Raw genomic sequence first — 57,329 nt, 5'->3', positions numbered from 1 at the left:
CTCCTAAGCCAACAACAACTGGGGCCGCTGCTTCTTACAGACTAGGAGCTGCTGCTCTCTTGGTCGTCGTCTCCACTGCTTTTTTGCTGTAGATCTCTCTCTCTCTCTCTCTCTCTCTCTCTCTCTCTCTCATCGGAACCTTCTCTTTAATTTCTCCCCGTTTCTCTGGGGGGTCATGGAATCAGTTTCTACTCTTTCTTAATTATTCTCTTTTATTTCTTCTTCTTTTCTTTTATTTATTTGGAACTAGCAATGGTTGGTGGTGGAACTGATGACTGATGTGAGTTATGTTCTCCATTTCTTGTTAGTATCATTTTACCAATTTGTTTTTTAAACTCATTGTCTTATCTTGCGCATTATAGTTGTTCCTTCCTAGGGGTTTAGTTTCCATTAAAGATGTTTGATGGTGATTGAATGAAAGTAAGGAAAGGATCATTGTTCTTGTGAGAATTTTTATTTTTATTTTTGGTTGACTTGTTCTTGTGAGAAAGAAGTTGAGATAGCTGAGCTGCCCGGCAGGATCGTGTAGCCCAGACTCAGTGGGGCGTGCCCGGGCAGCTCGGCAGTAGAGGACTCGATCTTTGAGATAGTGGCGCCGGATCATCTCCAATGAATTGGAGAGCCCAATGAGCCATGCGACGGTTGGGCTGGCTGGGCATGTGTCAAGGTGCATACATGCACACATCCCGATGCAGGCCCAGCCATTGGATGTTCATTGGGCGAGCGCCTGATTGGAGAGGATCCACATGCAAGATAGTATTAGATCCACATCTCTGTGTGAGACAGATTTTATCCTCTCAAGTGCACCGGTGTACTGCCCAGTGTACCACACTTAAGAATCCAACCATAAGAACATTTATGGTTTAGGAAGACCAACTTTCGATTGGGCAGATTAGATGCCTAATACCCTCTCAGTTCGTAACTTAACACTTTACCAACCTTTAGAAAGACCAATTATCTTTCCATTGGAATTCATTTATCTCTCCTAGTAGGGTTTTGTCATGTTAAGATTACCAATTTGCCCTTGGTGCCACTTTTGTAACCAACCAAAATTTATAGTATAAATGTGTTTTTTATCATATTTACCTTCAATCTAAAGTTTGGTGTGAAGGTAGCTATTTTCGAAAAAATAAATTTGACTGAATGAAATTATCAAATTACCCTAGTATTAATTAAGTACCCAGACCTTCTTAGAATAGTATAAAACTGTGTGCCAGTATATTTTTATCATTTTAAATCATGCCCTAAAACAATATGTTAAAATGATTTGATTTAGCCATTACTTTTATCAAAATTGCCCTAAGAGGGTACCTTGAACTCTGGACGCAGTTTTGAACAAGTTTTTTTCTTTACTAAATTACAACATTATTCTTACATCATTGAAATTACCAAATTGCCCTGTAATCTCTCTCTCTCTCTCTTCTATTTTCTCTATTTTCTCTATTTTCTATTTTGATGGGATAATCTCCATCCCTTTCACATACATTTTGCAAGGTATTCACTATAATCAGGATTATAAGCAACAGCCATCCACAGATATTTTGCTGCTTATCTATCTTTCACCCTTCATTATACAAAGCACTGGAAGACAGATTTAAGGAAAAATATCGAAATCCGTCAAAGTCCAATCGATCGGTTTCCGGTCAGCCAATGCTCAGGACAGTGATCGTCCGGTGGATGAGCGCAGACCACCAATGCAAACCCTTCTTGAGACCTACCAACCGGTTGGGAACTGGTCGATCTACTGCTTGCATCAACGGTAACCCTTAAGAGCCTATACAAAGATTGGATTTTAGAATCAAGAAAATTTAATCAATATAAGTATATCTTCGAAGTCAAAAAACCACCTAATCAAGTTAAAGTTTTTCCCAAGGCATAATACCAAAAAGTCTAGGTTAAGATATACCAATTTGGCTTGGGTTAGGTTGTTTTGTTTAAATCACTTCACTATGCATGCTTAGGATTACAGGATATGAAGACTTCTTCCTGAAGCTCTTGATCCATTGTAATGCTTCACACGATCTCCCACTTAAACTTATTGATAGAAGTTTGATCTTACCATTCGACTTCTCCATCATCATGCCAATGGACACTATCTTGCACACTCTAAGACTTAAGAGATCGAGAGATTAAATATACCAATACAAATAATATTTTTCACTAATAAACAAAAAGTAAGTAATCACCAAAAAATTTTACCAAAAAAAAAAAAAAAAAAAAACTAAGTAATCACCAAACATAAACATAGACATGTAATGTCTCAACAACAAACTTTCGTGATATTCAACAGTTTCAGGACATGTTAAATGCTTGACACTTCATGGACTTAGGTTCCAAAAGACCCAACCTTGGAGCAATAAACGATTTTGTCATGTTAACTTTCCGATCAAACTTGCTAGGGCTCTATCTAACTAGGCATGGCGATGTGCTTTCAGAGATGCTATGATGTTTGTTCGATATGCAGTGGACTCAGACCATCCCCCAATCATTGTAGACTTAGGAGGCAAATCCTAAAGACCACGATATTTCAGATTTAAGGCCGTGTGGCTTCGACATCTCAACCGCTAGAGTACAGCTTCAAAAACTTGGTCAATAGCAGCAACTGGATCAGCAACTAGCAAACTTTCGAAAGTTGAATTTGGGGATGTTTGCCCATGCACAACTAAAATTAAAGATCTTCAACATGAGCTTGAACATTTGCAACCTTCAAAAGTGGAATATAGAAGTGTTTAGCCATTGTACAAACTAAAATTAAAGCTCTTCAACAAGATCTTGAACATCTGCAAGGCCTCCCCCCCCCCTCGACTCCATCTAAAGCTTGGAAGAATAAAATCACTTCCCTCCTTGCCAAGGAATTGGTTATGGGGGAGGAAATGTGGCACCAAAAATATAGAATCTCCTAGTTACAAAGTGGCGATTGGAATACCAGTTTCTTCCATGCTTCAACCATCCAATGTCGACACCACAATAGAATTTTAAAACTCAAGCTCTCTAGCTTCTGGAACCTAGACAAAGTCAGATAGAGATTTCACAAGATGTTCTAAATCATTTCACTCACATATACACATCTGAGGGAGTAGATATGAATACTCTCCACCTGGTCCTAGGCATGGTTGATTCGATAGTGCCCACACATCTAAATGAAACCTTGTGCAGCATGCCTGATTTAGAGGAAGTAAAGAAAGCTCTATTTACAACGGGGCCCCTTAAATCTCCAGACCTTGACGGGCTTCCCTCCACTGTTTTCTAAAGTTATGGGAAATTACAAAAGTTGATATTTAATGCCGAATGAGCTAAATCAAATCCTTATATGCTTTATCTCCAAGGTAGTAGACCTTGAATGCATTGATCAATTCTGCCCCATCAGCCTCTGTGGAGTCGTATTCAAAGTTGTAATTAAGAATATTGTTGAGAGATTGAATGGGACTCGTGGTCAAACCACTTCCCAAGTCTAATCTACATTCCTTCCTGATCTTAGACAATATATTTCAATAAAAAAGCAAATGAAACAGAAAAAAAAATAATAATCTCTTGGTACTTTATTGCTATACACGCCCGCCGCACATGCACACACACACACAAAGATTCAGCCCATGATGGAATTCTCTGATTTTCAGAAAAGAACTTTCTCACATACACAGAGAGAGAGAGAGAGAGAGAGAGCCCATGATAGTGGGGGTAATTTTGTCCTCAAATTATTTTAGAGCTGAAAACCCTATTCAGGAATTTTTATCCTATGTTGTAACTGCACGATGCTGTACAACACCGTTGTAACAGCAGAGGATAACGATTCTTCTTCTCCCCCCTCCCCGCCCAAACTGTGTTTGGGCATAGCCTGCACCTCCCCTACACACAAAATATTTTTCCATTTTACTATGAACAAATTACTTAGACCTCCCCTAAACTTTCTAACAATTCAAGGAACCTCCCCTGCCCTTCTAACAACTACTCAAATTCCCCTACTTTTCAAATTTGATTTCACTTAACCCATGTCCGGTGTTAGTAATAAACCATCACTGACCAAAATACCCTTAGTTAAATATCACCATTACACTTTGTATTTCTCATTATCCACACCATTTTAAATGAGGAGAGGAGAGGGTAGAGGGGTTCAAAAAGAAGAACTGGTTCCATCCAGCTCAAATCCATCATCTCCTATTCCTCTTTCAGACCCATCATCATGAGCATCAGCATCAATCAATGCTTGGGTTCTACCCGTTCCTTGTCTATCACGCTCATCCAACATATCATCGTTACACCTATTTTACCAACTGAGCCATTTCTTCGTCACAGACCTCTGATTATCCACTATTTAAGGTTTCATCACCAAGATTTAACAATTGGGTTTCAGCCAAGAAGCTATCAACTGGAATGATATCATCAACAGTAAACAGTACGCTATCATTTATGCAACTCATCGTCTTTTCTAGGGACGTAAATGGATCGGATTCGATCGGATAGTGGCATTATCATATTCGTATCCGATTATATCCAGACGAATTCGGATAATATCCTACTGGTTTTCGGACAGATTCGGATAATTTTCAGATAGTGATTTTTTGAATACAGGTTCTCCTAAATGGATATGAATACGGATCGAATACGATTTTTCGACTATCCATTGATATATTTACCGTTTTTATGATGAGGGTTAGGGTTGAGACTTGAGAGTTCAGTAACTACCATTTCTTCTACTCTTCTTAGTCTTTTTTTTTTTTGGTAAACTTCTTAGTCTTTTATTCTCTTATGTTTTTAACTTTTGATTTTTTAATAGATATGTAATTCCATGTACCACATTGCATAAAACAATATATATAAACCAATGACCAATCTAGAAAAAGAATCACATTATCTTAACTTATAAATTTATAAAAATAAGATAATAAAATCCAATAAGGTAACTTAAAAGAATAGTCAAACACAGAGTTATATTTCAGATATTTTATTACCGTCGGACTGCTAAACGAATCGGATAATAATCAATCGGTTAGGGGGATTATAATATTTGTATTCAATTAGTTTCGGATGAATTTGGATTCTTCTAAACGGATACGAACGCGGATCGAATACAGATTTACAAATATCCATTTACATCCCTAGTCTTTTCCATCTTCCAATTTCTCACCTCTGTTTCGTTAACCATTAACAAAAATGTTCACTAAAAGAGGAAATTTCAGGAGTTGGTGGGATTCAGAAATTTAGTAACAGGATCCATTTTAGCGATAAAAAGAAAAGGAAAATAGATACTGGAAACGAATTCCGTACATTGGAATTGCCCTCAGCTTCTGCAACAAAACCCATCTAAAATTACCTTCGCCAAACCGAACCCGACTGAGACTCCAATATAGATAACTAATGTCGTTCAAAATTGTTTCACTGTTCTTTACGAAAAAATATATTTTTTCACCGTTCTGTAAGCCCAACGAGGCAGGTTTCCTTCGCTATGACTTCCAAGGACTGAGTCGTCAGTTCCAGTTCGATCGGGGGAACGCCATGATCACGCGTTCGAATCTAGCGGAACAGCTCAGAGAGTATCACATTCGGTCTAAGCACGACTGGGCTTCTGTTTCATATTTCACATCTACTGCAAATCTATTTCAAGGCAACTCAATTTCCAAATAATTTTCCCAATTTAAGGTTTCATATTTCGCCCTGTTTGATTATTTCTGACCACTAAACCCTTAATTTTGAACCCTTTTTTGGCGTCCCGGTTGCTCCATCCGACTCTGATTAGCTTCTGGTTTTTTGCATGCCTCTTTCTTCTTCCTCTAAATTTCAAATGTGTGCTTCCAAGGATTGTGTATTTTGGTGAATTGGAACTGTTTTACTTAGGATGATATTTCTTGTAGTTGTTGTTGAAATACTCGGGAGAGTGAAGAAACAAAAAAAGTGGATAGGGATTATAGTTGTTAATATTTCTTTTCCTGGCCGCAGCTCTCTTGCTCGATTTATCTCTCTTTTTTTTTTTCTCCTGGTTTTCTGGTTTCTAATCTAGTAATCTCACCTGGAATCGGTAACTGGACCTGCAATTGTCTCCTTTTATTTTCTGGATTTCTGGTGTTTTCGTATCTACTTGATAAAGCGTCCATTGTATCTGCCCCCTCGACGGGGTTTTCAGTCGGAGAAAATGAGGATGATTTAGTCGGAGCAAAATGAAACCTAAACCTTGGGGTTTACCACCAGCAACTGGAGATTTAACCAATTCCTTTCTCTGCGCGCGATGGGAAGTGGGTGGATTGATCGATTGCAGGTTAGGGTTGAGTTGAGAGGTTTTGGGAGGTAGGAGATGACGATGGGATTGGGATTTGGGTTACCTATTCATTAAGGATAATAGGGTAATTTTCTATAGAGAAAATTGGTATAAGTTTCATGTTTCTTAGGTTTTCCAAATTCATCCGTTACAGACATGGGTTAAGTGAAACCAAGATTGAAAGGAAGGGAGATGAGAGTAGTTATTAGAAAGACTGGGAAGGTTCTCTGAATTGTCAGAAAGGGCAGGGGAGGTCTAAGTAAATGTCTCTTTTACTATGTATTCCTACTCATTCGTCGGGTTGCTTGTTATGGACATCACTTGGGGCTGGGCCTAGCATTTATATACCAGCCAAGTCCAGCAAAAGTCGGGCCAGGCCTGACTAGAGCCATACAACATGCGATTTAAAGTCAATAAACTATTCCCGTCTTAAATTAAAATAAATAAATATATTGGTGGAAGTTCTCTCCACAGCAGCGCAGGCTGCGCCCAGACACATGGACTGCCCATTTAGAGAGGCAGGATGGTCATTTCACCCACCCTCACGTGTCTGGGTGCAGCCTGCGCTGCTGCACAGAGAACACCTGGCCTAAATAAATACATAAACTACCACAAGTAGTTCATTCAGATGATAACAATAACTCTAGCACAAATTCAAGGATGCAATTATCATCAGACAAAAACGAAGCCATGTTGATTTTGATATTCCTTGTCACTATAATTTTAGGTACAATCACATCAATGCATTACAACTCCATATATCCATTTTCCAGTTCAAAAGTGGGAAAGAAAAACCCTTACATCTGCGGTTCTACAGCTTAAAAAAAGTCCCAAAAAAAATCTGGAAACTGGACATTCTACAAAAAGAAACTTAGATACCCAAAAGGGGAGAGAGTATATTTAGTGTCTGACCTTTACATAGATTTGGTGTCTATATACAAACAACAGCTCAAAAAGGCGAACCCCATCATTTTTTAATCATTATAGATCTTCACAAAGTTGAGATGCCTCTAGAATTTGCAGCTTCTACTGACAGATCCTGGTCCCCCACAACAGTCTCACTCCTGAATGTACAAAGAATAGTACATACATATTTAAACAACAAACCTATCCATCAACAATTTAGTGATATGCACTGTTGCAGTATCTAGAAAACCTGTTCAAATGATATAATTTGAATACTACATTGTCACCGAAAACAAAAAATCTATTTTGGACCTATATGTGTGGGCATCAAAATGGTGAGACAAGAATTAAGGTGAGATCAACCAACTTTTTGGGCTAGGCTTTGACCAGTGTCCTCAAGGTCCAGCAATCTTGATCAAATGATGAGCAACAGAACAGAAAGAAGAAAATGGGAGAGGGGAGGGGGAACAAAGAGTCTCACATGGCCATTTAGGAAGAAGCATATTATTCAAACCTGCCTAGCCCAAAAGTGATTTTCAAACATCATGCAACTTGACTCCATTGCAGAGCCGTTGAAACAATAGCTCCATGGGTCTGGCAAACAAAATTCTAGATAGTTTTGCAAATGATACCCGCCAAAGCTGAACTAGCAATATCATTCAAAGGTACGGCAGTATAATGTACATCAGCATAAAGGACAGCTAAACAGTGCATCAGACAGCAGAATATGGTTTTAAAAAAAAGAAGATAAATTGCTCACCCAGACTGGTACCCCAAATCCTTTACCGCTTGGTTTACTGCATATAGCATCATCTTCTTTACCTGTTCCATGAGGGAAGATTCAAGAGTATAACCACAAATTTTCAAGGCTGAAGTACTCTCAGATTTTCAAAATAATATCTTAAAGCATTCATTTCCAGGAACACAGTTTCAAATGCAAAGGTGTTAACGCAAGCAACTCCACTTGTCAGAAAAAATAGGTCTCCAAAAGGCCATGAAACCCAACCAATTTTATACAGTTTTGACAGTCTAAACCTGAGATATTAGGGTTCAATCCTGTGTATGATGCGAAAATGGGCTGCATGAAGAGCGTTGTGAGGGAAATGGGGTGAAATTTGACCCGCCTGGCAAGTTTAGGGATAGCGAGGGTTTCATGTACCTAACTGAACTCTTATCATTTACATATTTTAAAGACCATTGCATGTGATCAAACTCCTTTGCTTTCAGATTTTGAGGGAGTTTCTTCCCACTGCCTTTAGATAAGTGACATGTGATAAGATATCACTGTGCAATTAGGGCCCTGATGTTTGAGAGAAATGGACAGGGACATTCTCTACTTAACCAAAGTTTAATATTTCAGTTTCAACTAGTGTACCGGAAAAAAGTCCAATTCGGTAGGAAAAAAAAAAACAGAAACATTGAAGACTCATCAATTCACATGCCAAATCATTTCAACTAATGTCGAACCAAAATAGGTTGGCGAAATTTTGACATTTCTGTCAAAATTTCGAACCATGATCTTAACTGAAATGAGATTATATTTCCAGTTAATGAGAACTGAATGAGTCTGTCATCTGCCGTACATGAAATGTTATATTTTGTTCATGCAAAAGGCCAAGTGTTTATGATCATAAGCACCATAATTCATGCAAAAATCAGGAGTGGGAAACTCATGTTAGCATAAAAAAAAACAGTTTTTTTACTCTTTTATGTACTAAACAATTATGTGGTTAGATTATCTGGCTACGTTATTCGTCCAAAACAGGAACCAAAACATACATCATGTTCCACCCTACCTATTTGAAATAAACAAAGATAAGTCTAATCATATACTAATGTATCATGCTTTACTTTTTAATGAGGAGTGCTCAATAAAAATAGAAATGATTTGGGTTTTTGGGATTCTTTGTTTAGGAATTTGGGAAAAAAGAGATCTCGTGGATTTATCTGTCTCATTTTCTAACTAGTTCTTTTATTTTTTTTTGTTGGGAGGGGGAGGGGGGGCTCCAGCACTGATATGAGCTCTGGCCTTTTGGACAGTATATAAAGGCCTGCTGCTTCTTTTCAATTCCATGTTTTACACACTTTCTAATAAAATCCTTTTGACTTAAAGTCAGAAAAAAAGGTGTGGTTCATGGATGATGCATGACAAGAGTGCACTTCAAACGAGGAGTATGTGGCGTGCCACACACATTCATAGAAAAGTTACAGGGTGTCCCTCTGGTACCTCCTTATTTGTGTATGCTAATGTACCAGGACTATTACTTAATGTGCTGAGGGAGGGGATTGAACTATGCTGAGCAGAAAGCAAAATAATCAGATGAACTAACAATCAAATGGGTATAATTCAGCCAAATCCCCCCCCCGGGGGGGGGGGGGGGGAGGGGGGGGCGGGGGGGGGAATTTATAATGCATCTAACATGTTAAGATTCATCTCATACAAAGATCATCAGTAAATTGGAAGAATGCACCATATATGCCATTAAGCTAAGGCAACTGCATCCAGAACATGCTTCCATTATAGACTATCCAATGGATTAACCTATAATCTACATATGGAACCACAACTATATACTAAATAGCATAAAATTTCAATGAATTATAGGACGGTTGTAGAAAGACATATGATGACAATACCTCCAGTTTGTCTTCCTTGGCCCTGTGATTATGTGGAAGTGAACGAAACTCCTCAGTCAAGCGGTTGCACTCAAGAATATTTTCAGGCGATACAAAGTCGAGTGCGACCTTTATGCATGACTGCAAGCGAGAAAATTAGCATTAGATGATGACATGATTTGTCTCTTTTTATTTTTGGGTGGGGGCGAGGGGAGAAGCAAAATGATTTTTTATTTTTTAAGTTTTAACACTACCATCTTCCCTTCCTAATGGCATTTTCCATTAGAAAAAGTTTGCACTCATTACGAGCAACAGTGACCTGAATCCACAACCTAAAATTTTGATCGCCAAGTTCACCATTACTTTTGTGATTTGTATGTTATTACTGTTTTCACAAGTACTACTGTAGTATTATTTATCTTATTATTTTAGTTTGAAAGTTTGTCACTACCTCTATTTTGTATTCAGAAACCTCTACACTTCTCCATTTGCAAAAATTATGCTTTGGTAAAATGAGTGTTCTAAGTTTCCCTCGAAATTGGGAAATTTTAGCGAAATATTTATCTTTGAGCAAATAACAAAATCGAAATTCAGAGGACATGGAAAGAATAATGTCTCCACCGAAGTCTGCAAAGGTATTGATCTCACACACAACAGTTTTCATGGTGCCAAGACAAATACAATATACAAGACTCCTTACACAAGAGCCAAATTCCATGTATACTTAAAATATTTCGGGGATATCTTGTAGATTTGAGTGCCATTATTCATAAGGCAACCAGTCATCTTGGGCACCAAGGCCCACCTAGTTGATACCTTGACGACTAGAAGTACACATAGAACCCTTCACAAACAACCCCCCCAACCCAAAAAAAAAGGGTTAACAGTCACAAAACCTAATTCCAGACATCCAATCTTGTCCACCACCCCCCCCCCAACTAAACTGAACTAAAATTCCTTTCCTACTCCATCAGAACTTTCCAAACAATCAAGGTATGTCTATGGTTTTAAGTATCTAAGTCAAACCTGGCAGATTCGGCAAATCCACCTGATCTACATTGTTAATTGTTATCGGTAGAGACCAATTCAATGCCATGCCTAATGTCCCATTACCCAATCAAGATCTGAAGCTAGCACCTGCAAATAGGAGAGAGAGCAATTGGAGAGAGGATGTGCTGAACCACAATAGGATTTATCATGGACAGACAACCTTTATTTATAATGTTTAGTTACAGCAAATAGAGTCTAAGTAAAGCTCCTTATTAAGAGTACAACTAAAGTCACAAACCAGTAAGGAAACATAAATAGAAACATACTGTTAAGGATAGGATATGTATGACACCTCGTATAGGATAAGTATGCCACATCGTGCACGTGTATATGTGTACTACCTAGCCTTGTACTCCATATGGAGTTGTACTACCTTTTGTATTTGTCACCCCTTGTACTACGTACCCACATTATAAATAAAGAGTGGCATCTATCATATGAGACAAGCCAAATTATTCACCAAATACTCTGATTCTTAACTTCGTATCACAGCCCAACACATTAGGTATCTTTTTCTCCCAATGCACTGCTAGTAGGACCACTGTCGTAAGGTTCTAAAACTCGGGTTTCGACCACCAGAAACCGAGATATGGTCGAAGCCTGCGATTTTTTCCAGCCAACTTGAGTAGGTGGTTTCGAGGCCTAAAAATGGTTTTTTTTTTTTTAATAATTTTTTTTATTTTTGTATACAGCCTATTTTTTATTTTCTAAACACAATGCATGAACTATTTTCACACAAAAAACACTCAAAATAGCACTCGTGGTTTTTTACCCAAGTTTGATAGTGTATATTGTTCTTGGACATTGGCTGGAAACTAGAACAGACCACTTATTTATGCTAAAAACCATTTAAGTGAATGGTTTAATATTTGGTATTTCATTTACTTAAGATAATATTCATAAATAAGCAAATACCACCCTTATTTGAATCCAATAAAAATAGATTGAAAAATCAAATTCTAAACGGATAAAAAGTCAACCCCTAGTTCAAGAACAAAAACTGAATTTTCGATGGTAGATGCAATTTTCGACTTTCTAATGCTGTGGTTTTTCTCAATCCTAAAAATTTCATAAATCTTAATATGGTAAAACATTGCGAAAGACCCAAAGTGTGGTAATATTCATTTGTTTTGATGTCTAAAAAATATTTTCATTCAGACCAATTTTGAAAGCATTCGCGCATACCAAATTAGATTTGACCGGAATATAAGTCCTTCAATATAATCGATTGGTTTCGACCGAGATCTCTTTCCATGGTCGTAAGCAACTAAGGTTTTGGCCTGTCCGACTAAGCAAGGTAGATTGAACATGCTCCAAAGTATGTCACGCTAGGCCTGACTCACTGGCCACCTACGTTGCACCTCTACTGTTGCAGGCTCCCTGCGCCTCCACCTTGCACCTAACCCTCACAACCAAGCGGCTCCGCCTCATTGTCGCCCATAACAGTCTCTGCAGGCCCCTCTTGACCCCACCAGCATCTGTTGCTGGCCCCAGCCAACCTCACCTAGGCCCCTTGCCTCCCCTTATCACTGGCCCCTATCCAGCCCCCTGTCGCTCCCTCCCCTTATCGTATCCCCAACCAGCACCCCAGGCCTCCTTGCTGTTGGCACCTGCCAACCCCAGCCCCTACCGCTACCGCTGACCCTTGCTCCCTTTGATGGTACAGTAGACAAACCCATCTCTTTCTTGTGCATTGTTTCAGCAATACATTTCGTACTTGTGTTGACACATCGGCTTTATGACAGAGAGTGGTATTAGTGCCACCTCTCTAGGAGGAGTTGGGGATAGTGAGGTGAATCGTGTTGAGACATATAGTCATAATCCATCCCTCTAGCCGGGTCCAACAAAGTTAAATGGGGCTAATTACCTTGTCTGGTCACAAGCCTGCTTTCTTAATATTCATGGTAATCACTTTCAAGGAACCTAACAAGTGACAATGTGGTGCAAACCTAGGCCACTGCAAGGAATATGTGGTTGCTAATGATGCCCTTATTATCCTTTCGAATTTTATGGAGTTGTCTATCAGTCTCAGTTTGTACTTCTAAACTCTGCCAAAGACCTATGGGAGGCCGTTCAGCAGACATATGCATAAATTAACAACTATGCTCAAATTTATGAGCTTCGTCGCCAGGTTATTGAGACCACTCAGAAAGACTTGTCCCTCGATGCCTACTACTCTATGGCAGCAACTGGATTTTTATTACCCCATTCCTATGTCTTGCATTGAGGATGCTAATACAGTAAAAGTGAGTGTGAAATGAAAAGGGTCTATGACTTTCTTATGGGCTTCAATCCAGAATGTGACCAAATCTGTATTCAAGTCCTAGGTCGGGACAAGTCTCCAACTCTCCTACAAGCCTATAACTTGGTCCAGCATGAAGAGCGTCATCAATCTATTATGACGCCTGTTGTGGTCCCTAATCTCTCAGCACTAGTCACCACTCAACAGGATCCACCGACCATAGACCTATCTGGGTCTTCCATAAAGCCTGAAATTCCTGCCCGGGAATCCGTAAAAATGTGACTGTTGTAGCAAGCCAAGACAAACATGTCACTCAGTGAGACGTGTTGGAAACTTAATGGCCGTCGGAAAGGACGTGGCGGGAAACATGGCTCTGCACGCTCCAGCGTACATCTATAAGAGGCCTCTAACAATTCCCAACCACCTATCCCCACCTCTGTGACTCCTTTTTCTTCGGATCAACTACTTGTTATCTAGCACATGATGTCTCAGCATGGTATAGTTTCCTCCACTTCGGCCCCTTCCACTCACCTACCTCTCGTCTTGCCCACTAAGGTATATTCCATGTCTTTTCTAGTTCTAGCCCCTTCTGGCTTCTCGATTCAGGAGCTTCATATCATATGACTAGCTCTTCTGAGGTGTTTCGTCATTACCTTCCTTCTTCAGGTAAGGACAAACTTTGTGTTGCAGATGGATCCTAATCCTCTAATTTCTGGGAAAGGGTCCATTAATTGGCCTCCTACCGTAACCATGTCCTCCATTCTACATGTGCCAATCGTCTCACTGTGTTTTTCAGCATCTGATGATGGGATCAATGATTGGATATGGTAGGGTACATGATGAGTTGTACTATCTGAATCTGCATCGCACTGTTATGCCTCCGAAGGTTTCTGCTCATACTTCTCAGTCAAATAGTGTTCTTCAACTAAATTGATAGCACCAACATCTTAGTCATCCCTCTTTGCGCACTTAGGTTTACTGTTACATTCCTTAATAAAACAATGCAGCCCAAACAAGTTTACTTGTGAGTTGGCCAAACATACTCGTTCTTCTTATTCCTTAAGTTTTACTAAGCGTGAAGTTCCTTTGTCGGCCAGGGTGGTTTCAAATGTTTTGTTTCCTTTATTTATAACTATAGTCCGGTAACCTTGGTTTATCTCCTCCGTACTAAATCCAAGGCCTTTTACTTGTTTTCGGTCCTTTCATGCCATGACTCGAACACTACCCCAGAACAGAATGGTATTCTCGAACAGAAGAATCGACTTCTTGAGGTCACTCGCTCTCTTTTCGAAGACAGAGTCACATTCAAAGCCTTACAAAGTACATGGATGAACAATACAAATCTCTAAATGAACGGTTAATGTTTACTCACTCTATTGGTGGGTTGATCGACATCATGCAATGTGATGTCCTACCCTTAAAGGTGTCACATCCACTTAGAGTGAATGTGGTTGTTTGATAAGGCTAAATAATGTAGTTATGAAAACACTTATTCCTTCGAAACGAAGTTCCTCCCAGTTATCAAGCTTCAGCGGACAGCGGAATCTTTCCTCCTCCGACATGTTAAGTCAAATGGTCTTCTCGGTCTTTTGTCCAAAGTCGAAGAAGTCGAGTTCTCTCCAAATAAGGAGAACTGATGCAGTAGCACTCAACTAGTTGGACCAGCATGACCGAGTTTAGAAACCCAAACCCAGATGGAACTAGTCCAACCCGACATGTTTGTCCGACCAAGGTTGGTAGTACTTATTTAGTTCTTTGGGTTATTTCTTTTTACCATTTTATTTACGTTAATAGATTTGTAGGAGATAGGCTAGTTAGTTTTGAATTCTATTTTGGTTTTAGAGTTGGAATATGGGACTTTGTTCTTCTCTTTATATACTGGTAATCACAGACAGATTTTAGTATTGTTTCTCTCTCTTTCCCCCTTGGGGGTTTCCCTGATGTTTTTTTTCCCTTCTACTTTGGTAATGAATATATTATTCACCCCAAAAATAGACAGATTTTAGATATGGAATTGAAAGTTTATTGAGTTTGCTCACCGTGAATGTAGCATTACTGGATGCGAGATTCTTCTCCTTCCTCCTCTTCACACCCATCATTATCTTTCCATTCAACTTAAGCCCATCCACCAGTCAAGCTTTGAGGTGGAGAGACCTATGAAATAACACCAAAGCATTCATCGATATCGCACACAATCCAGTCCAACATGAGCGTACCCAATAAGCTTAAGTTGATCATCACTTTGTCAAGGAAACACATCAATAAGGATGCTGTGAATAATATTTGTGAGCATGGAACTAAATTTCGATCGAAACTGATTGAAATCTCTGAGTTGTGTCGGTTTTGAGCCTGGCAAAAATGAAAACCAGCATAGTTATCAAGGCATGTCGCCTTGATTTTTAGACCCTCTCTAACGCCTTGGTTGAAACCTAGGGTCGAAACCCAAGTTTCGACTCTAGTTATCAACCTAGGAGGCCCTAGGAGGCCCAAGGTCGAAACCTAGAGTTGGAACATTGAAACGAGATCCAACACATCTAGGTTTCAGGCCTAACCGAAACTGGTCTCGAAACCAAGATTTAAAACCTTGATTGTGAGCATAGTTCGAGAACTCGCGAGATCTCGACCGAGATCTCTTTTTTTGGGAGGTCGAGTCGAGTTGGTATACGAGTTCTCAAATTACATTTTCTCGGTTGAGATCTCGGGTCGACCTAGATCTCGACCCATCTACTTCTTTAAAAGTCATCTAACTCGACAGAACTCGATATTTCTCGATCAAGTTCTATCCAAAAGCTATTTTCTTCCCCATTTGAAAAGCTGTGACTCATTTTACTTCTGGATTTCAAGTTGTAACCTGCGGGAGAGTTGATTTAGCTGCACTCAGCTACACATCTTCATCTTCAAGATTCATCTCAAATTTGAAGGATTTTTCAAAGCACTAGGTCAGGTTTTGGGCCCATATTCCTAATCCCAAACCAGCCACACCTATACATGCCTCAATATGACAATAGCAGTGGATCTCACGCCTCATGGCAACAGCTATACGCTAGGATAGGGGACTTGAAATAGGCTCATGACAACTCTTATATGCTTGTTGTGGAGCACTATATGCAACAGTGCAGCAACACTATGTCATGGGAATACTATGTGGCACTACTAGGGACTGAATACTTGATTCAAACTCAGTTTATGTGATGAGTTGTAACTTGTAACATTGTTAAACAGTTTGTTGTATCACTTTAACATTTCTAATGCTTATTTAAGTTGTTTACCTAAAAACTGTTTTGCTTGCTTTCTATTACTAAATTATGTGTAGAGTAGGGTATTGTAGTACGTCGTCGCCTACCAACTTAAGGTCCGAAGTAAAACTCTTATTTGGACTTTGCTTTTGCAAAATCTGATAATGCCATTGTGTTTAAATGGCCAGAAATAGGCTGAACACCAAGTTTCAGAGCCAACCTAGGTCTAAAACCCACCACATTGAGGTTTCGAGTTGAAAAAAAAAATATGTACCAACTCGACCGAGATCTCGGTTTTTCCCAGGGTCAAGTTGGGATCGAGTTCCGAGTTTTAGTACCTTGATTGTGAGAACTGGAGAACAAATGGAAGATGTCTTGACTAAAGGGCTTTCCCCCACAAATTTTAATGTTTTGCAAGGCAAGGTGGCAATGTGTAATATCTGTACCTCAATTTGAGGGGGAGTGTAAAATAACTGCAATGGTATTCTGGGAATGCCAATGTAATGTGTAGAATAGGAACTAATTATGTATGGGGGTATTAATGTACTTACCAGTCTTTTATTTAGAAAGCAACATAGAAAGGAAAAAAGGGCAATCGTAGTATGCCCTAAAATCTCTTCTTTCTCCATCTCATTTTATTCTCCTTCTTCAACACTACTACTACAATTTACATTCTCAAGATCTTGTTTTGTTCCACATAACAGAACTGAACTATAACAACCTTAAAAGTCAAGCGACAGATCTATAGTGCCAAATCAAATCGACATGACAATAAGGATCTGTATTCTTATTATCTTCCAATCCTCAAAAGCAACTCAGTAGGTGATCCAGAAAATGTTGTGACTGATCAAATGAGTAGGAATCCAGAACTATATCTCCTGAGTGAAACCAGTCGAAACGTGTCTACTCCATCCTCACACATTTACAACTTCAGAAATAACAGTGTTACATTATGTATAAACAAATAAAAAGAGAAATATGGCTGAATAGTTATATTTTATAGTAATGCAGGACCTCAAGCCTTCACCGGCAGGATCACTTCATGCCATCTGGAAGTTGACGTAGCATCCAGATCGTATAAATATGGGGAACCCTCCGACCATCCAAGTTACCCACATTTTCAATGCAAGGACTTAACTGCCAATTCAGGGTAGTCCTACGCTTTCCCTCCCCTTCCCCCTTATCCCTCATTCTGATCTGGCCACCTTGATACTTAAAGTGACCAGTCTCCTAGGACATCCCAGGCTGCTCGTGGGCTAGGTGTAACCCCTAGGCCAGACCTCAGTAAATATGGTACCAAAATCAGCCCCTTGAATATCCTTGTCTTGCACTTCTAGTCCTAATAGCCCTCTCATATTCTTGATTTCTATGAAAAAAACCAAAGCTGAAAAAAATTGACTTTATTTTTCCAACATATGATTGTTGTCAACTTATATTATTTTGCTGCTTTATGAGGACAGCTGACGGTATGGTTGCTCCATTATGACCAAGTGGTAACGGCTTCGAGACTGGAAACAGCCTCTTTGCGAAAGCAGGGGTAAGGCTGCGTACATTATGACCCTTCCCAGACCCCACAGTGGTGGGAGCCTTGTGCACTGGATACGACCTGTTTTTTATGAGGACAGCTAACCTGACTTCGTAAAGTCGTGATTAAAATGTAACTAGAGAATACAACAACAACTCAGTCTTATCCCAACTAAAATGTAACCAGAGAATATAAACAAAATTTATAAAAGAAGATTTTCATCAATAGCAAATAAGAGATTCTTAAAAACCTATTTAAATTGACATACCTTGAGATTTCTAACTTGATGAGGACAGCCTACCGGAATAAACACTGCCTCTCCAAGTTTTTGCATAAAAGTCCATGGTTCAATTCCTATTAAAAAAATGGATTTGTAAGTATGAACAAACCAGCAAACTGCATCTAGGCTGAGAAAGTTTCTGTGAATTATAAACAAACCAAATTCCTCTTTGAGCTTCCTTTTATGCCCTGCGGTTAGGTAGAAAGTCTGATCATGAATGGGGTGAGAAACCTGTAGCAAAAGATATTACAAGTTACATACTTGACTTGGATGAATTAATGGTAAATTTGATGATCAGATATTCTGCATCAGAGGTTATCACCAATAACTAAGACAAGAGATTTGCATACATAACATTCCAAACTGATCTGTTATTACCTGATCTAGAGGATTACAAAGGATGTGTCTGAATTCCCTACTGTGCTTCCTAAGATAAGCCTCTAGCTTAGGTACATCTTGCCTCCGGAAAATGTCCCAAAGGGCACCGCCCTCTGCTGGTTCAGGCCCCTCCACCTTGATCCCAGTAACTGCATGAGGTATAGCTTTTTCTTTATAAGTTTCCATCTTGTCATCATCCTTAATTTTGGCATCATCTTTGGAACCAGAAGACTCAATTTCTTCCTTCAGTATACCAATTAAAGGTGTTTCATTAGTTAAAATTTTGCTTTTAGAGAGACACGCATCACAATCTTCTTGTGTCCTGCTCCTTTTATATTCTTCACTACTTCCGGGTCCCCCCCTATTCTGACATCCTTTCATAAAAGTCTCAGTTTCCAGCTTCCTCGTCTTATCACGCAAGTGTGGATGCACTTTCTTCCCCTTCCTTTTTCTACCTGGAACACCTCTAGGCTTCTCCATGCCCTTTTGGGTCTCCTCTGATAAATTATTGTCCTCCACCTTTTCCGATGGCAAAATAGAAACCACGTTTTCTCCATCTAGTAAGTTGTGCCGTTCCTTAAGTTTCACAGTCAAACCAGATGAACAAGCATTTCCACCTCTATGTAACAGGATACCATTAACTTCAACTTTTCCTTCAGCATTTGCAGCAACTCGAAAAGTATTTTCTTCCATCTGTTCTTCAATTCGAGCTAGTTCTTCATTTTTTTCACGTTTGATACTCGTAATGCTATATTTTTCTCTCTTTTGAACTTCTAGATTCACCAAACCATTTTTTGGCTTTACATTAAACAAACCCACATATTTTTCCTGCAGACATCGGTTGATACGGAGCAGCTCATCAGTTCCATAGACCCTGTCAATCTTTTCTCCCACTCGTTGATTAGTTAAATCAGAAACTTCATCATCAATTCCACCTCGGTTGCTGTAGGCTTCTGCATTTGTGATCCCACCATTTTCATTTTCCTGTTCTCCTGCTGAAACATTCAACTCATCTGCATTATGTTTGACATCAAAGAAAGTAAGACGACAATTTTGCACACCAATGGTACCTTCAGGTTGCATATTATTTCCAGGCATGGGGGAGGAACTACAATTTTCTGCAGTCAAAACCTTAGACAGGATTGACCCCTCTGCAGTCAAAATTGCACATGCATCTGGATCAGCTTGGTCCAGGACAGGTGACTCGAGCTTCTCCTTAACTTTTTGATATTCTGTCGGAAGTCCACCAAATATTTCTATTTGGTCTTGTTCCCTGTGCTTCTCTTTCAACGTTTCTATCACTGCAAGCTGCTTACTGCTCGGCACTACATCAGCAGTATGAGTCAAAACATTTACCTGAGGAGAAAAAGTAGCACGGTTGGCACCAAAAAGGAATCTTCCAAAACATCAACAACATTTTTAATGTTCACCAAACATTTGTCCAAAACAAAAGCAAAGAGGGAAAAAGAAAAGTTATTAAAAAAAAGGAACTGCAATTGTTTTATATATATATATATATATATATATAGAGAGAGAGAGAGAAAGGCTCCGATGAGGGTAAGGAAAATTCAAGCAAAAATGTTATCCGAGCAGCAAATGGAGCAATCGAAACTCGAAGGTTGTAATTCTAAGCTTTGGTGTTTGATGGGCCACATACCATGCTTTTAAGAAGTAATCTCAAGCTGGCCTCATAGAAAGTTCATTCAATTGGGTTAATTTTTCCAAGCTTATGACTTCCCATCAAAAGTCAAAGAGTGGGAACTGGGACACGACTTTCATGCAGAGCATCCAATGTTGAACAAAATCAGACTCGAACCTGATAGAAGCAGAAACAACAAAAGCATGTGAAAATATAGATAAGTCACCATGGCTTCCAGATCCGTCATTTCCTCAGATTCTTGCATGCCTGACCTCCCTACTATAGCCCTCAATTTCAGCAACAGAACACTGGACCTCAGCTCTGGGTAGCTTCAGAAATTTGCTGGAGTGGAGTTCCTAAGGTCACAGTCAGGTTCGTTGCCATCCTTTCAATGAGTGTTTGATTTGATAGAACTTTATCCAGTGGTGGCAGTAAACTTTGCCCTTCCCCCCATCCCCAATTCTCTCTCCCTCTCCTCATTGAAGGTGATGAGGTTTCATGGGCTGGCGGCATAGGAGTGGACTCAAGTGAGGGTGCCAGCAAACGAGAGAGCAAGAATGAGGCCACCGGCAATTGTAGTGATGCCCAAGGCCATAGGCTCAACCCCCTGACTAAGTCAGATGGGAATACCAAATGGGAGTCGAGGCAACCGGAGAGAGACAGAGATTGAAATGTACCGGGAAGGGGCAGCGTAAAGGGAGTGAAATGCCGGGGGCAGGGAGAAGGAGAGGGGGGAGGGAGAGGGTTAACCGGAGCCAGCAAGGGAGGGGAGCTGGAGAAGAAGGGGAGAGTAAAAGGAAGGGGAAATTACAAAAAATTGGGTAAAAGAGGAAAAAAATTTCGTTCAAAAGTCAGTTGTAACCACCTTGGTTATAAACAGATTTTCCCCTTTTTTATTGCGTTCACTAAACAACTAATAATAAACAAGAATTTTTAAAGGATAATTTATGAAAATCAAGAAATGTACAGAAGGTGAACTAAACATAGCCTTAATAAATATTTCAACTTCATAGTTAAGTTATTAAATGTACATTATTTATGTCTTATTGTCCTCACTTCTAGATATTCTTAACTGTTAATAGAAATTAATCTTTCAGGGATAGAGGGTTATAACATTGGAGCAAAAAAACATATTTCTAATTAGGATCTGGTTTTCATACGATGATGTAAAGGAAAGAATTTCCCTGATGAACACCAAGATCTGCCAGTCGCAGGTCAGATGGGGCCAAAGTTTATGGACAGGAAGACCCCCAAGGTCCCCTACTCATATCCAAAATTTCAGACCAATCCAAGCTTGCCAAATGGCAAAATAAGGAATTAAAAATCTGGGAGTTCCAAAAGGGTGCACAACACTACAGTGGAGGTGCATGGACAAACACGGGAAGGTATGGCATTAGATGAGAGGGTAAAGCACTGAATTTGAGGCTGAAATTTGACATGTGTACTAGTCAAACCATTCACTAGGTATCTAACAGTCAGATTTGCCACGTCACTCTTCCACGTGGCAAAACTAGGTAAACCCGTTAAGCATTCCTAAATGTCCATGTGGAAAAACTTTTTTTACTTTAATTAATAACCGTTTTTTTTTCCAAAAAAAGGAAATCATGTGGCCAAGTGTCTGCATAGACCCTGCAAAACAACACAATTGTCGGGAACACACTATACCACTGCATTTGGAAAGGATAAATTACTGAATCGCTCCTGCAAAGGAATATAACGATCCTCTCCCAATCGGTTGGGTTTCTCACTGTTCATATGTTATGAAATGGATATACCAGAAATCCAGTAAACCAACCGGGTTACAACCAAGCAAATAGAGAGAAAGAACAAAGGAGAATGAAGCTAAACAGAAATTGAACAACCTTCCTGTCTCACAGATAACAAAATTGAAATTGAAACTTGTAGCCAGCTCAGTACCACCAAGGAGATCCATATGCCTAAAAATAGCATGGCAAAGTATCTTAATACTAATTAATCTATTCACCTCTTGGCCGATCTATTCGTTTTCTTAAATCTGACCATTCAAGCATAACTGGTATGATGATTAAGATCATCAAAGGGAGTTGACTTTGACTTACCAAATTACCTAGTCAAGAATATATTTGAATCGATGGACAAGATAGAAAAATCAGTCACTTCCTATCCTCGGGTCCCAATGAAAGTACTACACCAGAAAAGATACATAAATAAGCCATCAGAAACAAATAGAAACCGACCATACCGCATCAGACATGTCACAATGAAGTTTTGTCACCGAGTCTCCACGGCCTAGCTCTTCAGGAAATCCATAAGCAATATATGTCTTTGGCCCAAGATCTGGCTTCAAAGACTTCTCGGGCAATTTTACAGCAAGATTAAGAATGCCATCATTGGGATGCATGTATTCCTGAAATGGCAAGGCACTGACAAATTCAGCACAATGCCTTGGTAACCGCATCTCAAATAACTCAGAGGGAGGCCAGTCTTTCAGTTTCAAAATCTCAGGCCATTGGTTGGCATGGCTTCGACCCTCTGAGTATCCCATAAAAAATCTGTGAATGTTGATCTCAGCCTGCATATTTTCATAAGGGTTAATAAACAAATGATTATTACAAAACACGCTGCAACTCTTAAAATATAAAAATGTCAACACTCCATATCCTAAACGCTTGGACATGTGAACCCCATGAATCAAATGCCCACAAATTTATTGTGAGATACATACATTTTATTCAAGCATAATACTAAAGCTGCTGGTTGTGAGAAATTTTATGTAGTTTTCATCTATATTAGCTTCTTCAAACACATAATTTCTACATTGAATAAAAATTTGAAAGATATAAGTAAATTGTATCATATAAGAAAAATTATGCTTTCTAGTACTTTGGATAATGGTTAGTATAAGATATATAATTCAATCCATGGAGAATCTGCCAGAAGTTCATTCCAGATGGCTCTAGTTCAATCAGGAATCTTGCTGACTACCTTCTCCAATCTGCAACCCATAACCTCAATTTTTAGGATCCTTAAGAAAGTTGTTAAAACCAGAGGGAGGATAATAAGAAATTACTTCAGCGAATCAAGAAAAGGAAAAGATATTGACTAATCAGCTGGGAAACAGTCTACCTCTGAAGGGAAGGTCATAGGCATACAAATATCCCTCTTCTAGCCAACTGGCTTTAGAGGACTAGAGGGTCCAACAGGAAAACAATCCCTGTGCCAAGTGAAATTAAGCCAGAGTATGTCTATTAACCTAAGGTTCGGACACTGTCAATGAAATTAGGCCAGAGTAGACGGGTGTGACAATGTTGTTGATCAATAGTGTTACTCTCAGATGCCACAGGAAGGTAGAAAGCAAATCATCCTGTCCCAAGAATGGACAGGATTGAGGTTTTCAGCAAGCCTGTGGTGGGAAGAAGCCCCACTGGAAGACTTCTTTTCCTATGCTAGTGTAATGTGTTGTATTGTTCATTCTCTTCCAGATATTAAATGGACCCCAGAGTTTAGGAAACTATCTAAAACCACCAAGAATTTTCGAAATTTAACTCCCAAGATCTGTCAGGCCAAGAGTGTCTGAATTATAGGTAGTGGCATTTTTTTTTTGTTTCCATGATTGTTATTTTATATAAAATCAAAATGATTGAAACAGATAACCAATTGTGTATAGCTTCTCTCATATATTGTATTACAAGTTGTATCCTGATATCAAGTTGTAAGTTCTTCCATTCTTTCTAACAAATATCTTGGAAATAGATGAGTTGAATGCTACTTGGCCTTCTTCTGCAGATGGCCTTGTGGAAGATGCAAGCCCTTTCAAAATATAAGGTTGGGAAATCAATTACAAAAAGGTAATGAGTAATGACTTGTGATAAGTAGCATAGGAAGTAGACCAGATGCTGCAGCCTTCCTCATGTGTCTAACATGTAAAGATGATGAGGACTGAAATACAAATCTTTTCTTTATTGCTCTTTTGCCAAGAGAGTTTGGTGCCATTTCCTGGCAACAGTATGAATGAGATAGCAACCCCCAGTAAATTAGTTTGTGTAGTATTCCCTTGGCATTTGAGCAAGGGGAAATTTCTTAAGCTGACCATACTGCTTCTTTCTGGTGCGGCTTTATTATGCAAGGATGTAGCAGACTAATACCATAAAAACCAGCACCGGAAAGGGAAATTCAACCCATTGAGTGGTGACTCATGCTTGGGATTTCCGACTGATTTCCTTCTCCATAATGGATCATTGATAATTTTCTCCAGTACAAAGTCTCATTTGGAAACCCAATCACTGTGTTGATCGTAGGAAAGAAGAACCAGCACATTTTCACTTTCAAAGGGAGACAAATTGTCTTTAGACACAAACATTCCAGCAGAGAAGCAATGCAAAAAAAAGAAAACCAGCAGCAAGTCGGACGGGAAACAAGATAAGAAGTTAGAGAAAGGCGAGTCGAGTGGAACCAAACTGTTAGCACTTCCTTAACAAGAGTTAATCAAGACTAACAGAGACAGAAGCCTCATGTTGGCCCTAGTCATTAAAGAGTTCACTCCTTCACCAGAAACTAATGCTCCTAAGCCCATTCGGGAATTACTTTGTGATTTTGCTAATCCTGTACCAGACAATCTTCCAGACATAGTTCAAAATCTCACCGAAATTTCAAAATTTTCAGATATTTCTGCCAGGCAGACACGAGACACTATCTCGAAATGAAAAAAATGCAATACTTTGGAAATTTCGGTCATCTTGGTCTAAAAAATGCACCATGTCGTCGAAATTTCGGCTATTAAAGTCATTTCTTTTCTGTATTTTGGTCATTTCGGCATTGTACACCCAGAAATGATCAAGCAAAACTCACAGAAAAAATACAATATTTCGGCGAAATTTCGATACCTCGAAAAATTTCGGTCTGGCCAAAATGGCCTTTTGAAATGAGATTTGATACTATGCTTCCAGACCGGTTGCCAGTGGGATATTCAGCATTATGACATCGACTTAGTGCTTTGATTGCTGCTTCCTAATCTACCCACTTACCGAGTCAGCCTACTGAACACACCAAGTTGAAACAAGTAAATGAATTGTTGAAAAAGGGCTTCCTCCGAGAGATCACGAATCTGTGTGCAGTGCCAGCCTTGTTGACACTTAAGGACGGGTCGTAGCATATTGCATCGACAGTTGAGCAACCACTAATATCACTGTGAAGTACAGATTTCCAATTCCTCAACATGACATGTTGAACCTGTTAGCTAGAGCTAAATCTTTTCGAAGATGGATCTCAAGAGCAGATACCATCAGATATGTATCCATTCTGATGCCGAGTAAAAGACAGCATTTAAAACATAACTGTTGTATGAGTGGAAAGTCATGTCATTCAGACTCACCAACTGTTCAGGTGATAACTAATAGTGTCTCCCCAGGAAAGGGGCTTGCTTATCTTGGTATATGTATCTTTATATAGTTTGTTTGTAAGTATGCAAGATGGTGTGTGTTTCCAATGGTTTCACGGTTCATCAAGTATCTCGACCTTCCATCCAAGGAGCAAGTAGCAACTCAACAAAGACCACAAGAAGACTTCTCCAAACATAGGATTTTATCTTGTCATTGTAAATCATGTAAATCCTACGTAAGGTGATTCTCTCATTGGACACTTAGGACACCATAACCAAAAGACCTGAAATGAACCTTTTTGGCATAGCTTGACTTGAAAGGCATGCTCATGTTGGTTAAATTATAAGAAGTCAAAAAAATCATTTGAACACAGCCCTTTAAGAGCTGTCGTTCGATGTAACCCGTCAGTGTATCCCGAGAGCCCTTGAAACAGATACATCACCAAAAGAAGCTTAGTTTGATGGGAATAAGTCTAGGGTTAGGTTATATACAGGTTAGGCCTTCGGTTCCATGGGTTTTTTATGTAATAGGCCACTTTTACAGCCTAAAGTAGGGGTACATAGGTTGCATACGGGATTAGCTCTATACTTGGTTTATTTTCATGTTTAAAATTGAACCGGTCCGAAGCTAGTTTGAACCAGTGGCTCAATTTAAGTCACCACTTTAATTAATGTAATTTTTTTTTTTTTCTTTTGGGTCCACACTCACGAATTTAGAAGGGAGGTGGAATAGTGTTAGCCGGCTAGGAGTTTTCATATTCCAAGGCTGAATAGCAGTAAGGCCCTTGGGCCATTATATAAGCAATAGAAATTGGGGAGCACCACACTCTCCACTTTTGAAAATTAATTCTGCTTAGCAAGCTGCTGCAACTTGTCTTCTTCCTTGAAGATTGTCTTGTGTTTGATCAATGCTGGTGGGATTGGTGTTTGATCCAATCAACACCTTGCGGTGTGAAACCCGGGTGGTTCGTTGGTGGGATGGGTGTTTAATCCAATCGACACACCTTGCGGTGTGAAGCCCGAATGGTTCTCTTCAAGTTCTACTTTCTAGTTTCAGTCCAAGAATCAATTTTTATTCAAGTTCCTCCATCAAAAAACTGCTTCCAATAACAGTTTCCGACTACAAGTTTAGAATCATCCCCATCCCCAATCTTCTTCTCCTAATCCTCTACAACCCCAACCATAGTTTTCCCCTTCTTGATTTTTCAGTTTTGCCATACCCTAAATTCCCCCACAGACCTAACCAGCCATCAGAACTTCATCAAACTTCAACCACAACACCCCTTGCCCCTAAGGAGAACACGATCTCCCTTGCTGCCCCTTCCAACCACTGAAACCCTAATTTCCCCAATCTCAAATCAATTCCCAAAACCCTAAAACTCCCACAGCCCAAACCAATTGTCAGAATAGTCTACAAATCTGACCGATTATCCCTCATACCCTCCTCAGAAAACCATTCAAGCTTGGTTAACTTCTGTCCAGCCAAACCCTAGAAATCCCTCTTTTCGTCTTTTCCAAAACCCGAAACCCTAACCCTAAATTGCGGTGAATTCAAATCAGCATACTTCCCTCCATTAAAACATATCAAGACATTCACTATTAGACTCCCCTACCTTGACTTGACATAACCCTAACACCAAACCCTAACCCTAATTTCATCAAAACCCTATTTTTGACCAAGCCGATTTACCTGTTCATAACAGATCCTGGTTGATTAGCTCCTAGTTGGTCTCCTACCAATCTAGGACTACATTAGCCCTCAGGATTGCCAGTATGAGTAACCGGCCAACAGGTTATAACCAGTAGGAAGGACCCAAAAGGGTGCTTGCATAGCTATTTGTGCAAGCGGTCAGAACTTGTCCACCAGCCGATCACAGGCCTGATCACCGGCTTGCCAGCAATGGTAAAATACGGTAATATTTCACCAACAGTCTCTTTGAAGCGGCCAGCCAACTAGTAAAACCAGTCAGTTGGTTGGGCAGTTATTTGCCCATTAGATCACGTTTTGACCATGAATTTTGAGCCACAATGAAATGCTATTTAAGGAGGATGTAAGGGCCACTGGGTAAGATACTCAATATTATCTATTGACCATCTTAAAGTATCCCTAATACCCATCTTGTAGAGTCATCACAGTGCTCTCTATTTGTATACCTACCTACTTAAAGGTTTTTAGCATTGTGTAATGAATTGTTGTATCTTGGCGATTGAGCCCTTTGATTTTCCTTCTTCACATCTTGACAGAGTTATTGAGTTTTAAGTGGTGAGCCTAGAAAAACCACTAGATTTGAGTGTTTCTGTTGAAATACTTGGGATAGTGTTGAGCCCGTGAAAAACATTGTAAGAGTTTGAGTTAATAGAAACCCAACTATGAAAGATCACTTTAGAGTAAATGTAGGCAAGTTGCCAAACCATTATAAATCTTCGTCTCCCAATTGTCCCTCCTCTTCGAACAATTCCATTTGCACACTCGCTTTTACATAACCTCTCCCTTCGAGTTACATTGTGTTTTGGGTAGTTGAGTATCCAACTTGCAATAATTTTTTGATAACCCAATTCACCCCCCTCGTGTTGCCATGATCCAACACGAACACCCCTAGCACATCCATACTAGTCATGACACAGGTAATACGTCCTTTCATCAGCAAATTCCCAAGGTGATATATTGATTTATTGCCACAAAGAATCTGATCATATTGATCATTTGCGGCGTGTGATGCGGGTGCTACGAGCTGAAAAACATTACATCAACTTAAAGAAATGTTCTTTCAAGCTGCCCAAACTTATCTTTCTTGGATTCATTGTATCTTCAAAGAAAAACATTATATCAACTTAAAGAAATGATCTTTCGAGCTGCCAAAGTTATCTTTCTTGGATTCATTGTATCTTCAAAGCGTGTTGAGGTGGATCCAGAGAAGGTACAGAGTATTGTCGATTGGCATATCCCCAAAACACTCACCGAAGTACAGAGTTTTCACGACTTGGCTTCCTTTTACCAGAGATTTATAAAGGGCTTCAAAACCATTATGGCAACCATTATCAAAAGCATAATGACAAAGAAAAGTAAAGTTTAAATGGACTTCTGCAGTAACCAAACCATTCAATCTTATCAAATGTCAGATGACTGAGGCCACTGTACTCTGATTACCTAACTTTGAACGTGTGTTCGAGGTCCTCAAAGACGCTTCTCACGTCGGTTTTGGAGCTGTTCTCATGCAAGGAGGCAATTTTAAAGCCCTTTACAACGGGAAACTAAACGGCGCAAAGAAGCGTTACTCAACTTATGATCTTGAATTGTATGTTGTTATACAGGTGTTGAAACAATGGAAACACTACTTGGCTGGAAAAGAGTTATCTATTCACTGACCACAAAACCTTGAAGCATCTACACTCTCATAAGTCAGTGTGGAATAAACATGCCTAGTGGGTGCCATATTTACCATAACTTATCTCTTCTCTGAAGTATAAAGCTAGAAAGAACATGGTGTATAATGCATTGAGTAGATAACTGCTAATCTTGAACAGCTTTTCAGCCCATGCTATGAATATTGATCACATCAAAGAGGATTATCCTTCAGATGCAGATTTCACCACTATATATCAAATGCTACAGCAAGAGTGAACATACCCAAAGTACTCACCTGACAAAGGATTTCTATTTATGGGTATACCACTGTTGTAATTTGGGGTACAAAGGTATTTTTGGTATTTCTGTCTTATTTTATCCCTTAGGGGTATTCTTGTACTTGTTCCTATTCTGGAACATTCTCTAGTCTATTAAAAATAAAGTAGGCTATGATAATAAAGTCCCAAGCCATTATTCTCTAATTCTTCATTGTATTAGAGCGAAGATCATCATGTGGATCTGAACAATAATGATGGAAACCCTAGCAGTCCTCTCTCTCTCTCTCTCGTAGTGCTACCTCCCAACACAAGCACCGCCGAAGCCACCTTCCAGCGTCGCCTTCCTTTCCCGCCTCCATCTCTCTCTCCGTCGCCCCCTCTTGGCTCCACCTCTCTCTCTCTCTCTCTCTTTTCTGCCAGCCTCTAGCGCCTCTCTCTTCTCGTTGCCTGTTAGACTCACCCCTCAGTGGTGATTTCTTCCACCGAGGTTTCTTTTTTGTCAACCCATGAGTGATTGAGAGATCTCAATTTTCCCTTTTCTGAGATCTCTGTCTTTTTTTCTCTGGAATTGTTAGTTTTGCCTGATTTGGCTTTGCCTTTTTTGAAAGGCCTTTTGTTGGAAGCTTTTTTTCGATCTCTGACCAGCAACTATGTTGGGCATGACTACTGATGTAACACCTCCGGACACTTCGAGTGATCGTGGCTTTCCTACGTTCCATGTTTGTTTCATTAAATTGGATGGGAATAATTATCTAATGTGATCTCGTTCCTGCTTTGTTTCTATACCATCCCGTGGATATTCTGGATTTCTCACCAAGGATGCTATGAAGGCTGTAGAACCTGGACCTACTCAAAACAAATGGCAATCGGACAACTATCTACTTCAGAGTATATGCCTAAGGTATCTTATAGGTAGATTACTACAAAATCTTCCCTACATATCAAAGTACATGTAGCCTCACAACAAATTTAGGGGCTATGAATAATGTATGCCAAAAGTAAACCGAACACATGAACATACTACCTTTTATATAGATTTCTTCAAAACCACCCAACAATATCAAAGATGTAGGAGTCTCATGCTCAAGTCCTTAACTCCATATTATAACAACCTATTAAGCATGTTTTTCTATGAAAAAGGAAAACTTCTTTCCAGGCCATTACTCATTTCTCTAAAGGCAATTTGAAAAAGAAATAGAATCAAGATGAACATTTTGTTGCTGCAGTCAACTGAATTGAACAATTTTGCTGCTGCAGTCAACTGAATAAAGTCGAGTCTCTGTCTTAGAGATCTGTACCTTTGGGTGATTTATGCCATGCTGAAAACCCACTAACCAATATCTATAGTATATCGAATGACCAGAAATATTGTGCAGAAATTGATGGTTATAATAGATTTCATAGAAACCTTAATCATCATAACAGCTTCATAACAGCATCTGCATGAAATTATCTCCACATATACCAAAAAAGGGATTAGGTGATTAAACTAACCTCGCACCAATCCAGACAATCAATTGCCGTAACCGTCAGATGGGTGGAATGTTTTACACTTGTGACCTCACGAAGTGCACGCCACATAACCATAGGTTCCCAGCTCAAGCCAGATGTAAGTTCAAGCACATTGCGGACAATCACTGGCTCTCCCTTGATCCAATGCTGCTGGAAATGTTCTAGGGCCCTCTTTTGGACATCTGCAGCTCTTGGACTGTATAAATAGTTGTCATGGGAATCTTCTCGAGAAGCACATTTCCGTAAACTCTCATTAACAGCGTCGATCACACCAGCCGAGTTGAAGCATGAACACCACTGTTCAGAATTTCCAGGCACATCATCAACTTTGTTTTTCTCTGCCATTTTCTCTGCTATGTTTTCCAGTTCTGTGGCCCAATTGTCCTCAAAAATACGCTTCAGCTCCAGAAGGCCAAACCCGCAACCTCCCATTTCCTTTGGGGGGCAAGGGATACTACCATTTTCATTTGCTTTCCACGCTGATATTGGTTTGACATCACTTTCATTGTCCACTGATATTAGTTTATTATGATCTTCATGGTCTACTGATGTTGATTTGATATGATCTTCATGACCCACTAAGGTTTGTTGGATATGATCTGTCTTTAAAGACAGCTTCGGCTTTGAAGACATGGAAGTAAGGTCCCCGTGCAAGTATGCATGATCTCCATGCTCCACATTTGAAGACCGTCTTGGGCTTGAAGACTCAAAAGGAAGGTCCCCATGTAAGTATGCAGTCCCTCTGTCATAAAATTTCACTTTTACTTCTTCCCTACCACCCAGAAGGCAGCCGTCACGAATCTCCCGGCAACAAGTAAGGCAGAGGTCATATGAACAGTTAGGACAGCTTTGATGGAAATCAACGATAGAAGTTTTGCAGTTGTCACTGCCAAAACAAAAGAAATGACATCAAGCCTTCAACAAACTTAACAAATTATCAAAAGAAAATTAGAACCTAACCTGAGAAAGACCGTACCAGTACATACGTTCATCCACATCACAAACCGCCATTGGTATTTCTACATCCGTCAACATTAAACCTGCCAGCAGCTCACATTCAGTTAGCGTGGAAATTTCCAAAAAAAAAAAAAAAAGAAAGGGCGCAGAATTAATGTTTTCTCTCACTTTTGTCCAATAGTTGATTTCTACCCCCTAGCACATGCTAAGAAGTCACATCACATTTCATTTGTCCTCCATGAGCATCAGACATTCATACACTGATTAGTGATGGGTAGATACAATCAGTTGCTTCATGAGCTTATTTCTGGCTGTAAATCAATCTAAATATCTAATTTCAGATCCTCCTTCATTTGATCTTTCCATCATAGGAAAAATTTTGTATGAAAGCAGTACTAAAACTACTCCTAAAGGATGCCAATGTCAATCAAACAAATGAAAACGGACAATTGATTGACAACCTAATCATATCCTATTTCAGTAAACAAGTTGCATCCCTAATGGATACAAATATCAACCAAATGACAAGTGTTACAGAAGCAGAGCTTAACAACCAATATCGTGTAGAAGAAGAAAGAGACGAAGAGAAGGAGAAGAGAAAGACGTGAGAGAAAAGAGAGGAGAGAAAGTAGGTACAAACACAACCATTTCGAACACAACTTGAAGAGACACAACCAAAGAAGCCAGTGGGAACCAAAAACAAAACCGCAGGAAAAACATCTTCCAGTTGTAGCACCATCATTAGCACAACAATCAGCAGCAGCAACAGTAGAGAAAAAACTTTGTGTCAAATAAATCCAAACAACAACAAATAAAATACGTAACAGAGAATGCCAACCGCAATTCAGAATACCATAGCAACATCAACAACAACGCCAGGCATTTTTTCCCTTTAAGTGCACCGTTTTTGTATGGCCTTTTAACCCCTTTGTCTAGTCCTTGCCTTTTGGTAGCACTTAGTGTTGGCTCGTGCTTGTAAGTTCCCTCCCCCCCACCCTTTTTTTTCCTCCTTTGGTATTGAATTATTAATTCATCCAAAAAAAAAAAAACAACAACGCCATAAGACCTTCACAAGGAAGGTATTCACAAAGAAGACGGATAAAAGAGCAGCATAGGTGACTGTGAACCACAGAAAAAAGAACAGCATCGGTTGCTGCAAACCACAAGTAACCATCTTCATAAGAAAACACATTGGTGACACAAGCAAAAAATAATGATCTTCAAACAAACATATGACATTATACTGAAGACACGAGTAGATAATAATAATCTTCAAATACCTCTGATAATAATTTCCAATCTCCTCCTCACGTGTAGCACTACACGAGGACAAATAATGGAAGAGAGGATACCAAATAGAACTGCAAAAATTGGAATATGATCCAATGGCTGGTATACAAGACACGACACATTCACCGAATTAGTAGATTACCAAAAAACTGTAGAAAAATGGATCTGATGACCAAGAAACAACAAGCAATATCCCACATAAACATCATATTTTCATCCACAAGCTTTAGATGCTGTTGAATGATGACAGCACAGCAGCATCAATATATTGAATCAACAATTAATCAGAAAACCACAGGGCACAAACAGTGACAAGTATCCATCACCAAGAAGAGATGAACCAAGCTAATAAATGTGCAAATATAATCAGCAACATAACCATGAACAAAGCAAAATCCAGAATAGACCAGAAATAGGAACTGTTGATCAACAGAAATCACCACAGGGAGAATAACTGTTCTGCCAAGAGAAAACAAACCGTAGGATGCAATCTTTATTTGATTACCCCAAAAACCAAGTCAAGTATACCACTCAATCAGCATAATAAACCCTCCGAATTTCCAAAAAATCCAACGGTTGGATGATGAGTAATGATGATATTTCAGAAATAGTAGCTTGAAAATTCCAGAATTTAGCACTTGTAAGATCTACCAATCCAAAGCACTAATGAAGACCAATTTTTCAAATACATCAGTACTTTAGTAGGTGTGATAATACCCAAATTACCTCAATGATACAACAGTTGGATCACAAGAAAGGGTCCATATTCAGGTATTGGAAATCACCCCAAAAACAGGAAAGCCGCAAGGAGAAAGATGGCTAGAAATTTCCCCAAAACAAGGGTACCAAAAGTAACAGTATATCAACACACCATGGGTGGAGTAGGAGTCTGTTCTCCACCAATATTAAGAATAACAGGAAAGCAAATAGAAGCAAAAAATACCAAAAACAAAGTACCGCCAAGTGCTATATAACAGAAAAACAGGGCTGTCGTGAGTCCACAATAATAATGCAGCAGTGGTTGATATTCAACAATCCAGCAAGAGGCCTTAATGCACAGAGAAATTCATGTGTAGAATAGATATGTCTTCAGGGTAAGTTTCATGTTTAAATTATAAAGAAGAGACCTCCATGTGCAAGCAAGAGATCACATCCAAAGCAAACCAGCACCTCCAGCCAACAGTGCATGTGATTAGCAACAGAAAACTATGTGCAGGGAGAACAAGTAACATCAACAATAACGAATCCCAAGAAACCCAAGTTTGTATTCATTGTTGATCAACTAGGGTTTCAGGCTTTCAGCAGGAACAAAACAATAAAAGCAGCAGCAGTGAGCAGAAGAAGATTTTTTTTCTCTCTTCTTCTTCCTCGTGACTTTGATATCATATTACAACTTAACAACCAAGGTAGAAGAAGAACAGAAAATAGAGAAACGTGTGAGAAAAGAGAGGAGAGAAGTAGGGAGAAAGCTAGCTCCATGGTAGATTTGTCAGATTCTCCTACCGTGGGCTAGTGATATATTTCTAATAATAATAATCCATAATTACAAGTTGAAGACAACTCTACACACAAGCTCTTACTAAGAAACAACAATAGGAAATAAGAAAGAACAGTTACTAACATACTATAACTAACGAACAAATGCTACAATTAATAGACAAGGAACACAGCAACTTTACCAACAACACTAAACCCAACTCCCCTCAAAAAAAAAAGAAGGAAATAAATAATTCCAAAATTTTATAAAGGTTATACCTTGAATCCTTGCAGCAAACTCCTTTTCCTTTAGTTGTTCGTGAACAAATTGTTTCAGATATGGAAGAAGTAAATGTAACAGATACTTAGAGTGCCGAATATTTTCAGCTTCACTTATCTCAACATTCAACTTCCACAGCTCCTACAAGTGAACCAGTTATTGGGTGTCACATATAGATAAAACAACCATAAGACATGCATAAGGAATGAAACAAGCACCAAACGAACCTTAAGTCCTTCATTTTTACGTAAACATGCTTTGCAATTGCAGTTTCCACGACAAAAAGGGCAAAGTTTTTCAATTGAATCTTCAGTCAACTGAGGATACCTACAGTCACAGTGCACAAGGAGATTTCAATTAAAAAAAAAATACTTACTGATAACAAAACAACTGGTACAGAAGCCTATCTGGTCATAAACAACTAAACCACATAACTAAAACAGATATCAACAGCAATGAAAAAGACTAAGATAATACATTGAATGCAGCAGGCAGTGGAAGAGGATCAGGCATTTGATCCCAGCCACATAACTCTCACCTCTCTCAACATTTTTGAACAAGTTGAAGACCCCTAAGCTGATGTGCAGATCATGCGGGCTGGGTGATCACCGAGAAGAGCCCGAAATACAAAATTAACAGAGTACCACCAGATGAGTAGGGATCAGAAAGGCGCCGATAAAGGCAATCAAAACCAGGTTTGTTTCAATCCCTGAGAGATTTTTTTTTTTTGGTTTGGGAGGGGTGTAAGAGTTGATGCAATAGTTTTACCAGAAAATCTGAAGAAATGGTAATCTAGAAAATCTCCTATGAGGTAGAGGCCATTTTCATGGTCGGTATCAGGTAATGCACCTTCAAATTTGTGACGCGAGAATTTCTGCAGAAATACAAAAGAATCTCAGTCTCTGACACGCAAAGTGGATTAAATTTTTGCAGAAATACACGATTGCATTGAAACACAAAGCAAGGGTAAAAAATAAACCCACCGATGCCTTAAGTCGTATATCTGCTGTTTTACACTACATGAGTGTTAGGGTGATTGGATTTGAGAGAATCAAGAGTTACTATGCATGGAACTAAAACTCGATCTCGCAAATATCTCGCTTTTTCAGGACCTCAAGACGACATGGAGGTCGATATGATATTTTACCCCAACTCGAGCGAGATCCCGACCCAAACTCCTTTATATGAGTGCCATATCTTGACCGAGATGCGAGATCTCAGTGGTTTTGGTCATATCGGTGGGAAATCTTGGTATACAGACACCTATCTATGCAAATCTTGGTATACAAACACTTATTTATGCCAGAAACCAGGACAGACACTTATTTATGCCTAATATCATTTAAGTAAATGTTTTTGTTCATTTACTTAAGATATTATTCATAAATAAGTTTTTGTCCTGGTTTCTAACACAAGTAAGTGTCTGTCCGAGTTTCCCACTTAGTGAAACTCCTCTTTGGACATTGATTTTTCAAAATCTGATAGCGTCATTGTGTTTAAATGGCCCAAAATAGGCTTTATACCAACTTTCGTGACCAAAGTAGGTCTAAAACCCACCGAAACCAGCCATCGAGTTCCAAAAAAAACCCCAACTTGCTTTTTGGCCAGGTCGAAACCTGTACTCGAGACGAGTTCTTAATCTATGTGACTATGCATTGTGCCCAAACTTTGGGGACATCCAGGAATGAGTACCAATTAGACCCCTCCAAATGGCTGCTTGTTTCATGGTAGCAAATTATGCCTTCCGAGGACATCCATTAGAGAGTTCGTTATACGGGAGTTGCATGGTGGTGGTGCATAAGGGCACTTTTGTAGGGACCAGACAATTCCCAAGGTGGAAGACAAGTTCTTTTGGCCTAGTCTTAACTGACTTATGGCAAACATAATTGAACAATGGCAAAACAGAAGAAGCAAAATACTGGTCTTTATACACCACGGCCCGTGCCACATGCACCTTGGCAAGATTTGAGTATGGGCTTAATGTTGGGACTCCCTAGGACTGTTAGAGGTCATGATACCATCTTTGTTGTTGTGGACCATTTCCCTAATATGGCTCACTTCATACCATGTTCCAAAGCATCAGATGCTCGACATGTAACCCAACTTTTCCTTAGGAAAGTTGTTAGACTGCATGGTCTGCCTAAGACCATGGTGTCAGATAGGGATGTTTGGTTTGTAAGTTATTTTTGGATAACACTCTAGAAAATGTTGGAAACAAAGCTACAGTTTTCATCTGGTTTTCATCCCCAAACAGATGGCCAAACTGAGGTGGTCAATTGTAGCCTTGGGGATTTGATGTGCTGTCTAGTGGGTGACCATATGTTATGTTGGGATTCAGTCTTCCCAATGGCAGAATTTGCTTACAATGGTTCAGTCAATAGGTCTACTGATAACAACCCATTTGATATAGTCTTAGGCTACCAACCTAGGAAACCAGTAGACCTCATTGCCCTGCCATTAGAAGCTAGACCCTCAGAACCAGCAGTCATTTGCCCGTCAAATCCAAACTTTTAGTATCCGTCATAACCGAGGGAGCTGATTTGGGGAGTTATCACATGAAGATATTTATTATAAGAGGACAACACTTGTGGGCCAAGTTGAAAACAGATTTGCCAAGATTTAATGAGGCTCATCTTCAAGCCAATATGTTACCATGCATGGAGGATCACATTAAATTACAGGTGTATGGTCTAATTTAAGTTGTTATTAAGTCTTTACTGTAATCAGGCTACAATATGCAATCTGCGTTAGAATTAGGAAGTTTTTATTTTTTTTGTTCTCTTGCGTACTATAAGAAGAGGAAAAAGGGGTTTCAAAAACAGAATGATGAGATAAAAAAAATTGTGACTGTTAACCATGGTTCAAGGTCTCAGTTTCGGATCTGGTTTAGGCCAGGGAGAAAATCGAGTTGGGGCCAAGATCTCGGTGAGTTGGTGCTTTTTTTTTGGAACTCGAAGCCAGATTTCAGTGGGTTGTTGACCTAGTTAGGTCATGAAACTTGGTATACAGCCTATTTTGGGCCATTTAAACACAATGGTACTATTTGATTTAGAAATATCAAAGTCCAAATAGGAGTTTGACTTCAGACCCTAGGTTGATAGGCTACAACGTATGAATAGGCCATATTTTACACATAATTTAGTAGTAGGCAGCATACAATTAATGTAAAATACCGAGATCTCGAGTCGATGCTGTTTCCTTAACTTGTCCTTTGTCTCATCTCGGACCTTCCAAAAACCGAGACCTCGTTCCATATTGTTAACCATGTAGCTGTGAGAGACAGTGTGTGACTATGTGGTGAGAAACCTAGAGGTGAGATGCCTGGGTGAGACTGCAAGAATCAAACCATTATCCTATCCTTTCATTTTCTTCTTTCATATGTAAAGGAAAAGGGAAAAAAAATTGTTACTTAATTCTGTTTTCTGTATTTTAATGATCCTGTTGCAATGTTCTCCCACTAGTTCTTTCCTGGTTCGAGGTTGATTCTGCATTACCGGTTGATCACCAGCCTGGGTACCAGCCGACCGGTGACGAGCCGGTTCTAAGTAAGAGTGTCAATCGGTTCGGTTCGGTTCGGTTCAAGATACAACATGTGGAAACCGAATAAGAGCATGAGGTCCAAACCAGAACTGAACTAACATTGTTTGGTTTCATATTCTGTTTTGACCTCGGTTTGGGCCCTATTTTAGGTGTTTGGACAAACTTTTTACATCTTTATAACAAAAGAACCTCTTGTTTGTTAGTCAAATCCACTAAACTTTTTTCAAACATTAAAATGGAATAATTTATCATCCATGTTAACAATAACATTAAAAAAGAAATGATTTATTTGATTCCTAATTCGATTTGAAAATGGGTAATTTGGTTTGGTTTGGCAAAACTGATGAAATATTTCAGTTTCGGTCTCGGTTCTAGATTGGCACCCTTGGTTCTGAATAACGACTATATTTCAAGGTTTCAAGTATCCTTCCATATCCTTCGATACATATAGTATCTTTAAGGAATTGATGTGATACCTAAAAGAAATCGGTATTAGTACATGCAAGAAACCTCATCCTTTATACATAATGAATTGAATGCACTTGTCTCGTCATACATTGTTCTCCTTTTTATACATGGAATATTTTACATATTACTTATTTAGAGTATTTTAAGCTTCAAAACTATATTTTGCACGTATCCTAAGCATTTCCATATGTTTCTTGACAATTTCCAAATGTACGTAGCATATTTTGCGTCTCCCCGATATGATGCGATACCATACGTCTTTTAAAATCACCCTTCCGATATGATACCTAATACCAATACTTTAAACCTTGCTATATTTATGACCGTTACTCAACGACTACTGGGTACCATGTCTTGCACTTCAATTTGTATATCCCTCATGAGTCCTTAGTGCCCAAGTTTTGAGAATCACTATTGAGCCAGTATCTTGCATATCCATTAACTAGAGGTTTTCATTGTTAGAGCTTCAATTTGTTATCTTGGCTTTTGAGCTATTCTTTTCACCTTAAGTTTGAGGTTGTAAGGTAGTTAGTGGTGAGCCTAGGAAACCACTAGGTTTGAGTGTGAGCCAAAATGATGCAGAACTGAAGCACTACATCCACGAGAAGAAGAAGAACAAGAAGTTGTCCAAGTAGTATTAGTAGTACTAGTAGTTAGCTGCTTTGTAGTTTCCATAGTTTATTTTTCATGTAATAAGTTGAACCGGTCCAAAGCTGGTTGAACTAGTGGTCCATCTTAATTAGTTTTTATTTAAGTGTCATGTGACTAACTTAAGTTAGTCACATGACTTAGGAGCAGTGTAATTAGAGCTCGGCTAGGGGGGGACCATTCCATCCCCTAGGCTGGTTAGGAGTAAGACCTATGGCCATTATATATAGAATAAAAATCGTGGAAGAGGCACCTTACTTCCGAAATTTTTAAAACACTTGAAGCTGCTCTGCAACTTTGTCTCTTCAATGAAGATAGTCTTGGGTCTGATCAAGGCTGGTGGGATTGGTGTTTGAACCAATCGACACCTTACGATGTGAAGCCTAGGTGGTTCTTTTGAAACTTTCTTTGGGTGTTCTTCGTGCAAGATTCAATTCTTATTCAAGTTCTCCAGTCAATCAAGCTGCTGCCACAGATTTTCTGCAACAGCAGTGAGTTTGAATCTCCCCATCCCCAACCTTTCTTCTTCTAATCCTCTAAACCAACCAACCTATCATTCCCCCTTTATTTCCAATTTACCCAAAAACCTAATTTCTGCCCAGCCCACTCTAACCATTAGAATCTTACCAAAGTCTGACCAATCCCATTCCCCCTTAGGAACACTCGATCCAAACCTGGTTCCAATTCACTCATCCTAAACCCTAGATTCCATCATCTTCCACTTTTAGAAACCCAAATCCCTAGACTACCTACCTGCAGCCAATTCAAGTTTACAACCCAAACCCCATTAAAACTTAACGAGACCTTCACTAACAGGCTCCCTACATCAACTTGACATAACCCTACAATCAAACCCTAGGTCCCATCAAACCCTAACCCTAATTTCAACTTTTACCTATTTTTTACTTAGCCGAACTACCATTCAAGTTAGATCCTCGTTGTCTGGATTCTAGTTGGTATCCTAGCAATATAGAACTAAATTACAAAATACTTGAGTTAATATTGAACCGAGAAAAACATGATTGGGTGTGATCGTTGGTAATTCTGGTAGAAAGTCCAAGAAGATGCCTCTTGGTCGTATATGTAGGTGAGTTGCCGAACCACTCCAAATTCATTGTGTCATTTCATTGTCTCTCTATCCCTACTCAATTACATTTACCCACTCGCTTGTTGTTATAACCTCCTTTGGGTTTATCACTTGTGTTTTGAGGTGATCAAGCTTTAAATTGTCAAGTTTCCTTTTTATCAACCAACTCACTCTCCTCCCGCTTGGGTTGAACCAACATCAAACTAATATCAACTCAATCCAACACGAGAGTGGCAAAACAGTAAATAAGATGAAGTTTCGGATCCTTTAACAAGGGACAAATAAAATCAAGGACTTGATGGCTATTAAATTTGAAAGAGAAGACAGAATCTCGAATATGAAACGAGGGGCTAAAACAGAAGGAAACTTTATAAAGAATGGCCTTGTGTATGTAACATACAACCTTAAGGGGAAATTTCAAAATCCGGCCACCATCAACCTCTCGACACAGTCGTGGGGATAAATTTGAGTCTGGTTCAAAGTATGGATCTCACTTGTACAAACATAAACCAATATAAAAATTTTAGGTGACGGATTGGAACTTATAGTTCTATTACCCAAAATAACTAGCAGGAAAATAAATTTTAGTTTGGAGCCAAAAGGACTTGAACTGAATGCTGGTTTCAATCTCACAGTAGCAAGGTTTAATGGGAATGAAATTCAAGGGGTTGGGTCGCCTAGAATAGAAGAGCTCACATCGAAGGTAGGAGGAAGAATGGAGGAGGGGTGAGGGAGATCAAATCCACATGTTGAGGGCTGTTAGGTCCCTATTTAGCAAATTCGAATTCAGAAATTATTCGGACGAAGAATTAATCGGAATAATGTGTTTGGTAATTTAAAGATTCTGCCACAAAAACGGACAAAATAAAATTCCGGTTCGGATTCGAATTCGGGAATTATTCATTTACAGAAACCAAATTCGGACAAAAAGTTCAGACGTTATTTTTAGTATTTGCAAAGCTATGGTAGGAGAGGCAAGTCCCAACTTGGGCATGGGAATGAGCATGAGCATCAAGTGTAGGCAACAAGCAGAGCAGGAAATGCATGGATATGTTGATGAGTGAGTAACCAAGTATTACCCAACAATTATATATATATAGTTTGCGTTTACCATTTTAAGGAGAACAAAGAACTTAGTTACTTTAATTAGTATTAAGCTAAAAATACGGTAAAGAAAGAGAATGTTATATAGAGCAATAATTATGTCCTCTGAGACTTACTCCCATTCTCTCTAGTCCTTCAAATCTTTAATATTTCCGTTTCTTCTATTTGGTACAAGCCTCTTATTGCTGTTTTTTGGTGTCCCCCTTTCAATGCTGTAAAGCTTAATGTGGATGGGGCATGTAAAGGGAACCTCGGACTGGGTGGAGGAAGAGGAATTATAAGAGATGAGAATGGTCATGTCTTGGCAGCCTTTGCAAACTTTTATGGTGATCGTACTAATTCCCGTGAATTCACCTAGAGGGGGGTGAATAGGTGTAGGTTCGAAAATTAAAAACAACAATAAAGATAGAGAAGAGTAAAGACAAGCAATGCAAAGAGACACAAGCAATTTATAGTGGTTCAGCCAAAATGTGCCTCTGTCTACTCCTCTCACCGTAGAGAGAATTTCATTATTAAAATCTTGAGTAAGAGCAAGAGGACTCGTACAACTACTCTTGAGAAACGAGCAAGAGAACTCAACTACTCTTGATTCCGAGCAAGAGAACTCAACCAATCTTGATTCCGAGCAAGAGGACTCAATTAAAACATAAAATAAAATACTAAGAAGTTTAAGATTACCTCAAACCTTAGTAGAATAGGTGCTACCTTTCAATCTATGCAGCTTGAATGCAAATGTGTATGAAGGGAGCAAGAGTGAGATTGAACTTCTTTGATCCTCTTTGATCTTGAGTGTACAATCTCACTAGGGAGTAATTGATCTTTTAGAGCTCTTGATAGTAGATTATTGTTGTGTTTAGAACACTAATCAAGAGGTTATTTATAGGCTAGAGGTCTAGAACCAATTAGGAATCCAATTAAGAAACGGATTCCACATTCTATAAGTAATCCAGTATGCCAGATTACCTAACTCCCTTTTAAAAAAAAAAAAAGGAATAACGAATATACTTAAGCAGTTATAAAGTGATCTGGCATGCTAGATTATGATCCGGTATGCTGGTTCATGATCCGGTATGCTTAACCAAGCTTCTGTGACCATTTTCCTGAGATCAACAGCTGATCCAGTAAGCTGGATTTTGATCCGGCATGCTGGATTCTCAAATTCCTGCATTCTCATTTAAGTCCTTTATTGGATTTACATGGGAGATTCCAAAAGGGTTTGGTTTGGGGGGTTCCAAAACTCAATAGTCACATGTTTAGGGGTCCATTTAACCTCCTAAGGTCATTCTAAATGAATGTATCTGTGTGCGTGTGCATTACATCAATTGTGACTTTAACAAATGAATTTACAACTTAGTACAATTCTAAGTCTTCACAATTCTTCAAGTCTTGAACTTCACCTCTTTACTTGAGTATCTTCAAAGTGAGTTCCTCTAACTTGTCTTGATCTTTGTCTTCAAAACTTGTTCTCCATTCTTCATGATTCTTTGATGTCTTGAAAGATTGGACAAGTTCAATTTGCTTTGAGCATCAATCTCTTGAATTGAGTGCTCCCCCTCACTTGATGCTCTGCTCTTATCTATGCATCTTTAGACAAGAGTTAGTACAACTAACTTATTTGTTATCATCAAAACCATAATGGGTGATGTGTGGAATTTACCCCAACAATTCCATCGTGGAATTTAGAGCCTTAAGGAATGGTCTAAAGCTTTGCGCTCAAATGGGATTTTCGGAATTCCACGTCAATTCGGATTCGGCCTTGGCGGTGCACTGTATTTCCGAGAAGGAGTACAATGTTTGGTAGGGGTGGTACTGGTTCCACAAAATTTTGCTCTTTGTTCAAGATCTTCGACCGATGATTTCCTTCTCCTTTAGAGAGGGTAACAGAGCAGCAAACTGGTTAGCAAATTATGCTTGTGCTTCGGCGAACACGCTATTTAATTCTTTTACTAATCTTCCTCCTAATCTTAAGCAGATTATTCGGGAGGAGGCGGCTGGTTTCCCGGTTGTGCGAAAATAATGCTGTTTTTTCTTTTGGGTTTGTGTAGGGTGGTAAGCTCCCCTCTCGAGTGCGTGAGAATAGTATGTCATTTTGGGTTGGGGTAAGGCGGGAAAGTCCCCCCTGTGTATTCTTTTCTTCATAGTTGATTTGATCATTAATAAAATTTTAGGGGCCAGCCCGGGTCCCAGATAATGCTCGGGTATTAAAAAAAAATTAGACATGAGGGATGACACAAGAGGTTTGGCACGGCAAAAATTGTCCCTTGTGTACCTGTCGGTCATTGGTTGAAATTAAAGAAAAGAATTTCTTAAATCTAAACACATTTCAATGCGCCTATCATGCTCTTTGGACTACAGGATACCACTGGTAAGTGGTAACAAAAATCAAAACCAGGATAATTCGTCCGCAAACCAGATTATCAAAAATTTCCAAATTTGGGGCTCCAAGTTCCAGGTCGCAGATCTCGTCTGGGCAACTGCTACGTCACCTCCCAAAAATGGTAGATATAGTAACCAGCTAAGACAGATCTGCTTTAGGTTTTGAAAGAGAGGAAAGCATGTGAACTGAAGATTGATCATCAAAGGGTTTCGCTCACTTCCAACTTCCAAGTCGCAGATCCTGTCTGCAACTGCTACGCCACCTCTAAATCTTTAATCCCCTACCATATTTGAAGTTTTATATAGAACAATAGAGCATTGAGAGAGGCAACAATGAGCTTGGGAGTTGGGAGAACGGAGAAGAAGAGTGTTTTCACGGCGACTGAAAATTGTATGAGTGAAACCCTAATACCCTATAGCCAATTAACCATCCATACCCTTTTTACCCTTTATTTATAAAAGTCAGAATTTTTTTGGTAAATAAAAATACCATTATAAAAGTCAGAATTATTCGGGCTTAATTCGGGTTTGGCCAAATTTGACACGAATTTTAAAAAAGGGCCAATAAAGCGCTTCCTTGAGCACAATTCGGATACGGGTGAATAATTCGTAAAATTCAGTTCGGCCAAATTATTCGTGAATTATTCACTGAATGAAACAACTAGGGTTAGGTCATCAAAAAGAGCATGATAACAGAATTGCAGAATAACTGAAATAGAAGAAAGTAAATACAGGAAGTAGAAGAATATTTTAAAAGAAACTTAAGCAGAGATGAAAGGAAGAAGGACAGATTCGATGGGTGGGGAAAGAAGTTGTACCTGCAGTTCAAAGAAGATGACTGGAAGAATGGAGAAAAAGAAGAGGAAAAGGAGACTCAACGACCAACCTGGTCTTTCACTACTAACAACCGTGCAGCGAAAATAATTAACTTCATTCCTTATGACAGTAAAATCTCTGATCAACCTCACTATTGGCCACCATGATTAGGATATAAAGGAGGACTATTGGCTCTAAATCTCTAATACCAATTTATGCAATCTGATAATCAAGATTATGGATATCAGATGCAAGCAGGCCCAATGATCAAATCTGTGATCAGACCTCAGATAAAGGAAGCAACCGCATCCTGATCTTCTTAAAAGGAAGAAGAGAAGTGTGGAAAAAGAAAGGAGTAGAGAAGTCAGGTTTGGGATACCAATTTCGCAAGCACGTCTCAACAACACCAAAACACTTTAAGAAAAATTATATTCTTTATTCAAATCATCCTTAATTGATCCAGGCGTATTATATGTGTATATATATATATATATATAAAGACCTTCTAAAATTCCTAAATGAACTCATAAAAGGACTTCATCCGTCTAATACACTCAAAAAAGTAAATAAAATCAAAACATAACTCTATCTAACTATTAAGTATCCCAATCTAATCCAAATACTTAACTACTAATCCCATCTACTAACTTTATACCCATGTTATGAGCTTATAACTAAGCCAATTACAATAAAACCAAAACAAAGAGAATCTCTAATATAACTACACAAAGGTCAATTTCAACCCATTGGACTGCCACCAGCATCTTACTGGCCTCCCAAGCTTATGCATAGATTTCCATAAGGATTAATGTCCAAAGCAACTGTACAACCCACCCCATCCCCAACCCCCCATTTCCGGAGTTGCTAACAGAAAATCCAAACTACTTTGAGACCTAAAATATTTGATATGCTTTCTCATGAGCTGAGTCATTCTCTTCATGGATGGAATTTTGCAGCACTTCCCAACCATCAGAAAGAAATAATATATAAATCGTTGGCAAGGATTTCCCCCGCTCCCACACCAATTAAAGAAGCACCTACACTGGCACTCCCCTCCATTGCATCACCAATCAATTCAACAACTGAAACTGTGGTCTCAAGTAGAGTCACCAAGTACAAGGCTTTGGAGCAGGTTATCACCGATGTTCTTAACTTCTCTTCTTTTTGCTATTTCCTCCCTATTGTAAGTACCGTGGTCCTCGGGACGAAGGTTCCTCAGCCTCTTGGCGACAAGGATTGGCTTCGATGAATAACTGTGTATCGTTCCGATATATCATCATGGGGATTGGGATCATGCTTTATAAAGAAATGGAGTCGCCACCTAGGGTTAGGGCCTAGGACCCAATGGGTGTAGCCCCATCCGGGGTTAGCGGAAAGGGCTACGTGATTCCATATGGTCTGGTCAGAGATTCAGGGTAAGTAGTCAGGTTACGAGGGTGGGAAGGTGTTAGGCACCCACCTCGCCCGGATAAACCGGTCATTTTACTAGATGCTGGTTTTCGAATATTCTCCCTTAATAATATATCTTATACTAACATGTAAGACTAAGTTATGATGCACTAATCATGACAAAGAAAGAAAAATCATTTACTATATACACTAAAACGAGTTACTTTAATTGTCTACATTATGCCAAAAATAATGAGAGAGAAAGATACAGATACCTGTCTAGAAATGCAAGAAATAAATGAAAGCGCACCGAGGGCGAAATATGTGATGTCCCACGGCTCAGGTGGAGACGGACGATCGGCTTGTCTCTCTCTTGTCGGATAGAATAAGAACTATATGAGATGGGTTTTGCTACTCAAACTTCGGGCAGAGTAACAACTATATAAGGGATTCTTGTTATCTGTATACAGACAGAATAACGGCTGTGAATGGGGGTTTTTCGTTATCCGTACACTGAAGGGATAACAATACCCAAGAGCAGAATCGCTCTATGCTTGGATGGGTAACCGAAGGATCTATCCACGTCGAAGAACTCCACTCACTCACATACTCACGAGGGAAAAACGGAGGAAAAGAGGGTAAAAAGGGGGGCAAAACAAGCCCTGGAGGGTCTCCTTACCCGAGAAAAGCTTGAGAAATGAGGAAGGGGGACCCTCCCATTTACAGGGAAGGGGAACCCTCACCCTTGGTCGGATAAGCCCTCCACGGCGCCGTGGAGATGTCCACAGCGCTGTGGGTAACGTCAGCAGGCTGATGTCACACCCCTTCATGGCACTGTAGAAATCAAGTACACGTCCCCACGGTGCTGTGGGAAGGAGCCCATGGCGCCGTGGGGGCGTAGTACTACTTTTCCTTATTTTTTGGGTTTTTGGCTCCCTTCTGACTCTTCAGAAAATTTTCTGTTGGGGGGCTCCGCCACCTTACACCCCCCGCAGGGGGGCTGCCTGCCCCCCTAGACCCCCACGGCCCACTAACCGGCTAGTGGGACCGCCGTGGTGGGGGAGGGAGAGCAGTACCTCCTTTAGCATTTAGTAAAAGGGTCTGATAAGTCATTTTAAGGATGTTAGGGTGATTTGGTTCAGATGTAAGGACAAGAGTCCTTCTTGAGAGAGATACCGATGTCTATCCGTGTCCTGTTGTCATCATCGCCGGGGGGTGACAAAATTCAGTGTCTACACCCATATATCTATTCCCTTCTAATATTAATTCTCAATTGTTTCCTTCTATCTTAGAATTTGTTCAGATCTGTTCAACATGTCCTTAAAATCAGAACAATCATGGAATTCTAAGAATTCCATCACCATTTCAAAAAACAGTTTTGACTGCCCAAGTTTCATAACCATTACCAACAACTACGAACTCAAGTATTGTAAGCAAACTCCAACACTAATTGGGGAATAGGAATAGCTACCCCACATTATCAACAATGGCAGAGTAATAGCAAGGAGATCTGTGTTGTGGGATTCCACAGGTCATAGCATCCTATTGTGATATCTCTGCATGGACAAAAATTATAAATACATCCACATCTGTATACATTAAATGATAAACATACCATTCAGCAACTTAATAATGAAGCCAGCCAGTGGCAAAAATAATAGCAATGCTTTATACCCACAAAAATATACTAGCAATTATACGGAAAAATTAATGGCCATTTCATTATTAATAAACAATAATCAATTCAGGAACAATTAAGTTATTCATTTACTTGCATATAAAGATGCATCCTCGAAAATGGAAACTTGAAATTAAGACAAAAACAAAGAAACATAGAAAGCTCGGGGAGAGCAAAATGAACCTAAAAGATGAAAAGAAAGAAGAAGAATAAACCATCTCTCGTGCAAAGACATTCAACCTCCTACAACATTATAACCACATTATCAACAATGGCAGAGTAAAAGCAAGGAGATTTATGCTGTCGGGATTACAGAGTTTATAACATCCAACAACATTAGAACCACATTATCAACAATGGTAAAGTAAAAGCAACGAGAATTATGCTGTTGGAATTGCAGAGTTAATTACATCCCATCATCATATGTTCCTGTGGATAAAAATTAGTACACATCTACATATGCATCCACTACAAGATTAATGATATGTCAACACCCATACCCTTCTGCTATGTAAATGATGATGCCAGTCAGTAGTAAACATGATAACAATGCTAACAAATACACAACCAATAATAGGGATAATCTCATAGCAATTTCATTATTTCTACAGAAAAAAAAATCAATTCAAGAACAACTATATTTACCAATTTACTCTCAAGAATAAAAACTTGAAATTATGATAATAAAAACAGTAATTAGAAACCAGGAAAGAGCAGTATAAAAGAAAAGATGAAAAGATAGAAAGAAAGATTGAAGAATCAACCATCTCTCGATGCACGGAACACAATATCGTTTCCTGCTACAATCGTTACACATAACCACTTTTTCTTTATCACTCCTTTGGCACTGATGGCACATGGAGGAGTCCTCAGCCACTCCCTGTTTCCAAAGAAATCTAAAATTGAAAGCAAGTTCACTAAAAAATAAATGAAATTCGAAACTATCACCAATTGAGAATCCACTTACATTAATTCTCTTCTTTTTAAGCTTTACATCTTGTTCCATATTCTTTTCATCTGATATCTTAATATTTTCATCTAGGTTCAGTGCCACCTTCTTCCTAGCGCGCAATGTCATGTTCCTCTCTGACTCCATCTGGTTTCCCCCTGCATTATTCTTCTCAGACTCGGTTTCAACCTTCACGCCTATAAAAGTCTTATCAGAATCCTTATTCTTTTGCATCCTCTTCCTCTTCTTCTGCGTTTGAGTCTCTTCCTCGTCTTCCTCATCAGTAAAAATTTCCTCTTTATTTCTCTTCATTAACAAAGCACCAGTTTTTGGTTCACTCTTCTTCTGAATCTCCTTCCTTTTCTTTCCCCGACCCTTCTTCCCTTTACGTTTCTTCGCCGGAGCTTTGGAAGCCTTAACCCTAGACTTTTGCAAACTCTGAAGATAATGCTCTTGGCAGACGGACTTACCATGGATTTTCCAGTTCTTGCACCGCCAGTCCTTCCCATCATTCCGATTGCAACGCAGCTCATCTGGAGGTGTCACGTTCAAACTAACCTCCTCTTCATTTACATCCCTAGTTCTCGACTCCTCCCCTCTCGTTCGACGATCAGAATTGCAATATTCTTCGCAGAAGATCTGCTGACCTAATTTCGGCTTTCTAGGCTTAACGCCTTTAGTACCACCTGTCTTTTCATGTTCCCCTTCTTCAGCCTTAACAGAAGACCGAGTTTCAACTACCTGATTCTTCACTACTTCAAGCTCATTCGATTTCTGAACCTCGACTTCTTCGGCTTCAAGAAATAACTTTCTAGAAAGCCTAGAAGTCTTAGGAGGCCTTCCTCTGCCACGAAATTTAACCCTAGAATCCTTAGGAGGCCTTCCTCTGCCACGACATTTAAATCTTAGATGCTTATCGCAGTGCTTTTTGCCGTTTGCCTCGTCTTCTTCGGCTCCCTGAGAAAAGTTTCCAGAAACCCTAGAAGCCTTACGAGGTCTTCCTCTGCCACGATATGTAACCCTAGAAACGTTATGAATCCTTCCTCTGCTACTACTTTCAAATTCTAGATGCCTATCGCAGTGCCTTTTGCCTTCGAGTCTTTGCTGAGGGCACCGTGATGAAGTGGTTGTGTATATGCAAAGAAGGTCGTCATGAGGAGAAGGAAGTGAGCTTCGAACAATAAAAGGAACGTCGCTGCCTTCCTTGTCGGACATGACTGAATACGGCGATGAAATCGGTCGGAAAACCTCTCACTTTCTCTCAGCAGTGGCAGTCGGTGTTTTTGAAAGATTCAAGAAAAATACCACTTCCTCTTCTCCCGCCAAATAGAGAAATATTTGCTTCTTTCGCTTCGCTTGTTTTACTCAAAAGTGTACGAGGATCAGAACGAGTTATATACGTAGAGAGGTGGTTTCTAACATGCGCCGGGAGTGCAACGAGCCTCCCTTGTCAACACTCGCGTACTCGACACGTTTTCTTATTTTGGGTTTTTTACAAATAACCCCTTAAAAATAACCACCTACAACTTTTCTAATTGCAAACTTCCTTTACTTTCAAAACAGTATAGCAATTGGTCCAATTCGTTAGTGTTAAAGGTTATTTTTGGGGAATCTAATGATCAAAATGCCCTTATGATAAAAACCAACCAAAATTAAAAAATAAAGTAACCAAATTGCCCTCATCTTCTCCAAATCGTTCGTTTATATTTGAAACTGAAAATTGAAAAAACACTAAACCCTATCAAAAAAACTAATAAGGGAAGCTCACCTGTAAAAGAAGTTGAATCCATCTTGCTGCTCAAATGTGCTGGAATCATACGCTCCACTTTATTGTTTGCCACAATCACCAATGTCAAAACCCTAGATCTATCCAAAACACCAATAATTTAGGTTTTACTTTCATGTGCCTCACTACTGTAATTGCCAAAGCTGACAAGTTGCTTCAAACCAACTCACGGTTGATCTCCTGGACTCTAAGTCTCCAACGTCCAATAGTGAACTATAAGACCACAAAACTCATAAAAGGTCTACAGTAGTTGGGACCAACCAGAAATGGACACGTAACCCAAAAGCCGACGCAGTTGAATAAAAGGGCAATTTTGTCCAAGAAGACAATAAAAAATGTCCTTTTTTATCAGACAAAAACCCAAATACTCAACGATGGCTAGAGGCAGTAATCGTCAACCACTCTTTTGGTATCTAATGGTAGAGTTCATTCAAGGACAACTTGATCAGAATGTCTAACCTCTACTGCGTAATAATCCAATGGGAAGTTTTCCTATCTGATAGCTTGGGAAAGCATCTTTGGCCACCTTATAAGTAGGGATGTAAATGAATAGCCGAAATCTGTTTTTGTATTCGTGTCCATATCCTTTTAGCATTATCCGAATCCGTCCGAAAGCTAAACGGATGCGGATGCGGATACGGATAGGCTATAGTTATCCGAAAAGCTATATTTACATGTAAACGGATAAAATATTCGATCCGTATCCATTTATTACTATTCGAATCTATCCGAAAGCTAATCGGATGCGAATGCATATATAGCACTATCCGAGCCAAATCTGATCCGTTTACATCCTTACTTATAAGCTTTAGATTTTTTATTTTTTTTTATATTTTTTTATATTTTTTTATATTTTTTATTTTTTTTTTATTTTTTTGAGGTTGGAGGAAAAAGAAAACGAGCAACCAAGTAGACCGGGCTCTACTACAAGCTTGTGAGTCGGTTCAATATAAAACCAATCCTTCTTCACACTACATACATCCTTAAAAGTCTTAAAGTAAAGCTCTAATGTATAACAAGAAAGTAATGATATCCCAACGCAATTGGGAAGTGGGGTTTTTTTATTGTTTTTGATGGAATTGAGAAGTGACCTTATTCACCCTAGTCACCATGTCTTCATTCTTCATAATTAGTCAATGTCTTGCTTGTCAATCCTTAAAGACTCTGCTTTTTGTTTTCCTCTGAGTATTCTCCCAGTTTCTACATCTTGTGCACTACTTGCATAACCAAAATCCATAGAAGCAGCAATAATATTTTTCTATCATCGCAAATAACAATAGAACAATTAAGGTGGACTTGCTTGCTCAATGATGTTTGACATAAGTAAAGGTGAGTCATACGGAGATGTTTGTGTGTCGATGTGATTTTGGAGGGACAATAAGTTTAGATAAAAAAAAAATCCAACGTTCAATATTATGCATCGCCATAATTGGGTCTAGTCAACAATGAAAAAAAATTACATTGGTTCCCAGGAATCCATAGAAAATAACAACTGATTGTAAAAATAGCGAGAAAAATATAATTATTCGGAATCAAATGCAGCTGTTTGAGTACAACTTCAAAAGCTTGGTCGATAGCAGCAACTGATCAGCAGCAACTAGCAAACTTCAACAAAAGATGGGTAGCTGTAAAATAGTCTTTCATAAGAGCATCAAGAATCTGTTTTGATTGGTGAGAGTGAAATTTGAGGAGAGGTTTTAGGCAAGCTTAGCTGGATCTTTATCCTCTCAATTACACTGTCTGGACTTGACATCAAGTACATTTAACAAATGAGGTAAAAATGACTATCCTACATTCCTACCCCCGCCCGAACACACTGCCGGAGATGGGATCCACCTCCCTTTATTAGATGTACTTGACGTCAAGTACGAGCAGTGTAATTGAGAGGATAAAAATTCAACTTAGCTAGTAGGAGGGCTAAGAACAACTCCACTCTTCCGAGAGATGTGGTAGGTAAGAGATAGTTATGGCTTCATGCCACTCCAGCGTTTATGCTGCAAAATACGAACGAAGACTGAAGCCTTGAGTGAGAGCCATGATTCAGTGCAAGGTATAGGAACAGGTATTCGTAACCTATAAATCCGATATGGTATCAATCTGGATCAGCTGTATTGGACAAAATTACTCTTGAATCTCTTTAATAAACAAGTTTTCTGATCATTTTACCTCTTGTTCATATCGTGCTATTAATACAATATTGATACAGTTTCAATATTAATGACTAATAAAACCGATACATATTACCCGATACAGATACTTTTTTTTTTAGTAATTATATGATACCGATACTTAAAACTGACTAAGTGCAGTCCACGACACGCTTTCTCTTCGCCACTCAAAACTCGTTTTCGACTCACAAGACTACCAGATTTTTTTTATTTTGGGTAAAATAGAGGGACTACGAGGGAGGGAGGTGTATTTTTTGTTCAGGACTGAGGCCGCCATTAACTATAGACCATCTTTTCTTTCATTAAAAACACCGCCACCCATGACCCATTTCCCTCCATCTCTTTTTCTTGATTGATTTGTAGGAATAATTGACGTGACATTCCGCCGGCTTCTTCCGTGTCATCGGAAAGTGCTGGGTCCCGATAAAAATTATAACTGGGTCGTTAGTGACGGGGTGACGCGCCGAAGGAGAGAGAGGGAAAGTGGAAAGGGTTTTTTTTTTTTTTTTGTAAATAAAATTTTTTTTTCTTTTGGTAAATAAGGAAAGTGAAAAATTCAACTTGAAAACTGGAAATTGAGAGATTTTTTTGATGATAACTTGAAAGAGGGAAAATTATCTTTATCTCCGTCACTCTCTGCCCGGTCTAGATCCCAGTTCCTCTAACAAAGGAGGACTATCCATTGAAAGAGAGAGAGATGCTCTCCAAGATCCCAAGTCTCAATTTCTAGGAAAATTATCTCCTCTAGGTTCCTGTCCGGCCAATTCCCTAGTTCCTCTAACAAGGGAGGTTGGAATGATCACCCTACCTTTGCCTGAACATTCCGCCTTTAATGGGATCTACCATCCCCTTTTTAGAGGAACTGGAGGAGATAAAGACAATAAGTCTCGCCACCAAAGTCTGATTGTCACTGATAACTATTAATTTTGCACGATTCACAAGAACTCACTCCTTTCAATCTCTGTTTCTCTCTCTCCGACCCTTGCTATCGTTGACTCATGGTATGAGGTATCAGTATCGGATCTTGTATCCTGTAATCCGTATCGACATCGCTAACCATGCATCAATCTCAATACTTTGTTGATCCCATGTCATTTTAACATTTCGAGTCAAAGTTAAAACTGTCAAAAAAAAATTCTAATAATATGTTAGGAAAATAAAAGGCAAAACTCTCCCATCTATGCAAATCCATATGATCATATCACTCATGGTTTTAGTGTTCGATATCAGAACAGATATTGATCAATTTGGAAATCGATACAATTATAGATCTTTATCGGCACGGATCAAACAAATTTGACTATGATTCTCATTTAAAAATTAGTTATTTTATCATTTTACCCCTTGTCCATATCGTGTCACCAATATGATATCGACACGATATTGAGATCAGTCACATGTAAAATTGTTACGTATCTCCCGATACGATACCAATACCTCAAATCATGATAGCAGATTGTTTTTGAGATAGCCATACCAAATCACACATTTAGGTTTAGGTAACTAGGTCTCATATACCAGGGCATATACATGTTTATATTCGATTGATCAATTATCAATCTTATTACCAAAAAAAAACACAAAAGATCAATTATCAATCCATAATCGTGCTATAAGTGGAATGGTTAGTTATTCAGTCCAAGTATTTTGGTCGCTACTTGTCGAGCAACCTTTGGAGCACTAACCTTGCACTACAAATGTCTAGTTATTAATCCATTGGTTTGAGCCAGACACATTTAGTAATCAGCTAGACCACTCTTGGGTCTCAACTGGAAAATGTTGTACTTGAAGCCTTTTTTATCTTCCAATTGCAAAAATTTTCAACTGCAGGTAAAGATTTTTAGACATCTTTACCCATATTCCGCTTCCTTTTGCCAGTTGGGGTTCTATCTGGGTGTCTCTTACCACTCATTGATTGCTCGTCTACATCCAATGATAGATCCACTTCCAGTAAACCTGTGGGTATCTGGATGTTAGGTTTCAATGGCTCAACATCAGAGGGATTATCATTCGGGTTTATTAAGGGGAAGGGGGAATAATTTATCCTTTTTATTTTTTTTGTTCTTGTTGAGGAGTTTCGTATTAGTAATGGATCCAGATTCTCTACGGTGTGTTGCTCGTAGCGGCCTAAGCAATGCAAACTAAGCTTCGGGCCTGGCTCTACACTCCAACGTCCGATAGGGAACTGTAGGAACACGAAACTCGAAAAGATCTACAGTAGCTGGGACCAACCATAAATGGACAAGTAACCCGAAAGCCGACGCAATTGAATAAAAGGGCAATTTTGTCCAAGAAGACAATAGAAAATGTCCTTTCTTATCAGGAAAAAACCAGATACTCAACGATGGCCATAGACAGTAATCGTCAACCACGCTTTTGGTATCTAATGGTAGAGTTCATTCAACGACAACTTGATCAGAATGTCTAACCTCTACTTACCCAAAAAAAAAAAAAAAAAAAAACCTCTACTGCATAATAATCCAATGGGAAGTTTTCCTTGTCCGATAGCTTGGGAAAGCATCTCTCTGCCCATCTTATAAGCCATAGGGATTTTTTTTTTTCTTTTTTAAGGAGAGAAAAGAAAGCGAGCAACCTGGTAGACCGGGCTCTACTACAAGCTTGTGAGCCCGTTCAATATAAAACCTATCCTTCTTCATAGTACATATATCCTTAAAAGTCTTAAAGTGAAGCTTTAATGTCTAACAAGAAAGTAATGATATCCCAAGGCAATTGGGAAGTGGCCTTATTCACCCAAGTGACCATGTCTTCATTCTTCACAATTAGTCCAAATGTCTTGCTTGTCAAACCCTAAAGACTCTGCTATTTGTATTCCTCTGAGTATTGCCCGGAGTTTCTGCATCTTGTGTACTCCTTGCATAACCAAAATCCATAGAAGCAGCAATAATATTTTTGTTGTGAATCATAACAAAAGCCCAATCATTCAATCATCGTAAATAATAATTGAATAATTATGATGGATTTACTCAATGATGTTTGACATAAGTAAAGGTGAGTCTTATGGAGATGTCTGTGTGTCGATGTGATCTTGGAAGGAAAATAAGTTTAAATTTAAAAAAAAAAATCCAACAATCAATATTACACATCACCATAATTGGGTCTGGTCGACAATGAGAAAAATTACATTGATTTCCAATAAAACATAGAAAGTAACAAGTGATTGCAAAAACAACCAGAAATGTAGAATTATTCAGAATCAAATGCAGTTGTGTTAGAAATGCTTTAGGGATGCTATGATGTTTGTTCGATATGCGGTGGATTCAGACCATGCTCCGATGATTGTAGACTTAGGAGGCAAATCCTGAAGACCATTACATCTCAATGGCAGCAACTGGATCAGCAACTAGCAAACTTCAACAGAAAATGGGAAGCTGTAAAATAGTCTTTCGTAACAACATCAAGAACCTGTTTTGACTGGTGAGAGCATGGTTTGTGATCTCGGTATGTTAGATTTAAAATATATTTTATTTTATTTTAAGTTTCAAAATTTTTTGATTGCTTTGTTATGGTGTGGGACCCATGTGATCAAAGAAGTAATTCCAAAGGTTGTAACATTCTATGGGTACCCTAAAGTCTATTCATGGTCACTATCATGAGTGGGAAGGTGAGTCAAGGATATTGAATGAGATTGATTTCTCAATTCATGGCCATAGGTGATGTCTCTCCCTTTATGGGTATTAAGGCCTTTATGGTCCTTAGTGGAGAATGACCATTTTATGGGGTTTTAAGGCCTTTATGATCTTAGTGGAGAATGAATGAATTTTAAGGTCATTCATGACCCTTAGTGGGGAATGACCATGAATTTGGAATTAACCTCCAATTCATGTCCATATTCATGCCCATAAATCTTCTTCTTCAATTTAGTCATAAGTGGATGGTTATTCTTGAGAATTCCAAGGGAATGCAAGGATTGGTCTTGGGCCTATATAAACCCAACCAATTGCTTTGTAAGAGACATCTTTGGATACATGTTCATGCCCATACTTAGCAATCACTAGGAGTATTATTCTCTCTCTCTCTCTTTTCTTCTAAGTGTGTTAGAGGGTTGCTGTGTTGAAGCTCTTGGCTCCTTCAAGGGACTAGAAGGGCTGCTTCATCTTCTAGTTGGAGGTTGTTTTATCTTGGGGTAGTGGTGCAGAACACTCCTTGGCAGTAGGAGGCATCAATTACCTTAAAGGCAGCACCACAAGTGTGACTCAACCTCAAGCTTGTTCAAGTTGTTACGGGTGTGGTTCTACATCAAATTCAAGCTTTGGTCTTCTCATTTCAGCCAAAGGTCAAGCCTAGTTTCTACTGCTTAATCTATTATATTGCAATTCGTGTTGTTTCAATTATTTGTAAGGAATTGTAATACAATTACCCAATAAGTTTAAGGTAATTGATATTATAAGATCTCATGGCTGATCTTGGAGACGTAAGCAACAAGGGTGATGCTTGAACAACAACACCGATGGAGCGCCAATGAAGGAAATCCTTCAAACACAAGTATTGAAGGAGCAATCAACAACCAAGAAGGCGGAGTTCCTGTTAGCCGCAATGGTAAGGAGATTCCTCTTTTTCCTACCGTTGACTCAATTCCCACCAATGTTATCCCGTCGGTGACGGAGCTTATCCCGGATTTAGGTAAGATGAGGATTATCTCTGAATTTGACAAGATCGAACAGTTTGGAGGTCAAAACTTCAAA

The 57,329-nt window shown here is 39.1% G+C and overlaps 1 protein-coding gene across 1 annotated transcript; it reads right to left on the bottom strand.

The window, feature by feature from the left end:
- Nucleotides 1-7,906: 7,906 nt before the first annotated feature.
- Nucleotides 7,907-49,887, bottom strand: LOC122646059 (lysine-specific demethylase JMJ25-like). The gene is made up of 13 exons (XM_043839530.1): nt 48,691-49,887; nt 48,488-48,603; nt 34,845-34,944; nt 34,617-34,758; nt 31,591-31,654; nt 31,313-31,500; nt 30,597-31,180; nt 22,344-22,673; nt 18,484-19,839; nt 18,264-18,336; nt 18,094-18,179; nt 9,794-9,913; nt 7,907-7,978 (listed from the first exon to the last, which is right to left on the bottom strand). Exons 1-13 carry the CDS (start codon nt 49,885-49,887, stop codon nt 7,913-7,915), a joined length of 4,422 nt encoding a protein of 1,473 aa, XP_043695465.1. The 3' UTR covers nt 7,907-7,912.
- Nucleotides 49,888-57,329: the final 7,442 nt, after the last annotated feature.

Source organism: Telopea speciosissima, chromosome 1 (genome assembly GCF_018873765.1).
Source record: "Telopea speciosissima isolate NSW1024214 ecotype Mountain lineage chromosome 1, Tspe_v1, whole genome shotgun sequence".
Classification (NCBI taxonomy): Eukaryota; Viridiplantae; Streptophyta; class Magnoliopsida; order Proteales; family Proteaceae; genus Telopea; species Telopea speciosissima.
Note: the sequence above shows the minus strand (reverse complement) of the source record. Positions and strands in the feature narration are given on the sequence as shown.

Coding starts and splice junctions, on each gene's coding strand:
- LOC122646059 (XM_043839530.1), bottom strand. CDS start 49,887: ATGTCCGACAAGGAAGGCAGCGACGTTCCTTTTATTGTTCGAAGCTCA. Junction 18,180..18,263: donor GAAGCTCAAAGAGGAATTTG/GTTTGTTTATAA, acceptor TTTTTTTAATAG/GAATTGAACCATGGACTTTT. Junction 7,979..9,793: donor CCAAGGAAGACAAACTGGAG/GTATTGTCATCA, acceptor CTCATGGAACAG/GTAAAGAAGATGATGCTATA.